The following is a 72089-nucleotide window of genomic DNA, read 5'->3' on the forward strand; positions in this document are numbered from 1 at the left end:
CGTAAGCAGCAAAGTATAGAATTGTGACAACCATTGCAGTGCCATGCGGACTTTTCCTGGACTCCTGTTCCTTGGGACAGCTCCTAACAGACTGAACTGGGGTTGGGTTGCATTTATCAGTGACTTGGCATGGTGTTGGGGCCAACTTGGACTTGGTGAACATGTTAAGGACACTACTCTTTTATGGATTCTTGCTGTATTGGCCAAGAGTTTGCTTAAAGGCTTTAATCACTGTGAAAAAAAAAAAAAGAAAACTAGATAAAGAAGATGTGGCACATATACACCATGGTACACTATTCAGCCATAAGAAATGATGACATCGGATCACTTACAACAAAATGGTGAGATCTTGATAACATTATACAGAGTGAAATAAGTAAATCAGAAAAAAACAAGAACTGCAGGATTCCATACATTGGTGGGACATAAAAATGAGACTAAGAGACATAGACAAGAGTGTGGTAATTACGGGGGGCGGGGGAAGGAAGGACGGAGAGGGGGTGGGGGAGGGGAGGGGTACAAAGAAAACTAGATAGAAGGTGACAGAGGACAATCTGACTTTGGGTGATGGGTATGCAACATAATTGAATGACGAGATAACCTGAACATGTTTTCTTTGAATATATGTACCCTGATTTATTGGTGTCACCCCATTAAAATAAAAATTTATTTATAAAAAAAAATAATGCTGCAATAAACATGAGGTTGCATATATCTTTTTGAATTACAAAAAAAAAAAGTTATAAGAATGGTGGTGTGCCGCTTACAACGTTTTCAATTAGGCCGTCTTCCCCTAGGCACGGGAGAAGATAGTCGTAGCTGCGCACACGGTTTCACTCGTCCCTCCACCAGGCATAGATATAATTGAAACTAAAAGCCCCAAGAATTGGAGGCTGGGACTGACTTCTCCGCCCCTACCCTCTGGGAAAACCCGCAGCAGACTTCACTAACGTAGGGACGGGAGCGGCCGCCGGCGACTGCACCTCACTGCACATGCGCCCTCGCCCCGCCCGCCCGGAGCCGGAAGCGGGAGCGCTCGCTGCCTGGGCCTGGCCTGGCCAGGGCGTCGGCACCGGCGGCCATCTTGGCTTTCCCGGGAAAGGCGGCGTGAGGGGAAGAAGTTGTAGGGTGGGGGCAGGAGTGAGGAGGAGGGGAGAAGGAGGGGGAGGAGGCCGCGGTGGGGCAGGGCGGGGACAGCCTGCCCGCCCGGGTTGCGGAAGTGGTAGCCGCTGACCGAGCTTGCCGCTTTCTCGCTACTGCTTCGGCTTCCCGGCTCCCCCACGGACGGAGAGGGCTGCCTGGCTGTGGATGGTCAGATAGCTCCTCTCTCCCGCCGCCAATCCCTGGCCACGAGCAGTACGGAGCAGACGGCGGCAGCGGCAGCAGCAGGCGAGGAGGAAGATGGCGGGACGGCTGCCGGCCTGTGTGGTGGACTGTGGCACGGGGTGAGGGGGCTGGGGGGCGGGGGTGGGGAAACTGAGGTAGGAAAATGGCGGGGCCCGGAGGAGGTCGGGCGATGAATGGTGCGGCCGACTGCGGGGTCCGCCGGAGTCCCGCCGGGCTGCGAGGGGTGGGGCCCGGAGAGGCAGTGCCTCCCCTTGTCCCCGGGTTTCCCCCTCCGGGCCCGGGGCGGGGCGGGGGTGCGGGCCCGAGGAGCCCCCCGGAGCGCGTGTCCCCGCGCTGCTCCCGGCCCTTCCCCCACCGCGCCGGTCGCCTCCGGGGTGCGCGCCGAGCCCGGGCACCCGGCTCCTCTTGGTTTGGGGACCGAGGGGACCGAGCGCGAGGACCGGCTTGGCGGAGGAGCGAGAAGGGAGAAGCGCTCCTTGCAGGTTTTGCAAGATTGCTGTGACAACACTGCCTGGGTGTGGGTGGCGGAACGGGAAGACTCGAGTCGCAAAATGGGAACCTAAATCGGGCTTTCATTTGGCCGCCCACCGCCTCTTCCTCTGCTCCGGGGCTTGTCTATCTTACGCTGCGTTTTAACCGGCGAACCAAGTCACATTTTAATTCGAGAAAGATGTCATGTGTTACTTCTCTTGCCTCAAAAAAGTCCCCCAGTGAGCAAGCGCGCTGCAACTTCCTTAGTTTTGTCAAAGCGGCTTCCTGCTTTCGGTCTTTTATACCCTTATAAGGTAGTTTTTCGTTTCCAGCCTGAACACATCTTATTAGAACTTGCAGAATTAAGCCGATTTCAAATAGAACGAGTTACTGGTGCTAGGTGTCAGTTTATGTGAACTTAAAAAATACATGTTTGTGTTCTACGGGAAGGTAGGAAGGGAATCCCACAGAAAAATAATTTTAAGTTGTAGACGTTTATTCTGTGACGGTATCTTAAAGAGAGAAGGAAGGTATGGAGTTATGAGGAGATGTGCTTGCTTTCCAAAGAGTTTTTTTAAAATCATAATCTGTAGTGTAGTTTATTAAAATATAGAATGGCGTTAAGGTGGTCTATTATTATTATTACTATTATTACTATTAGGTGTTTTAGAGAGTTATACCACACTTGGGAATTACATAGAAAATACTGTCTAGATTTTAATGTTGCATGACTGCTTTATGTTACACTATTGGAAATGTTTTCTTTTTGTGGGTGTTTCTGTGCTGATTTACTATTACATCTGTTAATTCCCCAAACATTCCAATTTGGGGGGTTGGGTGAGGTTGATTGCCAGCCTTCATCCCTTCCCCCGTTTATAGTTGGGCAAACTGTTCAAGGATGCTCCTGTTTGCTCTCTGTAAAATTTCTCTTAACTTCAGGCTAGTGTGACAGTTCGTAAAAATCTCAGCCATACATAGGGAAACAACTGATCTATTAATATTTTCCCTTGGGAAAAATTAGCCTAGTTTAGCCTTGGAACTTTTATGGTATTTTTTTTTTTTTTGATAGACAGCTTATTAAAGTTACTTTTTTCTTAATCCAGTCTCACTTCCCTGAACCAGTATTTTCTCCCCTTCCTTCTTAGTCTAATTGGTAGATAGTTTTATGTTTAGGGTTAGTTTTAAAATTAGATTTGACATGAGAAGGAATTTTCAAGTGTCGTTTGTTAAAGTGAAAATACTGCTACATAACTAATATTTTATGCTTTAGAAATTATTGCGTTGTCAATAAAGTGAGTGTAGATAATTGTGGCCCCAATAATAACGTCTTAAATAGGATGTTATTTTTTCTCACTTCATTTTCCCCATTGTGAAATACAGTTTTGGTTATCGTATTTTTGAGTTAGTATACTAGGTATTTCATTGAGGTTAACTGTCCTTACGTAACCTTCCTGATAGGGCAGCCTTAAATTTAAAACACCTGCTAAGCTACCAGGAGGTGTGGAGAGAGGGGTTCAATCTATATTTAGGATATTTTTGTTTTAATATTTCAGTTATTACTACATCATTACATTTTACTTGATTATATTTTCCTCACAAGAAGTGTTAACTGGCTACTCCTGATTTGAATGGAAACTGATTAGGATTCCCCACTGCCTATCACTCTTTTACCCTTTATCAATCTGAAATTCCATCTTTAGAGATCTCTTTATTTTAGTCTTCAAATACTTTTTGATCTTTCATGTCTATTAATGCAACTTCTGGAATGTTACAGGTTCATCTTTATTAGCAGATAGTGGATTACGTCCTTGAGATTGGATTTGGGATAAATATCTCAGTAAGGGGCAGGCCTTAGTAGGAAGTTGTGTTTTCCAGAGTATTGTGGTCTCCAGATGCAGGTTGCCCACCCATGTATTTTCTATGTTCCTTTGTGCCTCAGAGAATGCATTCATGTCTTAGGTCTCTAATTGTAGTTACCCATTTAATGTAAGTGAAAAGTAAAGACTTTAATCAGGTTGCTCATTCCATTTTATTATATAAATTAGGCAAAAGGTGACTGGAAAAAGGGGCCATCTCTGAAACTTGGTGATCTTAGGTAAGACAAACTGTAAGAGTTAGGAACGTGAAGCTTAATCCCAGAATTGAAAGATCCTTCATCTTGTAAAGTGAAGAATCACCTAAGCATAGGTGATAGAAGAAAATAACTTCTTTTGAAAAGAATTTAGAAAGAAATAGTTATTTTATATTGATACCCTATCTACACAATTTTTTGGGTCTGTATTGCAATAGTGTTGTACAATAAAATTTGGCCACAAAGATTCTTGTTGATAGAGTTGGTTGTTTAAGAACTAAATTACAGAACTCAAACCTACTAGTGAGGAAACGTTTATTACTTTTTTAAAAGCCCTTTTAAACACATTGTAACACTTGAAAAGTTAAAAATTCTTTTATTTTTGCATGTTTTCACTCAAATTTCTTCAATTCAAGCTTCTTACATATTTTTATTATGTCGTATTGTAAAATTTCTTTTTCCCCTTAATGACTTTTTTCCTCTGAAATATATGCATTGGTAGGTTATTTTCATTGATTACGATAGCAGAGGTTAATATAGCCTTATTGTAAAACTTTTGGATATAATCAAATCTAGAATGAATTAAGAAATTTCTCTAATTGACTTTTTAGCCATCTTAAAATGTAAGCATAAATATTTTGTTGGAATTAGTGGATGAGGAGCTTATTTGATTCTTCCTGTGGCCACATTCTAGCGGTGAGTGTGGATAAGAATGATCTTCAGAGCAGACAGGAAGGGCTGAGCGCACGGAAGAAAACATAAGTGAGTTCACGTTTCTTACATGAAATATTTTGAACATGATATTTTATAATGCTATTTATTTCCCAGCCATCTCCTAGGGAAGAAACATTCACAATATCTTGTTATGTCAAAAAGTTTGATTAAAATTTTTATTCCTTCATAGGTCATGTTTTGCATATTACTTTGCATGCTGTTTGGAGTAAGTTTTACAGACATGTTCCTGTTTAGGAGTTAGAGTCTTATTTAGATTTAAATAAAATCTCTTTCTCCTTTCTTTTCATTTCTGACTATTTTCTGTTGAAACATTGATTTTGGTTTGGGTATATATTGTATAGAATGAACTTTACAGCCATATTGTGAAATACAGTTCAGAAATTCTATTTTCAAACATAGAAGGGACAGATGTACCAGTAGAGGATTTGCTGGCCAGGCATTTTTTGTTTACCTTTAATCTTGTGACAGCCTTTTTTTTACCTCATTTTACAAGTAAGAAAACTGGGTTAGAAAATTTAAATTACTTTTTTAATGTCACATAGTTAGCAGGTGGTGGGAATTGCTATATGGACTTCAGAATTTCATAAGCCCTGTGTTTTCTGTTACACCGTGGAGACTGGCTTTTTTCAGAACTATGCACTTTGCTTTATTTTTGTTAGTAAGGTCAACTCTTTATTTTTATTTAAAATATTCTTAAAAAATATTAGCATTATGCATTTGATTTCATTAACTAGAAAAACCTTGCTCTCCAAATCTTTCTGACTTAGATTTTTTCCCCTAGATATATGGACTCCTAGATTTATTTCTTGGTAACTTTGCTTAAATTTATTCTCTAGAAAAATTTACTGTTATGAAAGAGAGAGAGAGAGAGAAACAGACTAGATTTTTTTTTTATCAACTAATGACAGCTAACATCAAAAATTTTGTATCAGGCCTGACCTGGTGGTGGTGCAGTGAACAGGCCTGGGACACTGAGGACCCATGATTGGAACCCTGAGGTCGCCAGCTTGAATTCGGTTGGGCTCATCCAGCTTGAGCACGGAGTTGATTGCTTGAGCCATGAGATCATAGACATGACCCTATGGTTGCTGGCTTGAAGCCCAAGGTAGCTGCTTGAGCAAAGGGTCACTGGCTTGGCTGTGGTCCCCTAGTCAAGGCAGATAAGAGAAAGAGTCAGTGAACTACTACGGTGCCACAACTATGAGTTGATGTATCTTATCTCCCTCCCTATCTGTCCCTGTCTGTCTGTCTGTCTCTCTGTCTAAAAAAAATTGTGTGCCAGATTTTGGGCTTCTTATTGTCTTATCTGTTTTTCACATTAACCTGAGAAGTGTATTGTCCTTATTTTATAGACATGAAAATTTAGGTTGAGGGAAGTTAAACGACTTGCCCAAGGTAATGTACCAAATAACTGTGCTAGGACCACTATGGGGTGAGATAAAAGAAGGTTTACAGTTGTGAGTATGCAAAACAGTTTATTCTTGTATTATTTATTATTGTATTTCCCATATGAACAATTGTAAACCTACTTTTTTTTTATTTTTTGTATTTTTCTGAAGCTGGAAACGGGGAGAGACAGTCAGACAGACTCCCGCATGTGCCCAACCGGGATCCACCTGGCACGCCCACCAGGGGTGACGCTCTGCCCACCAGGGGGCGATGCTCTGCCCCTCCGGGGCGTCGCTCTGCCGCGACCAGAGCCACTCTAGCGCCTGGGGCAGAGGCCAAGGAGCCATCCCCAGCGCCTGGGCCATCTTTGCTCCAATGGAGCCTTGGCTGCGGGAGGGGAAGAGAGAGACAGAGAGGAAGGAGAGGGGGGGGTGGAGAAGCAAATGGGCGCTTCTCCTATGTGCCCTGGCCAGGAATCGAACCCCGGTCCCCCCGCACGTCAGGCCGACGCTCTACCGCTGAGCCAACCGGCCAGGGCCTGTAAACCTACTTTTGTCTCACCCTGTATAAATCTCCTTACATAGAGGATAAGCCTTTGACAATTTTGAATCATTTAGGTATTTTTTGGGAGAATTCATATATGATGTTATAAAGACAGAAAAAGCAATGTTAGTAATTTAAGGAGTGCTTGCAGAGTTGGGCTTACTGTAATTTAGCAGCAGTCCAGGCACTCTTGGAAATAATGCATATTTCAGTCTGCTTTCAAGAAGCTTAATGAGACAAGAGCTAAAAATCATTTAAAATAGAGGATGGTGGAAGGCTGCATTAATCAAATGTTAAGGTACTTTTCTGACACTAATAGTTATTCTGTAGGTTGTAAGGAAAGAAATATTATTGTGGTCATGAAGAATCAAGGAATGTTCAGTGAAGGTAGGATATGAGCTTTCCTTTTAAGGATTTGAAAGGGTGTATTAGAAGGAAAAGCATATATAGCAGAAGGGTTACCCCTCTTAGCTTGTGTTGTACACCCCCTCACCTTTATGAATTGAGGACTACTTAATAACATAGTGTAGACTAGATTATGTAATGTGAAAAAGTACTATCATTTATTGAGCACTTACTGTGTACCCAGTGTTTGTTATATGTAAGCAAAGCTTTGATTTAAAAGAATTTTACATGATAAAGAATAAAAATCTAGACCCTGGCCGGTTGGCTCAGCGGTAGAGCGTCGGCCTGGCGTGCGGGGGACCCGGGTTCAATTCCCGGCCAGGGCACATAGGAGAAGCGCCCATTTGCTTCTCCACCTCCCCCCCCTTCTTCCTCTCTGTCTCTCTCTTCCCCTCCCGCAGCCAAGGCTCCATTGGAGCAAAGATGGCCCGGGCGCTGGGGATGGCTCCTTGGCCTCTGCCCCAGGCGCTAGAGTGGCTCTGGTCGCGGCAGAGCGACGCCCCAGAGGGGCAGAGCATCGCCCCCTGGTGGGCAGAGCTTCCACCCCTGGTGGGCGTGCCAGGTGGATCCCGGTTGGGCGCATGCGGGAGTCTGTCTGACTGTCTCTATCTGTTTCCAGCTTCAGAAAAATACAAAAAAAAAAAAAAAAAAAGAATACAAATCTAGGAGAGGAGTGAAATGTTAAAAGAGATTTCAGAATATGTTCAGGATAGAATGCAGTAGGATCAGATGTAAAAGAGGTATTTGGGCTGCAGTTATGGGACATGCTGTGGAGTAGGAACTCAGATTTTTTTTGGATGAATGAACTAGTACGAATGAACAAGAGCATTATAGAGGTCTGGTTTAAAAAACTACTTCAGGTCCTGGCAGAGTAGCTCAGTTTCCTGATATGCCAAGGTTGGGGGTTCGATCCCCGGTCAGAGCATGTATGGAAGTGACCAATGAATGCACAACTAATTGGAACAACAAACCAATGCTTCTCCTCCTGCCCCAATCTCTGTGTCTGTCTCTGTTTCTCTCTGTGTCTCCATTTCTCTCTAAAATCCACCAGTAAAAAAAAAAATCAACCAATGACAGCGTGGATAAGAGAAACAACAAATCGAAGCTTCTCTCTCTCTCTCTCCCCTTTTTTCTGTCTAAAAAAAACCAAACCAAAAAAAAAAAAAACAAAAACCTGCTTCAGAAACACCCATACCCAATGACTCAGGATCTCAAGGATTGAGCCTAGGAATATTCATTTAAATAGGCTTCATAGATGATTTTTTTTTTTTTTTTTTTTTGCATTTTTCTGAAGCTGGAAACAGGGAGAGACAGTCAGACAGACTCCCTCCCGCATGCGCCCGACCGGGATCCACCCGGCACACCCACCATGGGGCGACGCTCTGCCCACCAGGGGACGATGCTCTGCCCATCCTGGGCTTCGCCATGCCGCGACCAGAGCCACTCCAGCGCCTGAGGCAGAGGCCACAGAGCCATCCCCAGCGCCCGGGCCATCCCCGCTCCAATGGAGCCTTGGCTGCGGGAGGGGAAGAGAGAGACAGAGAGGAAAGCGCGGCGGAGGGGTGGAGAAGCAAATGGGCGCTTCCCCCGTGTGCCCTGGCCGGGAATCGAACCCGGGTCCTCCGCACGCCATGCCGAAGCTCTACCGCTGAGCCAACCGGCCAGGGCCCATAGATGATTTTTGAGCACTAGTTTTGCAGAGAAGGGCTGAAATAACAATGTTGGCAGTGGGAAGGGAGCAGAAGAGAGAAATTTGGGAAAAGTTGCTTTTTTTCCCTTTTAATTTGTACCTTTCTTCTGGCAATTATATTGTTTTGGATTGTTTATTTAGGATCAGTAAGGGCTTTGTAGTGTAGTTGTTTTCATTTCAAACTCTACCATTTCATATGACCTGAAGCTGTACACTTCAAATTCTCCAGGTCTTATTTTTAACCTTGTGTTATGTGGAGTTCATAATGTCTAATTTTTTTTTTGAGATAATGAAAATGGTTCAGCACAGTGATTGGTGCATAGTAAGAGCTCACATACATTTTAATTATTTCATTTATGTTCTCTTTTATTGAATTGAAGATTTTAAGGAAAGGAACACAGTGTCATTCTTATTTTCTTATCTCCTGCAGTGCTTTGCACAGTGGAGGTATGTAACTAGGAGGTGTGTAACTAGTTGACTCAGGTGGATCATAAATAGGTTAGCAGTGAAGATTTCAAGATTATGAGTTTGATTGGGACAATAAGGGACTTGGATTTAAAAAGCTGAGTAAAATTGGAATTGGTTATTAAATTTGGAATAATGATCCATAATTGGAAATGTTCTAGAGAAACTTAGAAATACAGAATTTCAGGAATGAAAGGGGAGGAGATTTGGCAGTGATCGTTATAATTTATACATTAAGGTTAATAAAATGACAATTTAAAGAGAAAACAAAAGATTGAATATTAATGTTTCTTCTTTAAATGTATCTTGGATATGGGATCTGTCTTGAATATCACAGTGAGAAGCATGAGTGAGCACATGAGGCCTGAAGGAGTGAGAGAGCAGCTTCACTGATAGCCAGTCTCTTATCTCAGCCCATTTATTTCTCCTTAGCAGGAGAGTTTGCTCAGAATAGGGCTAAATTCTCCTCTACAGTGTTCCTCTTTGTCTAGCATGCTTCCCCTTCTCCAGCATGTGGAAACTGAAGTGTGGAATGGTTAAAATATAGCTTCAAGCAATATGTTTTCTGAGACAAAATTCCTCTATAAAAAGGCATTTGAACGCTCACCTATAATTCTATTGGAACCTGTAGCCTCTTTTTATGACACTGCTGATCTGTAATAGCCACTGGCATAAAGAGGCAAGAGCAGCAGTTAAGTAATAACACTACATTAACCAGCTTTATAGCTTACCACACACTTATAAATACATGTATTATTTAGTAACAGTGCAAGATAAGGTAATTTTAGTGGATTAATGTTTTAAGTTTGGTTCTTCAGAATAGGATAGTGATTACTATTTTTGTGCTATTTATTTTATATCTTTATGTGGGCCTTTATAGTATAAACTATTTAAAAGGTACCTACATAGTTGAGTAATAAGAGGACAAAAAGATAAAATATAACATCCTAATTTATTCCAAAGGACCATTTTGTGGAATTTTAACAGTTTTCTTTCAAAAATTTCTTCAAAACCATTCCGAACTGTTGATTTAAGTGCAAGCCATTCTTATAGAAATACCTTTGAATTTGTGAGGTCAGATATATTCTTTTTCCTTTTATTCCTCCTTATTGGTAACATATACCTCCAAAAAAATTTCCCCCCCATCTTTTCTGATGCTGACTATTCCATCTTTAAACATTTCTCCTTTAAGGCTTTCTGTCCTTTGTGAAGGGTGTTTTTAAGACAGTTACTGTAATTAGTGTGCTTGAGGGAATATAATGTCTTAAAAAGGGGAAAATACAGTGTAGGGTTGTTTTTTGGAATTCTTTAAAAATATAAATTATATAGTATTGATTTATGATAAAATACAAGTGTTTAGTCTGATTGAATAAAGTGCACTGTTCTGCTATATAAGCACTTTTAAAATTCAGTTACTTCGAGGCTCCAAAAATAGTATTTAATGTGTATTTTTTACTCTTTTTATAAATTACAGGAAGTGCCTAATGACATATTAAATTATGGAGCTGAAATAGAATTTTGAGAAATAATTTAAACCACTGTTTACAAATGAAATGGAGGTCCAGATTTGAGAAAAGTCTTTTAGGAATATTCTTTGTTATTAATTAATAGTACATTTAAATTTTCTGTGGAGTTCACATTCATTGGGTATAGTAGTTGAAATTTCTTGTTAGTAGTTAATAGTATATATAACACAATGTTAAGGTAGTTTAGGTTGAGGCCTTGGTGCAGCACATGCATCAAAAGTCTTTAGAGTTTTTTGTTGTAATAAAACATGTATGAAAAATAAAAAATTATACTTTTATGTTCCCCAACATAACATTTTCAGTCAAGTTTAGAAACAGTTTTCACCCTGGCAGCTTGGCTCAGCAGTAGAGCATTGGCCCGGCATGTGGAAGTCCTGAGTTTCATTCTGTCAGGGCACACAGGAGAAACGGCCATCTGCTTCTTTACCCTTCCTCTCCCCCTTCCCTCTCCCCCTCTCTTCCACTTCCCCTCTCCCTTTCTCTCCTCTCCTTTCTCCCCTCCACCCTCTCCCCTCCCTCTCCTCTTCCCACTGTCCTGCTCTGCTCTACCTCTCTGGCAGCCATGGCTTGAGTGGTTGGAGCAAGTTGGCCCCAGACGCTGAGGATGGCTCCATGGCCTTGCCTCAGGTACTAAAATAGCCCAGTAATGGAGCAGTGGTTCCAGATGGGCAGAGCATCACCAGTAGGGGTACATGTGGGATATGTCTCTCCACCTCCCTGCCTCTCATTTAATAAAAAAGAAAAAAGAAACAATTTTCATAATATGAATGCTCTTTTTAAAGAAATACTATATGCTTTTTATTCGTTTTATAGACATATAAATTTTAAATATGTTAAGTGTTTGGATATCAGTTATTTACTTGGTATGTATACAAAATGAGACACTTTTAGTAGTTTTGTTTTTGAGATAATTGTTTATAACCTTTTTTAGAAACCTATGAAGTAAATACTATTATATAATTACATTTTAAGTTTTTGTTCGTTTTTTGTGTATATTTTTCTGAAGTTGGAAACGGGGAGGCAGACAGACCCCTGCATGCGCCCGACTGGGATCCACCCAGCATGCCCACCAGGGGGCGATGCTCTGCCCATCCGGAGCGTTGCTCTGTTGCAACCAGAGCCATTCCAGCACCTGAAGCAGAGGCCATGGAGCCATCCCCAGCGCCGGGGCCAACTTTGCTCCAATGGAGCCTTGGCTGTGGGAGGGGAAGAGAGAGACAGAGAGGAAGGAGAAGGGGAGGGCTGGAGAAGCAGATGGGTGCTTCTCCTGTGTGCCCTGGCCGGGAATCGAACCCGGGACTCCTGCACGCCAGGCCGATGCTCTACCACTGAGCCAACCAGCCAGGATATATAATTACATTTTAAAGATGAGGAAACTGAGGTATAAAGAGCTTAAATAACTTGCTAAAATAAATAGTGGATATAATTGAGTAGTAAATCTCAAATTTGACCCCTGAGGCATTGTAATTCCATAATCCATTGCTATACTGCCCCCAGTTGGGATGCATTCAACAAAGGTAGCTAAATTGTTAACCCAGTTTTTGAATAGTGTTCAAATTTAAACATATAAAAATACTAAACATGTTTTTTAGAACTGCTAGTTTGTAGTACAAATAAGAAATATATGGGGAGGTCTTAGTGACTAATTTATTGATTCGGTTAACCTAAAACACTTGCATGTTAAATGATACAGACTTATTAGCCATGTGAATATTGCAAGGACAGGTTGTATGTAACATGGTAAAACTGATGATTGCAGATTAATTTAGGAGAGTTAAATTAAGAAAATATTTAATTACATATAACTTTCAAATGAAGGTATACATATTTCTGCAGCCACAATTTGAAAATGAATAATTGATGCATTAAAGAAGGCATTCCTCTCATAAAATACAGAAATGAAATAGTTCAATTTAAGAGTAACTTAGTAATAATAGAACTGATAAATTTTTTTATTAGATGTAGGAGACTTAATATTTAGTTTTTGACTTTAAAAATAATGAATATATAGATTAAGGAAAACACATGGGTTGCCAGAAAGTAGAACATTTTTCTAAAATAGAACTATAGAGATTATCTCTGGTGTATATGATGGATTTAGATGCATTTTATATAAAGAGCACACAGTTTTAGTATTAGTGAAAACATACATGTTTTCTGTTTGGAAGTATTTATTTTAAAATTTTGCTGTATAAAAACCAAAAAAAGTAAAAGGTAACAGACCAAAGGAGAGAGATATTTTGGGGCTTTTTTCTTTGCCTTTTTTTGGTTAATTTGTTATTCATTTAAAAGATTAAATTTTTTTTCAAAAGAACTTGCTTTGTTTGTTTCAGATTGCCTTGTTGTCCAGAAAATTATTTAAAAAACGAAACAAAACAGAGGCTTGATTTTTTTTTTTTTTTTTTAAGTGAACAGGATTTAAACTTGATAGGAAGACTGAGAAGAAAAGTAACTTGTTACTATATCAGTGAGAAATCTTGGATGCAAACAACAAAATGACTTGCTAATATAAGCAAAAAAAAGTTGTTTGAACAGTTATGATGTAGATCATAAAATTGATGGGAACCCAGTTTTAGAAAAGCAGAGAAAAGGGAAGGCCAGGTAACAATAGTCTGCCACCAGAGCCATGCTCTCTAGAACAGGGGTAGTCAACCTTTTTATACCTACCGCCCACTTTTGTATCTGTTAGTAGTAAAAATTTTCTAACTGCCCACCAGTTCCACAGTAATGGTGATTTATAAAGTAGGGAAGTAACTTTACTTTATAAAATTTATAAAGCAGAGTTACAGCAAGTTAAAGCATACAATAATAATTACTTACCAAGTACTTTATGTCAGATTTCCTCTAAGTTTGGCAGAATAAATCTTTATAAAACAATTTACTATAGTTAAATCTTTTTTTTTTTTTTATACTTTGGTTGCTCCGCTATCGCCCACCATGAAAGCTGGAGCGCCCACTAGTGGGCGGTAGGGACCAGGTTGACTACCACTGCTCTAGAAGGTCTGCAGGATGCTGCAATTAGATACTAGCCATATGAATTCTGAACCTTCTCTTCATCTTGTCAAGATTCAAAGTTCTGACCAGATTGGCTAGACGTAGATCATGTGATGTAGCTGACAGCAGTGGGATGGGTCATTGTTAGTTCCTTCTAAAATGGGTTTTGGGATTTGCCTCCTGCCAAGTCTTAATAATAGGTGGGTACCTCATAGGAGTGGGATTGGAGTCTGGCAGAAAAAAATGAGTGTCCACACTGTAGGGAAAATGATGGGAATGGGGAAATATGTTGACTATTTGTCTTTTTGTTGCCTTAATTTCCTTATTTCATTTTAATAATTACTTGATCTGTTATTACTTAGTTTGAATTAACATTCTTTTCCAAAAGTGTAAAACCTTTAGAATTTGTGTTCAATCTAAAGATGTGAAAGAGCAGTTTTTCAAAAGAATAATTGATAGCATGAATAATATGGAATATTCATTAGAACAGAGGTAGAGCAGTCTAGTAATTTTGGAAAGTAGGATCCAGTTGGTAATACAGTGATACGAGAGGCTATTTAAGTTTTTTTTTTTTAATAGTGAACCAGAATTATAAAGACTTTGAGCTGTACTCATTCTTTTCAGAAGATAATGTGTTACACACACATACGACAGGGAGAAAATAGCTTATGCATCTGTTTGTTCATAGTTGGAAAAATTGATCTTCAGTAAATATCTAGTAAGCATCAAGTACACAATGAATGCTTTTGCAATACTTTTGCCAAGGGGAATATAAAGATGAATAGGAAATGGTGTGTGCGCCTGTCTGGTGGTGATGCAGTGGATAGAGCGTTACCTAAGATACTGAGATCCCAGGTTTGAAACCTCGAGGTTGCTGGCTTGAGTGTGGGCTTATCTGGTTTGGGCGCAGGCTCAACAGCTTGAGCGCAGGGTCACAGGTTTGAGTGCTAGATCATCAACATACCAAGGTCACTGGCTTGGCTTCAGTTGCCTGCTCAAGGCACCTATGAGAAGCAATCAATGAACAACTGAAGCGACACAGCTATGTGTTAATGCTTTTCATTTCTGTCCCTTCTCTCTCTCTCTCTCTCTCTCTCTCTCAGAAAACAAAGAAAGAAAGAAAGGAAAATGGTGCCTGCCTTTAGGAAGCTTACATGTGCACAAGTAATTATGACAATGTGATAAATATTCTGGCAGGTAGAAATGAAACTTTTTTAAATTATAGGTGAAGATGAAAAAGTCTTCCTGGTAGAGATAATAACTGAAATAGGCCTTCCAAGATGAGTAAAGAATTGATACAGGCAGAGATATAAGGCTGGTGTACCAGGTGAGAGAACAGTGGGAGGAAACAAAGTGAGGTGGGAAAAGTGGAAAAGTGAGTTTGGGTATGTTAGGTTTGCAATGCAAGGAAGTAGTAATAGTATAGACAGAAAGCTATGTAGCATGATCTTAGCTTACAGTTTAATTCCAGAGATGAAACTAATTTGTTTGCAATAATTAAGGATGATATTTTAGTCTTCAGATGTTTGAAAAGATTAGTAAGGGTTGTAGTATTTGGGGGATGGTTTATGAAGGAGCTGAACTTGACCAAATACTCTGTAAAGCATAACTAGGATATGATGGAAGGGAAGGAACACTTTGTCAATGTGTATGTAAGCTAAATTGAGAGCTGTATGATGGCAGCATATCTTTTTTATTCACTCTTCAAGTTATAGTCTCGTGCATAATATTCCATTATTCCTAGTAAATATTTTATTGCTAAAGGGAAGTCAGGAAGGAGTTCCAAAAAATTTGAGGGGGATCAGTTAAGATTGTCCTACCTAGAATTTATTATCTCTATTTGCAGCTGTGGGACAGCAAGTAGTTTGTATTATTTATATCCTGCCTTATTTCAGAAACAGTTAAAATGGGGCACAGTGGTTTGGAATTGATTTGATGGGCAGTAGATTGTGTATAGACCGTTTTGGGGTTTTTTTTTTTTGTTTTAGTGAGAGAGAAAGGAAGAAAGGAAGGGTGGGAAGGAGGGAGGGAGAGAGAGAAATGAGGTAAGAAGAGAAGCATCTCCCCATAGTTGTGTCACTTGAGTTTACTGATTGCTTCTCCTATGTTCCAGCTGAGCCAGTGACCCCTTGGTCAAGCCAGTTACCTTTGGGTTCAAGCCAGTGACCTTGGGATCATGTCGAAGATCCCACGCACAAACCAGCAACCTCAGGGTTTTGAACTGGGGACCTCAGTGTCCTGGGTCAACGCTCTATCTACTGAGCCACCACCGGTCAGACAACATTTAAATCTAATACATTTTGAGTTTATTCTTCTAGTTTAAACTAGAAGATTGTCTAGTTTCATTTATTTGGAAGTATCTGTTTAATTTCCCCGACACTATTATGTAGACTATTTTTGTTCCACTATATGTTCTTGTCTCCTTTGTCAAATAATTGACTAGATCTGCATGAGTTTATTTTTGGGCTCTCGAGTCTGTTGCATTGATCTGTATGTCTGTTTTTATGCCTGTACCATGCAGTTTTGAGTACTTTGGCCTTGTATAGTTTGATATCAGGTAGCATGATTCCTCCAACCAACTTTGTTCTTCTTTTTCACAATTGCTGTAGCTATTTTGTGTCTTTTGTGATTCATATAAAGTTTTGGAGTATTTCTTCTAGTTTGAAATATACCATTGGTATTGTGATAAAAACTAGTTGAATCTGTAGATTGCTTGGATAGTACAGATGTTTTAATAATGTTTATTATTCAATGCACAAACATTGTATATGCTTTCCACTTATTTTTATCTTAAAATTCATTCTTTAGTGTCTTACAATTTCTTTTAGTACAGGTCATATCCTTGGTTAAATTTATTCCTGGGTATTTTACGTATTTGTTTTGAAGCAGTTGTGAATGGAATTGTTCTTTTAGTTTCCCTTTCTGATAATTATTGGTGTGTAAAAATGCAACTGTTTTCTGAATATTTTGTATTCTGCTACTTTACTGATTTCATTTTTCAGTTCTAGTATTGTTTTGGTGGAATCTTTAGAGTTCTCTATATACAGAATCATGTCATCTTCAAATATTGACAGTTTTACTTCTTCCTTTCCAATTTGGGTGCCTTTTATTTCTTCTTGTCTGATTTCTGTGGCTAGGACTATGTTGAATAAGAGTGGTGAAAGTGACCATCCCTTTTTTGTTCCTGATGTTAAGGGAAACGCTTGTATATAGTTTTTCCCATTGAGTATGATGTTGTCTGTGGATTTGTCATATATGTTCTTTATTATGTTTAGGTATGTTTCCTTAAGTCCCATTTTGCTAAGAGTTTTGATCATAAATAGGTGCTAGATTTTATCAAATGCTTTTTCTGTTCCATTGCTATGATCTAATGGTTTTTAGTTTTCATTTTGTTTATGTGGCTTGTGTATCATGTTAATTGATTTGAGGATATTTTACCAGCCATCATCTCCAAAATAAATCCCATTTGATCATGGTGCATAGTTTTTTTTCATGTATTGTTGGATCTGGTTTGCTAATACATTGCTTACAAAAATTAGCGAATATTTTATTGCTTCATATTTATTTTGAAATATACCCTAATCTGCTTATAAAAATTAGGGGATATTTTATTGCTTCATATTAATTTTGAAATATCCCTTAATTCTGCTCACAAAAATTAAGGAATATTTTATCATTTCATATTCATTTTGAAATATCCCCTAATTTTTGTGAACAGTATATTTTGTTGAGAATTTTAGCATGTATGTTCATCAGGGATATTGGCCTATAATTTTCTTTCTTTGTAGTGTCTTCATCTGGTTTTGAAATTAGGATAATGCTGACCTGGTCAAATGAATTTGGGAGTCTTGCCTCCTCTTGGATTTTGTGGAATAGTTTGAGGAGGATAGATGTTAATTCTTTTTTGTGTTTTTTCCCTCCCTTCCTCTCCCCCATCCTTCCGGACTCTTGCTCCTGACCAGTATCTACATGGCAGCCCTCATCTAGGGCGGATGTTCAAGTCCAACAAGCTATCCTCAGTGCTTGAAGCCTACACTTGAACAAGTAGAGCCGCTGGCTACTGGAGGGGAAGATGGAGAGAAGGGGGCGAGGGAGGGAGGGAAAAGCAGATGGTCACTTCACTTGTGTGCGCTGACTGGTAGTTGAACCGTGACATCTATAAGCCAAGCCAACACTCTATCCACTGAGCCAGCTGGCCAGTGCCTTAATTCTTATTTGGATGTTTGCTACAATTCACTGGTGAAGTTTTCCAGTTCAGGTCTGTTTGTTGGGAGTTTTTGATTATTGCTTCAGTTTTACTTTTTATAATCTGTTTATTTAGTTTTGGAAGGTTGTATGTTTCTAGGAATTTATCCTCTTATCCATACTGTCCAATATGTTGGCATACTGTATAGTTGTTTATAATATTTTCTTACACTCCTTTGTGTTTCTTTGATGTCAGTTATTATTTCTTCTCTTTAATTTCTGATGTTATTTTTTGGGTCCTTTCTTTTTCTTGATGAGTCTGGTTAAAGGTTTGTCAGTTTTTATTTTTTCAAAGAACCAGTTCATTGTTTCATTGATCTTTTGATATTGTTAATTAGACTGTTTATTTCTGCTCTGATCTTTATTATTTCCTTTCCTCTACTCACTTTTGAGTTTTGTTTGTTCTTTTTCTAACTCCTTTAAGTGTCAGCTTAAAATGTTATTATATGAGATTTTTCATGGTTTAGATAGACCTGTAATGCTGTGATTTTTTTTCTCTTAGAATTCCTTTCAGTCCTAATGTTAGGAATGTGTCCCATAGATTTATTATTGTTATGTTCCATTTTCCTTTGTTTCAAGGTATATTTTGATTTCATTCTTGATCTCATTGTTAAGTTAATAATTGTTTAGTAACATGTTATTTAGCCTGTATGTCTTTGTGTGTTCTTCAGGTTTCTTTCTTTCTTTTTTTTTGGTGACAGAGACAGTGAGGGACAGACAGGCAGGAAGATGAGAAGCATCAATTCTTCGTTGCAACTCCTTAGTCTCTTTAGTTTATTGATTGCTTTCTCATATATGCCTTGACCTGGGGCTACAGCAGAGTGAGTGACCCCTTGCTCAAGCCAATGACTCCGCTATCAAGCTGGTGAGCCCCCGATCAAGCCCGCAGGGGCTTCGAAACTGGATCCTCCACATCCCAGTCCAACACTCTATCCACTGTGCTATCACCTGGTTAGGCCCAGTTTTGTTTTCTTCTGATTGGTTTCTAGTTTTATACCATTATGATTAGTGAAGATGCTTGATATAATTTCATTCTTGTTAAATTTATTAATACTTGTTTTGTGTTCTAATGTGTGGTCTGTCCTAAAAAATGTTCCATGTGCACTTAAGAATATATGTTCTGCTGCTCTGGGGTAAAATGCTCTAAACATCAGTGAAATCCATCTGATTTAGTGTGTTATTTAAGGTTGCTGATTACTTGTTGATTTTCTGCCTTCAAGGTCTATCATTTGCTTTACATATTTACATATTTTAGGTGCTCCTGTGTTGAATGCATTAGTGTGTTTAAGGGTTATATCCTCTTGTTGGATTGCTCTATTTATCATTATGTAGTGTCCTTTGTGTATTATTACAGCCTTAAGACTGTGTTGTCAAAGATAAGTATTGCTACCTCAACTTTTTTTATTTTCATTTGTATGAAATATCTTTTTCTGTCTCTGAGAAAGGGTTTTTTAATTTTTTTTAATGCAGGGAAAAAGTAAAAAATTCTTTTTCTGCAATCTGCTTGAAAAGTTTCTTCTCTGTGATAGCTATATGTCTTAGCTATTTCAAATATAAAAACTGGTAGTTAATTTTGGTTAATGGAATTTTACATTTGAAAAGCTTTTATTTGTAAGTTTTAAATAAATTTACTATTTTATACTTTTTCTAATTTTATATAAAGAAAATTTAGAAGTTTTTAAGCAAACCTTTTATAGCTATACCCAAGTCCCTTCTAGTTTATTAGAGTGTGCTCTTCAGATATTACTGTGTTTTATATATACTAATATGTAAAGTGTTGGAAATGTGATTTTTCAGCTCATCCTTTTAGATTCCACTTTTAGTCTCAGTTGTTCCTTCAAGTTTTATTGAATTCTTTTCCTCTCATCTTTCCTCCTCCCTACCTAAATGCTTCTATTCTCTGCACATATGTGAGCACTAAAGTGTTTTATAGGAGCATTAAAATGTATTTTTTAAGCCTGAGTGTTCTGTAGTCCTATTCTGATATTTTTATTTTCGTGATGTATTTTCTAAACAGTTTCTGAACTTTGAATTTTTGAGTATTTTCAAAGCTTAATTTTCAAAGCATTTTTTAAAGTTTGCTAATAGTATATAAGAGTGTTTAAAAAGAGACAAATTCTTATTTTGTTATCTAGCACTTTGCTCTCTCTCTACCAGAGAAAATGTGAATTTTTGAGGGTTTGGCCTGACTCAACAAATCTTTTCCAGGATTTGTGACTTTTTCTATTTTTATTGTATTCTATACCACATTTTTTTTTGAACCAAATTAACTTTTAGAAGCTAAGCAACTTTTATTTATTTATTTTTAATTTTCCCATTAACTTGTGAGAGATTGAAAGGGAGAGAGAGAGCGGAAGGGATAGAGAAAAGCATTAACTCGCCATTCTACTTAGTAGTTCCAATTATTTGTACAGTCATTGACTGTGGATTGAACCCACGACCTCTGCGCTGGGATGATGCTTTATCTACTGAGCTACCCTGTCAAGACCAAGACTAAGCAACTTTTAAATTTAAGTGAACTTAAAAATTTCCCCTCATATTTTTTTAATTGGTAAAAATAGTGTCATCTATGATAATCATTAATTACTATAATTTAGAAATCTGTATCCAGTGTATTTAAACTTCACATGATTTTGTTCTTTAGGAATATTATTTAAATTTTAAAATCTAGGCTGTAGAACATTAGTAAATATATTTGGCTGTCACCTCACATTAGAAAAATATTTTGCTATGGAGTTTTAACTATGGTACAAATGATTAGATGTAATGATAAATCCATACAGTTGATGTACTTTATATATTTTTGTGTGCGTATGTGTGTTTTGGGGAAGAACATACTTGTTTTGACTGTTTTGTATTAATAAGTTCATTAGACTCTTGGTATTTGTTTTGAAAGTAATTTATTGAGGAATATGCTCAATTGAGGGAATTTGATTTTGACAAAGAATGGAGTATTGGTGAATTTTTTAAATGGAAGTTTCTTAAGAGATTTTCTACTGTAATAGAATGTCTGCCTCAGATATCTTAATATCATATTTGGGAGCTGTTATTTTACACACATAAAAATAATACAGGCTTGTAATACATATTCAGGGAGTGGAAGAGATAAAGACTTTATTTAAAGAAAGGACGACTGATAGTTCAAGTGATCAGGAAAAACTTCACGGAGGAGTCCTAAATTGTGAGAGCTTTTCTGAAAGGGTGAAGTGTAAGCACAGATAATATGTGGAGGGGAAATGTGCAAGTCATGTAGGTGAAAATGAGTATGCTTCAGGTTGTGTTCATGGGAGCAGATGAGGGGAGACATGCATGTACAGTAGAATTGGGGCTTATTATGGAGAACTTTAATATTCATCTGAAGGATTTAATTAAAATATTTTTGTCTGAAAGGGAACTATAGGAACTATTACAATCACTCATTTTATAGAAACAGGAACAATTTTGTATTTAATTTTGTAGGCAGTACAGCCTCATTTGAAGATTTTTGAGGTAAGCAGTGAGATTTGGGAAAGATTATTCTGTTCTCCTTGGTGGAGGTCAGAATTGAAAGCAAGATATTCCCTGTGTTGTTTGTTAGGGTATTTGTTGTATATATGAGTTGAACTGCTGTGGTGGCAAATGGGAATAATTAGGTATTAATCCTTCCACTAAGTGTTAGTCAGACTGTAGACTTTCTGGTATTGTGGCCCAGACAGTTTGGCCAGTGTCATGTTTTAAATGTTTTTATTTTGATAAGGCACAGTCAGTTCCACTGTAGCTTGTAGTCTTTCGAGTAGTGTTTTAACTGATTTTACACTCTTTATCAGATAGATTATAGTGGTTTTTAGTAATTCAATGAGAATAGATTATTCATATCAGTTGATGTTGGTTTTATGTATTTTAATAATTTTAACTATTATGTCCCCAAACCAGGGGAATGTGAGCTCTCGAGTCATGCTGACATCTTATCTATTACAGGAGTTCTGTTTTACTACACACAAAATTTTCACATTAATAAGAGACTCTTGATTTGGAAGAATAAAAAAAAGTTGACATTGGAAGTGTGATAAAAATATCAGATATAAGCTATAATCTGAAAAATCTTCTACACACTGACTTTGGTTTATAGATAAAGGAATAATTTGTACTGTAACTGTAAGCGTTTAAAAGTTCAGGTGTCTGTATGGCCTTTATCTGATTGAAGAAATGAAAAATTTAAGAGAGTGGAGGAAAAGAGTAATTATAGAGTTGACAGGTATTGAATGTGTACTCTGTGCCAGGTGCTTAATGTCTCATCTTATTTAATACTCTGAACAATATTGAGTTACTTCTTATTTTTTAGCTGAGGGAGTCTCAAGGCGTAGGAATTATTATTAAATAATACCTGTATTCACAAGGGCAGAGGTAATCAACTCTCTTGGAGGTTATGAAAATTTTCATACAGAGGCAGGGTTATTTAATCTGAAGTTTTCAGAATGAGTAAGAGTTTAGTTGTTGCAATCAGTGTTGAAAGTAGCTCATTTTCTGTAGTTGAACAGTGAAAAAAGTGGCTTTGTGGCCTGAAATGCGTTGGTCTGCTCAGAAATTCAGAAGTGTTATGGGTAGGGAGGGCATCTGGTGTAATGTCAGGGTTGCTGGGGGAGGTTGTCAGGAGCCAGTTATTAAAGGGGCTCTTTTGTATACCTTGTAAAGATGTTTTGTTTATCATTTAAAACATGGACAGTGGGGAATCTTTGAAGGAATTTAGTCAGTAGAGCATTATCACATTTTGAACAGTTTATGTATTTCTGTTATTTTTAATGATTTAGTCTCTTTGGCACTCACTCTCAGGTTCTCAAACAAAGCTTTGGGGCTAAAATACCCCCAGAGATTCCCCCCTTTTTATATTAGGAAAAAAATCCTGTGGATATTATAAGAATAAAAGAATGTCAGCAATTTACGTCCCTACTCTTTAGCAATGGGTTTGAATATGTATTGTTACTTTCTCTCTAAAGCACTCATAGGTAGTTAATAGGCCGCACGGCCAAAAGGTGTCCAGCTATCTCACAAGTAGCCCCCAATACATTACTTGTTATTTATTATTTTGTTATTGTGAGAATTTAGGTGGAATTCACTATGGCAGAACAGCTAAACAATTTATTTATTAATGAATAGTAATGTGTTCAAATAGTATGAGACTGTTGCAATTAAAACTCTATGCAGTAAAACCTTCGCACCTCTGACCATCACCTACTACCCCAATTTTCTTCCCTGGGGACAACTAAAATTACTGATTTCTTTATGCTCTTTCAGAGATACTATTCTTTGCTTATGCAATCAACTATTATTTTGTCTGTTTTTACCTTGTCCCTTTACTTTTATACAAATATAGAATACTTGAAAAATTGTTCTGTACCTTGCTTTGTTCAATTAACAGTACATTTTGCAATTGTTTCTATCAGTACATAAAGACCTTCTTCAATCTCCTTTTTAAATAGCTATATACCATTTCATATCATAAATTTAGCCTATTTCGTTTCATTTGATGGTTATTTCCCCTTTTGCTGTTATAAGTAAGATTATAGCAAAAAGAGTCAGTATATATGCATATATATACATGTGTATATACAATAACATGGCCCTGTTATATGTTACTTCTCATATGTATGAATATTTCTGCAGGATCAATTTCTAGAAGTAGAATTTCTCTGGTTAAATCTATGGATATTTATAATTTTAGAAGTATAGATTTTAAATGAACTGAAGCTATGGAATTTTATGCATTATCTACCCACCACGAACCTTATTATGTAATAAATGGAAATCTAACAAATTCATAATTGCTATGATGTAAGTGAAATCCTTATAAAATTCTTTGTTTTTCAGGTATACAAAACTAGGATATGCTGGAAATACAGAACCACAGTTTATCATTCCTTCCTGTAAGTGTTTCTTTTAAGCCACACATTAATTTGTTAAAGATCTTTTCTTAAAGTAGAAGAAAATCATTTCTGATATACTGTTATATTTAATCTTTAAATGCATAGTTTGTAAAGTGTGGTCTCATTTCTATACTTCTAACCATTCATTTCAGCTCTCTGTTTAGCTCCATTTAACAAATCTCCCAAATATCTTTTTTATAAAGACAAAAATGAATGAATTAAACAACCTTCTGCTTTAAGGATATTGCTGTTACCGGTGTGTGCTTGTAATAGGTGAGTATTAAGTAGTGCCTCTCCTATCACACAGCTGTGAAGACTGCTCTTTGGTTTGTGGGTATGGTTACTGTCTGCAGGGCCTTGTGCTTGTTGACATCCCTGATGAGAGCCCATGTTTCAGAATAAGGATGGCATTTTCTATTTAGAGATGTTAACTAGCTATTTTTTGATATAACCACACAGTGTTATTGTTCTGTCCTGTTTTTGTTTAATTGACCAACAACTTTCAGTAGTTTTTTAAAAATACTCTCACATTTGGTTTGTTAGTGCTTTTGTTAGCATGGATTATGTTTCTGGTCCCTGGTGGGTGTACTTTTATACTTTTGACTTTTAAACAATTCACCTTTTGCATTTTATATAGTAACACCTCTGATCTACTTGTCCTACTGCTTAATTAAAAATTTAGCTTATTAGATGACAAATCTTTTGAACCTTTGCTTGGTTGTCTTTATCATTTAATCTTGGGAGTGTCAGTAGTTTTGCAAGGTTGTATTTATGTGACTATTTGAATATTTTTGTGTATTTTTATTGGTTTATGAAAAGGAGAAAGAAACGGAAAAATAAATATGCAAAGAGTAGTGAAAGCAGCTTAGATTTCAGAAATAGTGAAGCTGAGAACTAGGCAGAAATTACTAGGCTTGCCAAAAACTGCAGGTCTTTAGTTTCAATTGGGGACTCATTGCACATGAGCAGGTCAGTTTCATCTTTTGTGTGTGTGTGTGTGTGTGTGAGAGAGAGAGAGAGAGAGAGAGAGAGAGAGAAAGACAGACAGGAGGGGAAAAGATGAGAAGGTCCAATTCTTTGTTGTGGCACCTCATTGATTGGCTTCTTATATATACTGTGACCAGGGGCTCCACCTGAGCCAGTGACCTTGGGTTCAAGCCAGCGTACTTTGGGCTCAGGCCTGCAACCATGGGGATTGTGTCTACAATCCCACGCTCAAGCCAGAGAGACCTTGGGGTTTCAAACCTGGGTCCCCTGTGTCCCAAGCTTTATCCACTGCACTCTCGCCTTGTCAGGCTGTTTTGTCTTTTGTATAGCAAGAAAATGAAATGTGTGAAATAGACGAAATACAATGTCAAAATTGTACTTAAAAGCAAAGCTTTATATAATTTTTCAGTCTTTGGGAACAAGCCTATTTGACTTTTGCATTTCTGATATACATTTTGAATACTTTTCTAGGAATTGGTTTTAAGAAATTACTTAAGTCCAATTCTTTAATACCTAGAATGGATTTTAGGTGACACTGATGAAATAGCTTATTCATGTGTGTATAGTGGTCTTAGTTTGTTGGTATTTTTGTCTGTGTCTAACTGAGGGATAGGTTTGCTTTTCTTTTCCCCCACATTTATATTTCAGTTTATTTATTCTTTGTTAAAAGATTTGATGACATATTGGCTCTATTGGTGACTTTTTTGGACTAGTACTTTAGTTATTATGTGTGTGGGCAAAAGTAGGCTTACAGTTGTGAGTTATGTGAAAGGTGAAACAGTTTATTCTTTTATAAATTATTGCATTATTTATTTTAAGTGTAAACCTACTTTTGCCCACTTCTATATATGAGTTTAGTGTTGTTAGACCATTGTATGGGCTTCTGTTAATTTCCTAAGGCTGCTGTAACAAAGTAACAAAAACCTGGGTAGCTGAAAACAGCAGAAATGTAGATTTCTGGAGTCTGGAAGTCCAAAATGAACTTGTCAACAGGACCCTGATCTTGCTGACAGCTCTTGGGGAGAAACCTTGCCTCTTCTAGTGTCTGGTGTTTGCTGAGAATCCTTGGCATTTCTTGGCTTGTATACAAAGTCCTTTGGTTGTTTTCTCCTGTATGTCTTCATATTGTCTATCTTCTGTGTGTGTCCCAAGTTTCCCCTTTTTATAAGGACATCAGTCATGAAATAGGGGCTGCCTTAATAACCTCATTTTAACTTGAAAGACCCTGTTTCCAGAGAAAGTCACATTCTGAGGTTAGGAATTCAACATATCTTTTTTTGTGGGACACAATTCAACCCATAAAATGCAGATTCTGCGATCTTTTTTTTTTTTTTGTATTTTTTTGTATTTTTTTGAAGTTAGAAGTGGAGAGGCAGTCAGACAAACACCTGCATGCACCCAACCGGGATACACTTGGCATGCCCACCAGGGGTGATGCTCTGCCCATCTGGGGAGTTGCTCTGTTGCTGCCAGAGCCATTCTAGCACCTGAGGTGGAGGCCATGGAACCATCTTCAGTGCCCGGGCCAACTTTGCTCCAGTGGAGCCTTGGCTGTGGGAGGGGAAGACAGATAGTGAGGAAGGAGAGGGGAGGAGGGTGGAGAAGCAGACGGGCACTTCTCCTATGTCCCCTGACTGAAAATTGAACCCGGGACTTCCACACGCTGGGCCGATGCTCTACTGCTGAGCCTACCAGCCAGGGCTGATTTTGCAATCTCTTAAATTTGTAATCTTTTATAAGACATTATGTTGTGATTAGACATTTATTTGAGAAGAATACTGATGTGTCTCATCTTTGAAAAAGTTGATTTTGTTTATGCTGTATTTTATTTCTGTTGAAGATCCTTATAATCTTTATATTTTAAGCCTTAGGTTCTCATCATCTTTGTACCCTTTCTCTGTTTCATCTCTCTGCCAAAATATGCAGTTTTAAATTTTCATTGTATTATTGTTTTAAGAGAGAGAGAGAGAGATGAGAAGCATCAACTTGCAGTTGCTTCACTTTAGTTTTTTTATTGATTGCTTCTCATACGTGCTTTGATGGGGCAGGGTGGAGCTAAACTGAGCCAGTAACCCCTTGCTCAAAGCAGAGACCTTGGGCTCTTGATGATCCTGCACTCAACCTCTCGGCTTTGAACCAGATCCTGCACTCAAGCCAGCTACCTCTGGATTTTGAACCGTGATTCTCACTCTATCCACTGCACCACCACTGACTGGTCAGGCCATTGTATTTTTTTTTCTTAGGGATTACATACAATGTTATTTTGTATTAGTTTCAGGTATACAGCATAGTGGCTAGGCAGTCATAAACTTTACAAAGTATCCGCCCCTGATATTTCCAGTACCCACCTGGTAGTTTTCATTGTCTTATGAAAAGTAGCAATATATTAAAAATTTGTCTTCTGAAAGGAGGTTTTTGGTTTTAGTGTTTTTTCACTCTACCCGTTTTAATGCTGCAGGTACAGTGTTTATAATTAGCAGATATAGTCAGTGCCACTGATGAGCATGGATATTTGATCTGGAAAGACTATAGATATGCTTCAAAGTTATTTTCATATGTCCTTGTTTTCCAGGAAACGTATAGTGAATTATCTGGATGTCTTTGCACATTATAAATGAATTGTTAGAGGAGCTTTAACACTTAGAAGGAGTAGGCTGTGAATTTAGAATTTTTTTCTTTCAGTATTTTCTACCCACCTTATTAAGGTTATAATTGTTACTAAATGAAAGTGTAAAAAGTTGAATGCCAGATTAAGTGTATGCAGAGAATAATTTTTAAATTATTTATCTTACAGATACTGCATGTAGTTATTATATATAGGTGATTATACTAATAATTAAGGACTATTTAACTTGGTGGATTTAGAAATTTATAACAAGAAATGCATAACAAGTTTTAGGTCTAGAACAATACTGAATTTCTGAAGTTATTTAAGGGGATTGTTGTGAGTTTTAGCTAAAGATTTTAATTTTTTTGTATATGATTAAAGTTTAATAGAACTGTATATCAGTGTTATATTTAAGTCACTAATCCTTAATAGTGCAAATAGCATAGAAATATGAAGAAAGCTTTTTTTTTTAAAAAAAAATCCCCTTGTAATTTTTTTATTGTCATTTGTTAGTGTTTTTTTAGTTTTTTCTTTCTGATTGTCCATCAAGCATATGTTGATTTGGTGGGAGTATAAAATCAAAATATGTAGATCTTAACATAGGTTTTTAAAAATTTAACTGAAACATTTCCAGAGCAGTACTATTTTGGCTTTTCACATTTGAGGCCTTGTCTTTGGGTTGAGATTTCATTGTGTTAAGTGAATTTTGTCATTGGTTTCCTATGACCTTTGTGCTTTAGGTTGACAGTTTAAATATGCTAGATTATGTTTTGTTTTACAGCACTTTATAATGGAAGAAGTACAAGTTATAAATTCTTTTCCCCTGACAATAATAACATTTTTGATGTGTATAAATAACTTTTATTTTAAAGGTATTGCTATTAAGGAGTCAGCAAAAGTAGGCGATCAAGCTCAAAGGAGGGTGATGAAAGGTGTTGATGACCTAGACTTCTTCATTGGTGATGAAGCAATAGAAAAACCTACATATGCAACAAAGGTATATTTTATGACTTGTAAAAATAATATTTTCTTTCAAAAAATTTGTTTAATGATTGTGCCATTTGGGATTTCACTCAGTTATAGGCCTAATATGCTCAACCTCTTTATAATAGAAATTTCTTCTTCCCCGTGGCCCCTCTCAATTTTGCTTTAACTTTATTTTTTTTCCCAAAAGGAAAATTTCAGTCTGTCCAAGTGAGTAGTACTTACTTTTCCATACCCACTCAGAACCATCAATATGAATGTCTTCCTCTTACCTCCACACATTGCCACATTTAGAGACATTTCTCTCCTGTTGTTACTCAAACCTGTATCACTTCTTTACTTTTGAAACTTATGTCATCTGGAGGTGCCTCTTTCTTTTTCTTTCTTACTGTGCCCTTTTTGTCTCTCTTTTTATTTGCTATCTGTCTGTATTTATTTTAGCAAGAGAGAGAGAGAGACCGACAGGAAGGGAGAGAGATGAGAAGCATCAACTCATGGTTGCAGCCCTTTAGTTGTTCATTGATTGCTTGTTATATGTGCCTTGACCTGGGGGCTCCAGCTGAGCCAGTGACACCTTGCTCAAACCGGTGACCATGGGATCATTTATGATCCCATGCTCAAGCTGGTGACCTTGGGTATTCAAATCTGGATCCTCAGCATCCCAGGTTGACTCTCTGTCCACTGTGCCACCTCCTGGTCAGGTACTCTTTCTTTTTTTGGGGGGGATATTTCTTTTAATTGAGGTATAATTTATATGTAGTAAAATAGGTAAGTCTTAATTGAAACATAGTTTTAAAATATTTTTTACTCTTAGTTGCAAACGTTCAGGATACAGAGTAAATCTAGTAAGCAGATGCTTTCTTTGTGCCTACTCCCATAGTCATCATCCCTACCCATACCAAAAGGTAAACACCATTCTAGCATTTATCTTATTTTTGAACATTGACTTTGCCTGACTTGCACATTTCCTCCTTTGTACCTTATTTCTTCTCTTCATATAATTTATTTGTTAATGAACAACTACCATGTGTACAAAGCTTGACTAAGTGCTGAGATACAGTGGTAAATAAACTTCCTTCAGATAAATGGCTCCCCTGAATTTGAGGCTATTATAATGTGTGCACTGAAGAAATAATTACAAGTGTTAAGGGTGTTACAAAAAGAAAAGTACAGGATACCCTGGGAATGTATATCAGGAGTTGCTAACCTATTTTGTGGATGCAGGAATGTCTTTGAGGAGTAAATCTTTTAACTGAAGCTTGAATGATAAAATAGGAGTTAGTTGGGTGAATTGTGCAGGCAAGGTTGTTCTAGGCAGACTCCAATATTCAGGAGTCTAAAGTATGAGGGAACCAGGAACTGAACAACAGTGTGCCTGAGGCACAGAGGAGGAGGTAGAAAGAAACGGGTAGGCTAGATGGGGAGGTCAGGATAAGGTTGTTGAAAGTGTTGTTGGACCATGTTAAAAAATATAACTGTATCCTGTGGGTGACATGATGGGTGTAAGTAGGGATTGAAAGTACAAATATTGCAGTCTGTCTGCTTGGGCTGTAGTTCTGGCTGTGCCACTTTCTAGCTTTGTGAGATCATTCATTAACTCAGCCTTTCTGAGTTTTTTTTTCATCTGTAAAATGGAGATAGTCTTAGTACAGGATTGTTTTGAGCTTACTGAGATAATGTATATAAAAGCAGTCATTATTGTGCTTTAAACATAACGAATACCCAGTATAGATTGGCTGTTTTTATTATTTAGGGACAAAGCATCATTCTGGGAAGACCAGACTATTGTAATACTAGGTAAGGAATATTAGTGACATTTACTACATTGATGGCAGTGGGGATAAACAGAAATGGAAATTGTGTGTGTGCACACAAACATTTACCTTTCATCATGGGAAACTTCATATATAAAAGTAGTGGAAGAAATATAATGAACGCCCAGGGACCTATCTCAGAGCTTCAGAAGTTAAAAACCTGAGACCAAACTTGTTTTATTTGATTGTCCCTCACCTCCCAGATTATTTCAAAGTAAATCTCAGATGGTATTTCACATACAAATACTTATCTTTTGAAGGTAAGGACTTTAAAAAATATAGATATATATTAAATATATTATTTTTAAATACAGTATGCATTTTCTTAATATCTAAAATCTAATCAGGGCTCAAATTTCCCTCATTATTAATCTGTTTGAAGTAAGATTCAAATAATGTCTGCTCACTGAATTTGGTTATGTCTCTTCATCCTCTACGGAGAATATGTGTATCCTATGTATATGGATGTTTCTTCTTCCTTTTATGGAAAAGATCTGGTTAATTGTTTCATTCTGGATTCTGATGATTGCATCCTTCTTGCATCTTTTAACATCAGCCTCTACTTTCTATATTTACTTTTGGGAGGGTTGTAAAATTATAGTTAAATCTAGAAGTCTGATTAGATGTGTGTAAAAATAAAATTTTTTTGACTAAGTATAAAAGTGGGTATTTAAGGGAATGATTAACAAGATATTGGTGGTAATTTGTACATAGTAATTGAGGATAATTCCCAGCTCCTGGATAGTTTCCTTGTTCCTCCTTATTTCTTGAGACTGAGAACATTTAAGGAGAAACACTAGGGTGTGGTGTAGGGAAGAGAGGATAAGATTAATTTTACCAAGTTGTGTTTTAGGTATCTGGGAGACATCTGATACATTTTATACAAATATCTGTCTTTTGGAGCCCAGAAAGGAGACATACGTATTTGGAAGGTATCAGATACCTCTGGAAAGGATGAAATTACCTAAAGGAATGTATATTGGGGAAGAAGTGTGGGACAGACCTGATCAGTGCACCGTTTACGTTTGGATAGAGGAGGAAAACCTTGCAAAAGAAACTAAGCATATTTAGAGGACGGGGTAAACAGGAAAGTAAGTGATAAACATCATGGAATGCTTCTGTGGTATCAAGTCAGCTGGAGCCTATACATTAGTTTGTGTTTAACTACAAGGATGTCATTTGTAACCTTAATGAGAATAATTTAAAAGAGTACTAAGGCTAGATTACAGTAGGTTGGATTGTGAATGGTAGGCCAGGAAAAATTGACAATATTCATTGAGGTTTGGCTGTGATTAGGAAAGACAGGTAGATGAAGAGGCATGTTGTGAATTTAAGATAGATGTTTAAATGCTATTGTGAGAGCCATTAGAAAAAGATTTAAGTAACGGGAAAGATGGAGTATAATCCAGTCTCTGAGAAAGCTAGGGGGATGGGATCTAGAGCACACATGATCTAATTGATATGTGGAAGAGCTCTTAAGTTATAAAAAGTAAAAAGGTGAAAGAGAATAAAGGAGGAAGTATGGAATCAGTTTTATAGAGATGGTAAAGGGATACCTCCTCTTAGCTTCTGCTTTCTTTGGTAAATGCAGTGTTTGTCTTTGTTTATATCTTTTTCTGTCTACATATTCTTCCTTCTCCCTCCTCCAAGAAAACAAAATTGACAGGGTTTCTCCTTTAAGACCCAGCTTAAGTATGAGCTCATCTGTCATACAGAAATTCCAGCCTTCCTATTTTTCTTCAGAAGCCAAGTTTTGCATCTTGTGCTAGGTAGTTTATTTCTTTAAAAACTTACTATAGATTGGTATCCATTTCTTTCATTAGACTGAGCTTCTGGTGAACAGGATGTTTATGTCTTAGCTTCTCTGCCAGTGGTTTGCAGTTGGTGCACAATAAAATAACACTGAGAACATTGAAATATGTAAACTGGTTATGTTATGAAATGAATGACGTAGTACAGTACATTTTTTCCTTACCTAAATAGAGGAGAAGTCATAGTATAATGCTTTAAAAAGTATGTAGAAGATTAGGGTGAGATGTGGGTATTAGGAATTAATAGGTAAAAGGTTTACTGATTAAGTGACTACAGGATATTTACTTGTTCTTTCAGCATAAGGTATTGAGTATGTACCATGTGCATATAATTATATTTTTGTGTTATTTTGTTATACTTATTTTAAAGTTATTGCTTAAATTTTTTAATTAGCTTGTTTAAGGAATTCTTTATACATTTGTAATACTAATCTTTCATTAGTTGTATATGTTGTAGAATTGTATTTTATTGTAGCGATTCACAGATTTTTCTCAGTGCCTTTAATGTCTCAGTAAGATTGTTTATAGTGCCTTCTAGACCAAAAGGAATATCTAACAATTCTTATTAAGTAGCTAGATCTAAGCAACTAAATAGCCATTTGAAAAAATAAGACACTTATTTGAACAGGAAATATTTTTATTTAATTGTTTAATCACAATTATTATTAGGATGCATGTGCCTATTAGGCACTTCACAACTTCTCACACCTGAATCAGATTGCACATTGCCACCACTGTTTCTTTTTCCATGGGTTTTTTGGGGGAGGTACTTAGTTTTTATTATACCAGCTACTGGCAACTCAAGATTCTTAAAGAAATGTTGTTAGTAAAAAAATATAGTATGACCTAATGTTGAGACTGAATTACTTTGGACTAGTAAGAAACACAGTTTTGAACTGATTTTGAGTATCACTGTAATTTTTGGAAAATTTAAAGTATGTACTTGAGGTTGTCTTTGTGAATTTGTTGTAGTACCCTGGGGCTTAATTTTGGAAGCATGATTCTGTACAAATATATAAAAAATTTTTTTAAATTTCACCTCTTGACTTATGATTATTTTTCACCTGTACTTACCAACTATGTTTTATATATTAGACACAGAAAAAACACTTATGAAAGAGCTGATAAATTAAAAATTAAGAAAATTGCAATAAACTGTAATTTTCATAGGATTAATTATTCATGGGTTAAGTTTTTCCATTATGACAATTTTCAGAATTCCAGAAAGACTAGGACAATGATCTTTTATCTAAACTTACAATTTTAACCTTTTGACATGTTTACATTATATTTTTTAGTTGAATCATCTGAAAATATGTTGTAGAAATAATTTTATGTTGTTTCTAAATCTTATGTATCTCTAAACAATAGTTACAGTTGGATTATCACCCCTAAGAAATATGTCCTTACCTATTATCCACTAATGATCTTGTTAGTATTCCCTGGGTTTTTAAGGTTTATTCATTCATTTATTTATTTATTTTTACAGAGAGAGAGAGAGAGAGAGACAGATAGACAGAAACAGAGAGAGATGACAAGCATCAATTATCAGTTTTTCGTTGTGACACCTTAGCTGTTCATCGATTGCTTTCTCATATGTGCCTTGACTGTGGGCCTTCAGCAGACTGAGTAACCAACCCCTTGCTCAAGCCTTGGGTCCAAGATGGTGAGCTTTGCTCAAACCAGATGAGCCCGCACTCAAGCTGGCAACCTCGGGGTCTCAAACCTGGGTCCTCCACCTCCCACTTCGATGCTTTATCCACTGTGCCACTGCCTGGTCAGGCTAGTTTTATTTATTTTGATATAAATATTTAATTTGTGTTTAATTTTTTTGTTTTAATAGTGGCCAATCCGTCATGGTATAGTTGAAGATTGGGATTTGATGGAAAGGTTTATGGAACAAGTGATCTTTAAATATTTAAGGGCAGAACCTGAAGATCATTATTTTCTTTTGGTAAGTACAAACTGTAATTTTATTGAGGAAAATTTTGAAGAAACTTATTGAAAATGTTTTCATTTCATCTGTGTTCACTAGACATACATTATTACTGTTTATTTATTTATTTTTGTATTTTTTGTATTTTTCTGAAGTTGAAAACGGGGAGGCAGTCAGACTCCCGCATGTACCCGACCGGGATTCACCTAGCATGCCCACCGTTGCTCTGTTGCAACCAGGGCCATTCTAGCGCCTGAGGCAGAGGCCACAGAGCCATCCCCAGTGGCCGGGCCAACTTTGCTCCAATGGAGCCTTGGCTGTGGGAGGGGAAGAGAGAGACAGAGAGGAAGGAGAGGGGGGGTGTGGAGAAGTAGATGGGCGCTTCTACTGTGTGCCCTGGCTGGGAATCAAACCTGATACTCCTGCACGCCAGGCTGATGCTCTTCCACTGAGCCAACCAGCCAGGGCCCTGTTTATTAAATAGTAATATCTAAGAAAGCTATATTATCTTTTAAGACCATCCAGTTCTGGGTTCCTATAGAGTAGTAATATGTTGAAGCACTAGATTTTAAGCACATAGAAATTCTTTTTATTATTATTATTATTATTTTAAATATTTTTAGGTGAGAAGAAGGAGGGGAGATAGTGAGACAGACTCCTGCATGCTCCCTCATTGGGATCCACCTGGCAACACCATGTGGGGTCGATGTTCAAGGAACGAGCTATTTTTTAGTGCCTGATGCTGATGCGCTCAGACCAGCCGAGCTTTCCTCAGCGCCTGGGCTGATACTCTAAAACCAGTCAAGCCACTGGCTGGAGGAAGGAAAGAAGGGAGAGGAAGAGGTAGAGAAGTAGATGGTGGCTTCTCTTGTGTGCCCTTGGGAATTGAACCAGGGACGTCCATACACCAGGCTGACACTAAGCCACCTGCCAGGGTCTAGAAATTTGTAATAATTAATATGTAATCTGTATGATAGTACGTTCAGAAAAAAAGGTTGGAAATACGGTATTTCTCTTTTTCTAGTCTGATTATCATTTCATCTGTAATTCTTGGTAACAAAAATACAATATAAACTGTTTTCTTTTTACCACAGTTGTGCATGTTCATAGCTTAAAATATCAAATGATAAAGATTTAAAACAAAACAATAGCACTTTTTTTCCTTACCTCTTCCAACACTTGATTCTTGTCCCGCAGAGGCAAACATTTAAAATTTTTAGTTATTTTCTAAACAGTATTTATAAATTTAAACAGTGTTTTATTTCTTTTTAAATATTAGACACTCTCCACAACCTAGTAGGAAAGATGATAATTTTGTTCTTTTCTTTTTATTCCCTCGCCCTTAACACGAGATCCATCTTTACCTCCTTCCTTCAGTATAGTTATATCATAGTTTTTTGTTAAATCAATATTTTATATTTTGTTATGGCGATTTGTGAATACAGGCCTACTTTGGGAATACTGTGGATTCAGTTCCAGACCACTGCAATAAAGCAAGCTGTAATCTTTTTGCTGGTTGAAGTTGTAGCCTTAATTTATTTTTTTTAAAAAGCATTATCTGTGAAGTGCAATAAAGTTCAATGCAATAAAACAAGGTATGCCTGTATTATTTATAGCTGGACCATAAACATAAAGTTGGAAAAATTTGCTATGAGTGCTGATATACATACAACCTAGACTCAACAATTTTATTACAGTTGCTTTATGACATCTGTCAGGTTATCCATTCATTATTCCATCTTATTTTTTAATTCAAAATTAGTTGCAGGTGGAGTCATTTCACTCTTAAGTAGTTTAGCATGCACAGTATCAACTAGAATTCATTATTTATTTGGAGTTCCTTTTCATATAAATATACATGCTATAAAATAACCCTGCCCTTCTATGGGTTTTGATAGGTATTGGTATACTTTCTCTAATGGACCAGATAGCAAATACTTTTTTCTTTCTAGGCCGTATGGTCTCTCTTACAGTCACTCAGCTCTGCTGTCATAAGCTGGGAAAATAGCCACAGACAGTACTTAAATGAATGGGTATGGCTGGGTTCCAATAAAATTGTATTTATAAAAACAAGTGGTGCATTGGATTTGGCCTACAGGATGCATGTTTAGTTAGCCAGTCCCCTGATTTTGATAGATGCATACATCTGTGTAACCTAACCTAAACTTTTATTGAGGTTTAGAACATTACTGTCTGCCCTTTTCTAGTTAATTCCTTTTTTCATGCCCTAGAGGCAACTGTTCCGATATTTTTCAGCATAGGTTTTTGTGTACATTGGAGTTTCTTAAACAGAATCATGTAAGATCTGCTCTTTGATAAGACTTCAAGACTTCACTCAGTATAATCTTGAGATTCATCCATGTTGTTGAGGATACTGATAACGTGTTGCTTTTTGTGGTTGGGTTGTATTCCATTATGTGAAGATGCCTTACTATGTATAGTATTTTCCCTTGATGATAACCTGGGCTGTTTACAGTATTTTTTTTTTTAATCAATGAGAGAGAGACACTTATATTTTCATTGGTTGATTCTTATATGTGCCCTTACTGGGTTCACACCTGCAACCTTTATGTGTTGGGACAGTGCTAACCAACTGAACTACCCAGCCAGGGCCTATTTCCAGTATTTTACTATTAGGAATATTTTGACTATTTGGAATATTCTGTGCAGATAATTTTGTGGATATGCTTTAATTTCCCTCGTATAAATACCTAGGAACTTCTGTGTCATGGGTTAGGTGCGTAACAGGTTTTGTAGGAAACTTTTAGAACTTTTTCTAAGAGGTACCTTTTTGCACACCCACCAACAATGTGTTAAGTGATTTAGTTGCTCTGCATTCTGTCCAACATTTGGTGTGTCAGTCTTTTCAATTAAAAAAAAAATTTTTTTTTGTATTTTTCTGAAGTGAGAAATGGGGAGGCAGAGAGACAGACTCCTGCATGCGCCCGACTGTGATCCACCCAGCATGCCCACCGGGGTGCAATGTTCTGCCCATCTGGGGTGTTGCTCCGTCACAACAGGAGCCATTCTAGTGCCTGAGGCAGAGGCCATGGAGCCATCCTCAGCGCCTGGGCCAACTTTGCTCCAATGGAGCCCTGGCTGCAGGAGGGGAAGAGAGACAGAGAGGAAAGGGGGGGGGGGGTAGAGAAGCAGATGGGTGCTTCTCTTTTGTGCCCTGGCCAGGAATCTAAACTGGAACTTCCACACACCAGGCTGATGCTCTTCCACTGAGCCAGCCAGCCAGGGCCCAGTCTTTTTAATTTTAACCATTTTAGGGGGTAAGATTTCTCATATTGGTTTAGTTTGCATTTGCCTGATAACTAATGACATTGAGCACTTTATGTGCTAGTGATTTGTGTATTTTCCTTGTGAAGTCTCTAATTATATTTTTTGTATAACTTCTGTTTGTCTTAGAGTTTATTGTTTAACTGCTTTGGTTTTTTTAAGTTTGCTTAATTTTGTGTATATTATTAAAATCTTCATACTGTTGAACGTAGTTCCAAAACTTTTAAATAAGTTCAAATATCAGGCAGTTTAGATCATAAACAGGTTTCGTATATGGAAAGGTCTACTTGTGGTTAGTTTTTCTTTTTTTAACTTTATAGTGTCTTAAAATTGAAAAATGATTTAATTTCTAATAAATTTAGATTTTATCATTTATCTTTGTAATTATCTTTGTATTTGTAACTTTTGCTCTTTAAATTTAAGGAATCCATGACTTACCTCAGTCAAAAAGATAATTCTGTATTAACTTTAAAAGTTTTACCTTTCAAGTTTAGATGTTTGAGATAAAGGCTGGGATTTGTTATATCAAGCCCATAAGAATCAGAAGTCTTAACCAATTTCCAACTTTAATAATTTAAACAAATTAAATAATCATGTGGCATAGGCAAAACAAGAAGTCCTGGATTGCCAAAGTTGTTTCTACGGCCTTTCTGCCTTAGATTTAACCCAAAGGTTTCAGGTAATTCATGCAGCTGCGTAAGTTAAATTGAAGAGAACTGTGGAAACATCCCCATTTAATAGTCGCTTAACATTTTCCAGGAAACCATTCCAAGCATTTGTAGAATCTTGGCTTACTTATCGATACTTTTAATTTTAGACCAGGTACATCCTGCTATAAACATTGTATAGATCAGTGGTAGTCAACCTGGTCCCTACCACCCACTAGTGGGCGTTCCAGCTTTCATGGTGGGTGGTAGTGGAGCAAGCAAAGTATAAATAAAAAGATAGATTTAACTATAGTAAGTTGTTTTATAAAGATTTATTCTGCCAAACTTAGCGAAAATTCGACATAAAGTACTTTGTAAGTAATTTTTACTATGTGCTGTAACTTGCTGTAACTCTGCTTTATAAATTTTATAAAGTAAAATTACTTCCCTACTTTATAAATCACCATTACTGTGGAACCAGTGGGCGGTAGGTATAAAAAGGTTGACTACCGATGGTTTAGATGAACATTCTACTAGCTATGTTTGCCTGGAGGTTTGTCACTACAATATGTACAAGGCAGTTTGACTTAGCTCTCCTCCATCCCTTTCTCCTTCCCTTTTTCAATGTTTAAGTCTTATAAGTGATATGACATAATCTAATTTCTTTTTTTTTTATGTGAATAACCACATTATTTTCTTACATGTATAGATCTGTTTGAATTCTCTGTAGTTTTTCTTTGGTCTGTGTGTCTGTCTTTACCTCTTAAATTTAATGACTTAAATAGAGTGTTTGAAATAAATTATTTCTCATTTAAAATTGTCTATAAACTTAACAAAATAATCTGATATTGTCTATTTATAATGTTATTCAATTGAATAGACGGAACCTCCTCTGAATACTCCAGAAAACAGGGAATATACTGCTGAAATAATGTTTGAGTCTTTCAATGTTCCCGGCTTGTACATTGCTGTGCAGGTAAGCAAGTTCCTAAGTTAAGCTTGACTTAAATTTTAATTTAGTTAAATTCACTCTTAAAAAATATATGTAAATATATTATAACCTGAAAGCATATCATAGTTATCTCCTGTATCAATAATTTAGAAATCATGGTACAGGAAATTGTAATTTAGTCAATAAAAGTGAAGTGTTAACATAAGTTAATGGTTTTTGTTTAATTTATTTTAAAAGCCAGATAAAGGAGAACTATTATTTATTTAGTGTTTACTCCACATCAAGAACATACATACACACACATATATTTATATATTCACTTATCCTTGTAACATTTTTAAAAAATTTGTTTTAATGGATTTATTGCTACGCATATTTGATTACCTTCTTTGTGCCTCTCCGTATCCCGTAGATCATAAATTTCTGTAATATTTTATTGCACTTAATTTGTGTATGGTACAGCTTCTGTCCCACCCCTCAGGATCAGAACTCCTGTCTTGTTTTTTAACTCCATACTGAGTGCGATACCTCCATATTACAAATGATTGAGTTTATAAACTTTTGTATAGTTCTGTTAGCCCACAATGATTGTGGTGTGGTCCTGTATTAAAATTGGAGGTTGGCGTGGATATCTTTCTAGGTCCCTTTCAGCTATTATAGTGCAAGTAGATAAAGCCAGTTTAGCTCTTTTTATTATTAGTTGTTATGTCTTGTTTGAGGCTTGTATTGTATGAAATTTCGATTTTTTCCTTTTTTTTTTTGTATTTTTCTGAAGTTGGAAACGGGGAGAGACAGTCAGACAGACTCCCGCATGCACCCGACCGGGATCCACCTGGCACGCCCACCAGGGGCGATGCTCTGCCCACCAGGGGGCGATGCTCTGCCTCTCCGGGGTGTTGCTCTGCCGCGACCAGAGCCACTCTAGCGCCTGGGGCAGAGGCCAAGGAGCCATCCCCAGCGCCCGGGCCATCCTTGCTCCAATGGAGCTTTGGCTGCGGGAGGGGAAGAGAGAGACAGAGAGGAAGGAGGGAGGGGTGGAGAAGCAAATAGGCGCTTCTCCTATGTGCCCTGGCCGGGAATCGAACCCGGGTCCCCCGCACGCCAGGCCGACGCTCTACCGCTGAGCCAATCGGCCAGGGCCTGAAATTTCGATTTTTATAAAATGAAATAGCTCTGCTAATTGCTTAATTTGCAAACTCCTTTTTTAAAGTAATACACTTTATTGCCATGGCAAATATTTCACAGAAAAATGTTACCAACTTTATTTCCTGATTAAATCATAGTATTTGGCAGTGCATAAGGACTTTTTCTGTGGGTAAAGTGTGTACATATCTCTAAATGCATGTTGCACTTAGAAAATTTGGAGCTAACCTTATAAGAGTGATACTTGTTTGCAGCCATTTGTGTATTGAATAATTCCGCTGATTGGGTGGTTGGTTGTGTGCTTCTACTTTGTAACGGTCCCATATAAACATAGTTACACTTTCCATCTTAGTATTGTACAATTTCATGTTAGTCTTCCACATTTGTCTGACTCTAGGAGAAAAATAGGCCTTAATAAAATATGAAAAATGTGTAAATATGTTGCTAAAAGTGAATATAAGCCTTTAAGATTGTCTTAAGAAAATGTAGGATATGAACAATTTTCATAGTATAAATTAATTTTGTGTATTTTCTTTCTAGTCATTTCTAGTCATACTATAGTTAAAACTTAATAAAGTACTCCAGTAAAATATTTTTTCTTTTAACTCTCTATTTGTTTTTACTTTTTCCCTGTCTTATTTGTTTATTTAAGGCCGTTCTTGCCTTAGCTGCATCCTGGACCTCAAGACAAGTAGGAGAACGGACATTGACCGGTACAGTAATAGACAGTGGAGACGGTGTCACTCATGTCATTCCTGTGGTAAGGATATTTTAAAATTATTGAACAGTACATCAGATAACACATCTAGCAAAGTTAAATTATATGACTTAACATTAGTCTTTAAAAACTTGAAATATTATACTTTAAAAATTTGCTGTAATTTGGCCATTTGTTCAGCTATAACTGTAGCTTGCTCAATTTATTGTTAAAATTTCATGAACAAATCCTAAAATGTTTCCTTTGCTGTAGGTTTGTACCACTGTTGGAAATAATTAGAAATAGTTTCTAATCATAATTAGAAAATGATGAATATTTGTAATGGAAATGATATTGCTTTCTTTTTAAAAAAAAAATTTGTTTATGGATTTTAGTGAGGGAAGGGTGGGAAGGAGGGAGACAGAGACAGAATCAGAGAGAGACGGGAAGATCTATCTGTTCCTTTATGTACCCTGACCAGGGATCTAACTGGCAACCTCTGTAAGTTGATTTGTCTTTGTCTATTATTTCTTTACATAAACTCTCTGTTCTTTACCTCCTTATCTTTGGGAAGTCGAATTACATGTATATTAGCCTGTTTAAAGTTGTCTCATAGTTAACTAATATTTTTTAAATTTCTTACCTTTTTTCTGTACCATTTTGGATAATTCCTATTTCTGTCTTTAAGTTCACTGTTTTTCATTCATTGTCTAATCTGCTGTAATTACATTTGATGTATTTTTAATTTCAGATATTTAATTTTATCCTTAGAAGTTCTTTTTTTTATAGCTTCCATTTCTTTCTTCCTCATATTTCCATTGATCTTTATCATGTGGAATGTACAGTGAGTGGTACCTTGAGATAACGAATTTAATTCGTTCTGAAACCAAGCTCGTAAGTCAGTCAACTCGTATATCAAACTGCCGATACTGGACCCGTACGCTAATGTGCCAATTAGTGGCAGCTTCCTGAATCACGACTTGTATCTCGGAATTTCACTCGGATCTCGAACAAAAATATGGACCAAGTTGCAGCTCATATCTTAAAAAAATTTGTATTTGGTCTGTTTGTATCTCAAGGTAACACTTTATTAGCTGTTTTGATGTTCTTGTCTACTAATTCGATATATATATTTGACATTTTAATTTCTTTTTCTATTGATTGATTTTTCTCCTGTTCAGGGGTTGTATTTTCCTGGTTCTTTTCTTGCTTATAACTTTGGATTGGGTATATCGATTCATATTGTTATGGTCCTGGGTTTTTGGACTCCTTTGAATATTTTAAGGTTTTTTCCTTGGGACATAGTTAAGTTACTAGAATTCGGTTTGATCCTTTCAGGGGCTCCTTTATAACATTATTAAGCATGTCCAGGACAACATTTTGTGTCTAGGCTTACTTTGACCCAAGTACTGAGGCAGTACTCTTCTGAAGACTACTAGGTGTTCTATATTTGAGGTCTTTAAACTCTGGTTAGTGGAAACATAAACTATTCCCAGCTATGTATAAATTGGAGATTTTTGCCCACTCTTTTCTAGAGGTTTTTTTCCTCTGGCCATGATTTTTTTGTCACATGCATTTGATGATTGCTAGTCAGCTAAGATGATAGTGCTATTTAGATCTCCAGATCTCTCTCTCTGTACAGCTTCTTCCACTCTCATTGTCTGACTTGCAAACTGGAACCACCTTGACATCCCTGAAATCTAAATTCTGTATCCTCAACCTAATGAAGCCACCAGACTCTGGGTTCTCCCTCGCATTATTGCTGCTAAAAGAACTCCATGGGCAGTAAGATGGCATATTCATAGCACTCACTTTGTTTTCCCTTTTCCTAGGGATCACTGCCCTACTCAGTCTGTTCTCTAATACAGGGAGTCCTTGGGTTATGAATGAGATAGGTTCTGTAGGTTTGTTAAGTTAAACATTTTCAAATACAGCTTTAAATAATCTTGGATGATGCAGAAAATGATGGGCTTGTTGGAGAGGCTGGGACTGGTGTTAGAGAGTCAAGGTTTGATTTGGCTGCTGGAGTCAGTGTCTTGAAGTAGGCATCAAGGGAAGTTTATACAGTGCTTTTCTTTTCCTTATCATAAATGACCCTGTAGCATCCCAGGCTTTTGGTACCCGTATGGTAAACTTTGGTGAGCCTCTGTGTATCGGGATCTTGCTCCTGTAACTTGACTATTCTTGCTTCAATGAGATGAAAAGCATCAGCTCTTTTGTAGAAAAGTTTTTCAGGTCTGGAATTCTGGGTCCCTGTTTTCTTCTCTGAATGCTGTCTGCTCTAGTTCCATAAGGTCCTCATGGGTTAGTTCTTTGCCATGGTAGTCAAGTAACTGTCATTTTCACTAATGACCAACTGCAGTATGTTAGGTACAGCTGAAAATAATTTACAGGGATCAAAGTTGATCAAAAAGGATATTTACTTGAGGCTTGTATCCTGTTAGGCTTCTCTATTGGTCTGGTCTGGTGGATGTTCTCATGGGTGGTCTTTATTTCATGGTTCTTTTGTGGCCTTGGGAATGGAACGTTCCTTCCATCCTGTGGTTAGAACTTACAGGAACTTTCATGATTTATGTCTAGTTAGATATTTTTATAACCTGACTGAAACTGGCTTGGGCTAGACCCTTAGTCGGCAAATTGCTGCTCGCGACCCACATGCGGCTCTTTGGCCCCTTGAGTGTGGCTCTTCCACAAAACACCATGTGCGGGTGTTACCTCGATAAGGGATGTACCTACCAATATAGTTTAAGTTTAAAAAATTTGGCTCTCAAAAGAAATTTCAATCATTGTACTGTTGATATTTGGCTCTGTTGACTAATGAATTTGCCAACTACTGGGCTAGAACAGTGGTTCTCAAAGTGTGCGCCCTAGAAGATTTCCAGGTGCGCCTTATGGTATTTCAGAGAAATATGTGCCTGTTGGGGACAAAAAACCAACAGGGTTTTTGGAGTTAGATTTTTAGGGGACAGAGGTGTGGGGAATTGGCTGGAAACTGACAGTCTGCCCAACCCCCCACCTCATCTGCCTGATTAGGTTCAAAAGGCTGTTAAACTGTGGTGCTGGATTGCTTACACTACCCTCCATGTTCCCTGGAAAGACTGGAGGCAAGTTTCTTCTATCCTTTGTTTGGTGTAAAGTTAAGATGATATGTATGGTGGGGCTTTTCTGCACTCAACACAATTAAAAGTAAAAAGAGAGGAATTCTTCAATGTTTTGACGAGGAAATGAGAGTTTGCCTTTCAAATATATGCCCAAACATTCAAGAAATCGCTAGGACACATCAGGCTCATGTTTCTCATAAACACAAGAATGAAAAACCTTAACACATTCGCGCTGGGACCTGCCGAATTTACTAAATCTTACTAAGAATGTATCTATATAAATAACTTTTTGTCTTTTTTAAATTTTTAACCCCTTTTTTACGAATTCTAAAAAGCATAACTCAAAAAATGAAACATAAATGTTTTTTAATGTCAGAGTAAATTTAATTTTGTTGTATTTAGTTTAATTACCATAAAAGCACGCTTGGACTTTATATTTTTTCTTTAATATTTGACTTAATTATTATAACATATTTCTCAGAAATTTGTATATAGTGCGCATACAATTATTTGTAAAAATTTAAATGCACCCTGATTTCAAAAAGTTTGAGAACTACTGGGCTAGACTATTGTGATTTTGGTTAGGGTTAGTTATTTTCAGTAATCTTAACTGAAACTGTTAGCTGCTGGCAACAACTTTTAGCTTACTCCTAACACAGTTGATTACCAATAGCCCTACAGCACTCCATTCATAAGTACAAGTTATATATATGTAAGTCAGATGTTTGTAACTTGGGACTATATCTGAAAACCTAATTTCATATAATTTGTACTGTTTTATTTTCAAGGGGAGAGAATGAATTCAATCTTTATTATTCTGTCATGGCAGATGAGGACATACCTGACTTTTTTTTAAGTGAGGGGGGGGAGAATAGGAAGACAGGAAGGGAGAGAGGTGAGAAGCATCAACTCGTAGTTGCATCACTTTAGTTGTTCATTGATTGCTTCTTATATGTGCCTTGACCATGGGGCTCCAGTGGAGCCAGTGACCCCTTGCTCAAGCCAGTGACCTTGGGCTTAAGCCAGTGACCATGGGATTATGTTGATGATCCTGTGCTCCAGCTGGCGACTTCGTGCTCAAGCTGGTGAGTCCATACTCAAGCTGGTTACTTTGTGATTTTGAACCTGGGATCTTAACATCTCAGGTTCATGCTCTATCTATTGTGCCCCCATCAGTCAGGCTCCCTGACATTCTTTATTAATGAAATTTATTTTTGCTTTATTACTTTTTGTACTTCTGACTTACTAGTAAATTTATGAACTCATTCTACAGAACTTAATTATTTGGTATTATGATATATAGAATGTCCTAGGCTTATGAAAATTGGTACCTACTTTATTGGGAAAAATGATAGTCTGTTTAAGAGTTAAAGATCAAATTTCCTACAGTGCAATCTAAATTTTTTATTGAAATTATAGAAGATTTAAAAATCACCTCTTCTAAAGCCTACTATCTAAAACATTTAATACTTCTGAAAAATCATTGTTTCTATGTTATTGACTTATTTTAGTCCTGGTTATATTATAAACTCTTTTATCAGTAGTAGAATATGTCTTAAGTTACTGACCATTCTTGTTACCTGAACAGTATTATAAATTCTGTAAATAAATTGAAGAGTACAGTTGAGAAATAAAGTCTGGAAAACTTATTCTGCGATAAAGCAATACTTAAGATACAAATAGACTAATCTGAGGTATTGGTCTTTAATAGCTAATTATTTATATCACATTAATTTGAAAACATTGATAGTAAATTTGATACTTTTTTCCATGTAGGCTGAAGGGTATGTGATTGGCAGCTGTATCAAGCACATTCCCATCGCAGGACGAGATATAACATATTTCATTCAGCAATTGCTGAGAGATCGAGAAGTAGGAATCCCTCCAGAGCAATCCTTGGAAACTGCTAAGGCAGTAAAGGTAAAGAATGATGAGAGTATAATTCAGTTAAAATTAATCAGTTTTATAATAATATTTAATTAATGAAAAACTTAAACACAGTACTTAAAAACTTGTTAGCCAAGTTATAAATCATTGCCCTTAATTAGATACATGTTTTCTCTGTATTTTTTGTAAGGAAATTTTGGGGGATTATCAACCCTTTTCCTGTTCTCTTCATGTTTCAACATTTGAAAGGACTAACGTGGAAGAACATTGATACCAATTGATTGACATATATTTTGGTGATTATTTCCTTTTGTAAAATAAGTTCACTTCAGAGTTTTCACACTTAATTTCTTCACTGAATTTCTTTTTGTTACAAAGTTTTTATGTAATTGATTGCTTTGATTATAGAATAGTTGGCTCAGGTTTTATGGAAAATAAAAAATGTGAAGGCTGTGTAAGGTATTTTAATAATTTGCATGCTATGTAAGTATTGTTTCATGCAAACTCAAAATAGCATTGCTTTTTAAATGTATCATTTGTCAACATACTTAAAAAGTTTCAGTGGATCTATCATACATCTTTTGAATATATAAACGGAAAACTGTCCTGGCAAAAATAACTTCATTAATTTGCCTATCTTTCCATGATTATAGTGCTTTTCTCTTTAAAGGTTAGGAATAAAAATGAATTTTCTACTTTCTAGGTGGTAAAGGAATTAAATAGCTGCCAAAAGTTGCCCCAGATTGATAGTATCAGCATTAAATGTGTAAAAAATAAATAGGAACACTACTTGTTTTAACATTTTTGGGAAATCTTTGGGGTTCAAAAAAATAACAAGAACACTTACTATTCTAGAGAATACTGGTGCTCAGTCTGAGTATCTTTAAAGGAACTGTGTAATTCCTGTTTCCAAGGTTTGGAGAAGGAAGCCCTAATATAACATAAGGAAATCATCCTCTGTTTTCTAATATTCTTTCCCTTTATGTCCTTTAATTACTAATGTTTATCTTTCATGGGTATAATTCGTGTTGTGTAAAAATAAATTGAAATAACAGTTATAACCCGTAAATAACATCTTTGAATTGAATTTTAGATGATAACTTTTACTTGGAACATATAATCAAATATGCAGTTCAGCCTAGCAGGTGATACAGTAAAAATAATTTATATTTTTAGCCCCCCCTTTTTTTTTGCTGACCATAATCAGTTTTGTTCCTGATGAGTATTAAGGCTTTATATTAATTTGTGTGGGTTAAGTTATTAATTATTCATTTCTGTGTGTTTTATGCTTTTTCCTCTCTAGAACATAGGCTCCATTACTGAAACAGTATAAAATCTTGGATGATATTAATGAATATTTTCATGGAGTAACATTGGAATGGTAGAACTTGGCTCATTTGTCGAATCATAGCCTGCTTATACATGAAGCCAGGAATTTTGTGTAGGATAGATGAGCTGTTCATTTGTACTACATATGCATTAATATTCTAGCATAAATTTTTTTCAGCTTTGTTTCCTAACTTTATTTCCTGAAGATTTTTTTATTTGTTTCTAATTTACTGAAAATATGCTGTTCTTTTTTACTTTTCCTGAAACAAGAGGAAAAAGTTAGTTTCTTTGTTTTTCTAGGAGCGCTATAGTTATGTCTGCCCAGATTTAGTAAAAGAATTTAACAAGTATGATACAGATGGATCAAAGTGGATTAAACAGTATACTGGAATCAATGCTATCTCAAAGAAAGAATTTTCCATTGATGTTGGTTATGAGAGATTCTTGGGACCTGAAATCTTCTTTCATCCAGAGGTAATTTTTTTAGGTGGAATTAAAAAAAAAGTACTCAGCAGAAAATATCAATCAACTATAAGATCATTCAGGGAGAGTTAATTTCAAGAACTTGGTCATGGGAAGAGAGGCGGTTTTGAAATTTTTGAATGTTTAAATAGAATATGTAAAATGACCGTTAAAAAGAACCTTCAGTTGACCACCATAAAATACTCAGTTATTAGCAAAATAGTTTTCTGTCTCTGAAACATTAGCAACATACAGGCTGTATTAAATTAATGAAAAATAAAGTGCTTTTAATAATGAAAAGTTCTTGTAGTAACATAAGAAATTTATTAATAGACTGACTAATGTTAAATGCCTGTTCTTGTTTATTCATTCAGCAAATAGTAAGTGAATGAAATTGTCATACTCTTGGTTTTAAACATTGAATGTTCAAAACTTAATTTGTCTTACTCTTAAAAGAGAGATGAGTATCTAAACAGGTATAGTTGCTCTAATGGATGCATGTATTAGGTGAGGGAACAGGAGCAAAGAGCATCTAAGCTTGCTTGGAAGAACTGAAAAACTTTTTAGAGGAGATGAACAGTTCAGCTGAGACTTAAAGGATGAGTGGGTATTTGTTAGGTACATATGCTAGGGGAATATACTTCTGCAAAGGAGATAAGCTGGTCGAGTGTTATGAGAGGGATATGAGAGGGCTGGGATATGAGAGGGCTGGATACTAAAGTGCAGAGGAAGGGAGTGATAGGAGATGGATCCAGATAGATGTTAATGAGGGAGTAATATGCTATGCTGAGGAGTTACTGGATTCTGTTGAGTTGTGCAGAAAAACTTTAGTGTGGAAATGCCACAGATTTTTGTATGGTATTAGAAAGGTCTCTGATTGATTGGATAGATTGCAACAGAGATGTGAATTGTGTTGGAAACAGGTAAGTTTAATGCAGTTTTTCAGATGAAAGATAAATAATGTCAGATCAATGAGAATGAGAAAGGTGAAGAGAAAATAAATATAATCAACATGATTGCTGATTGCTTAGATGTGAGGAGTATGATTCCAGGTCTGTAACATGAACAATTAAATGTTGTGCTATCCACTCAAATTAAGAACAGTTAAGGGGAAAGAATTAGTTAGGAGGAAACATGAGATGGCTTTATTATTCATCTTAAAAGGTTCCAGAATGAACACTTGGATTCTAAGGGTTTTGAACTGTAGTGTCTATTCTTGAATGAGGATAGATAGAAGTCATCACCACATGTGGAACAAAGGAAGAGATTGTTCAGGGAGAGGATATGGAGTGGGAAGAAGGGAAGAATGAGGCCTAGTCAATATCAGCACTTTGCAGACAGGAAGAGTAAGAGGAGCGTGCAGAGGATACTGAAGAATGCAGAAAAGACAAGCCAAGGTATTGTGGTGCTAACATTAAGAAAGGTGAATATTTAAAGAAGTGAGGCTAAATAGTAGTGGCAGTTTATACAGAATGGCAATAAGGGAAACTTGAGCAGTGCTCATGGGTTTTTATCTTCCAGATTTATTGGTTATTGTAGGGGAGCCATTTCAGTAGAACGGTGTGATATAGAGGCAGTTGGTTGCATCAGTGAGACATGCAAGTTTGGGAATTGACAGAGTGGGCATACTGGATTATGCCTCTTTAAAAAATTCTCTAGGGGTGCTTCTAGTAGAGAGAGAATGAGGTTAGATATGTGTGTTCAATTCACCATGTTCCAAGAATAGACCTGTTTTTTGTATGGTATGAACTATGTCACTTCCCAAGTGAATTTGAAGATTCATTCTTCTGTAGTTTCAGGCATTTCTTTGTCACAGTTCTTCTGTCGTTTTTGAAGGATTCACTCTTTTTTCTTTTATTTTTTTTGATTAATATATATGCATCTGAACTTGAATAGTGAAGATAAAATGTGTGAAACAGTAAAACTATTTATTTTTGAACTGCTGAATTCATCACAAGTATAAGAACTGTTTTTTAGAAAGGAATATGTTTGGCAGTTTACTTTTTTTTTTTTAAAGGAAATTAAAATTTTTGACAAAGCAATTTGAATTGCTATGTTTGGTTGGATGTATTCTTCATAAGTTTTTCAGAAGAGAGAAAGAATATTTTTCCCTTGTTAGCAACTTCCAGTAATATGAAGGCCTGATCAGGGAGCAGTTAGAGGCAGGACTGGCCCTTCTGTTGAAAGTGAAAGAAAGGCCTAAAAATATTGTTTTGTTTTTACAGGGACAGAGAGAGTAAGAGAGAGGGATAGGTAGGGACAGACAGGAATGGAGAGAGATAAGAAGCATCAATCATCAGTTTTTCGTTGGGACACCTTAGTTGTTCATTCATTGCTTTCTCATATGTGCCTTGACTGCGGGCCTTCAGCAGACCGAGTAACCCCTTGCTCGAGTCAGTGACCTTGGGTCCAAGCTAGTGAGCTTTTTGCTCAAGCCAGATGAGCTAGTGCTCAAGCTGGCGACCTCGGGGTCTCGAACCTGGGTCCTCTACATCCCAGTCCAACGCTCCATCCACTGCGCCACCACCTGGTCAGGCCCTAAAAATATTCTTAGTCAGGACCCTGGGTTTAGCCTATTTTTATCAAAGTCAGCTATTTATTGTTAGTTTGTTTATTGTTAATTCTTTTTCCTTCGTTTATTGACTAAATACTCATTGCTTGTTTCTTCATACTATTTTACTTGTTGTCACTTGGGCTTCTGCAGCATTATAGTGCCTGGGTTTTTTCAAGAGATATACAGTAGTCAAATCAGACTTTATTTTTTTCTAAATCAGAATTTCTGTGGGTGGATTCAGGTTATGTGACTATTCTAAGGTTCTATTAGCTTTTCATTTTTGTATATCTTCTATTAAAAACTACTGTGATTGAAGGTATAGCACAGCAATGAATGACCCTATTCCTGCCTTTTTACTTGCTCATGGTATAGCACATAAACTTAAAGGTAGGGAAAGTATTATGGGAAGGGTAATCTCATGTGCATGTGTGTGTTTTATTGTTTTAGGTAAATAGTGAAGAGTATGATTATTAACAAAGGTCAATGTAGAGAATTTACAACTTAGAGAATGGTTCATATTCTCTAAAATGATATGAACAAGTTGATACCATTTTTTAAAATGATTATTATAGAACATATTTTCTGTCTGGATTTTTCAATCTCGTAGGCTGTTGACAGGTTCTCAGGTTGTAGAGGTTATTTAGGGTGGTAGGTAAATGTATTTTGTGCAACATACTTTTCAGATTTTTTCTTTAACAGACTGCTTTAGAGAGGTAGGTTTGAGATAGAAAGTCACTTGACAGTTTAAATCATTATGGAAATGGAATGGAGTTAAAAATAATATTTTTAAAACTTAATTTTTAATTGTGATATTTTAAGTCAGTAGTGATCTAATTATTACATATCCAACTTTACTTACTTTTCAGTTTGCTAATCCAGACTTTACTCAACCTATCTCAGAAGTTGTAGATGAAGTAATTCAGAATTGTCCTATTGATGTTAGACGTCCTCTCTACAAGGTCAGTACTTATAGCTAAATTGTTATTCAAAGTTGTATTTTTAAAACTTCTTTATTTTCTGTCTGTTGTTAAATATTAAATTTTAAAACATCTCTTCAAAAGGATATAGTAGGAATTTTAGTACCATTTCTTATATCTTTAAAATTTTTATTCTTTCTTTTAAAATATTTATTTATTTTTCTCTACTAATATAGAATATTGTCCTCTCTGGAGGGTCAACCATGTTCAGGGACTTCGGACGTCGCTTGCAAAGAGATTTGAAAAGAACTGTAGATGCCAGGCTGAAATTAAGTGAGGAATTGAGTGGTGGTAGATTGAAGGTTGGTTTTTTTTCTGTTGTTGGTGGGAAGGTTGAGGGTGCCCTGAAAATTATAATGGGGATGGGTCATGTGTGCAAACTTCTGCTTTTATTTGGGAAAATAAAAGGAACCTACTAGGTAGGTATGGATAGTAATTAATATTATAGATTCATATCTATATTCTTGGTCATTTGATTCCTCTAGGATATAATCTACAGTTATGGAAAATATTTTTAGTTGTAGCTGTGAGAAAGATTTTTAAAATATCTCTGTTAGCTAACTGGTTTGTGCATGCACAGTATTGGTGGTGGTAGTCGATTCCTTGTTTAATCCAGGGATAATGTTCTTCATGGCTCCACAAAATTTTGACTACCCCTATAGCCAGACAGCAAAGCAGAATTGAGAGAGAAGCTGATGTTGTGTGGTCAAGCTTGCTTTCACAGACGGACTCAAGGCCCCCACCCCTCCCACCTTGCATCCTCATAATGTGAAATCAAATTGGTGGTTCAGCAAAATAACCTTTCTCTTACATGTATTGGACTTTTGGGCTTACTCTCAAGGAATCAAAATTAATTTTAAATTCTCAGATACCTGTTTTCTGTATCTATGAGACAAAATTTCACTTCCATTCTTGTTAGATGTAGAATATTGAACCAAAGCATCAATTCAGAGGATATGTTGCTAGATATTCAAACCAAGAATGAGGGATCCATCTGAGGCTACTACAGTCAGTCAGATTTTCTTAAAAATAGAATATACTGATCACAAAAATTATAGTATTGCTGTTATCTCGCCCTTTAAATCCATCAGAGTCTGCTTTATATATTTAGGTGCTTCTTTATTAGGTGCATAGATATTTATAACAGTTATATCTTCCTGTTGGATTGCCCCCTTTATCATTATGTAGTGACCTTCTTTATCTCTTACTATAGCCTTTGTTTTAAAGTCCATTTTTTCTGATACAAGTATTGCTACCGCAGCTTTTTTTTCATTTCCATTTGCGTGAAATATTTTTTTCCATCCTTTATCTTCAGTCTGTGTGTATCTTTTGTTTTAAGGTGTGTGTCTCTTGTAGACAGCATATGTATGGGTCCTATTTTCTTATCCACGCAGCTACCCTATGTCTTTGGATTGGATCATTTAAGGTTATTATTGATACGTAGTTGTTTATTGCCATTTTATTCTTTAAAACTGTATTCCTCTTTTGCTATATTCTTTTTCTCCTTTGATCTGCTTACAACAGGCCCCTTAGCATTTCTTACAGCATTGGTTTGGTTGTAGTGAATTCCTTGAGTTTTTTTTGTCTGGAAAGCTTTTTATTTTTCCTTCAATTTTAAATGATAGCCTTGCTAGATAAAGTAGTCTTGGTTGTAGGCTCTTGTTCTGCATTACTTTGAATATTTCTTGCCATTCCCTTCTGGCCTCAAGTGTTTCTTTTGAGAAGTTGGAAGTCATCCTTATGGGGGCTCCTTTGTAGGTGATACTTTTTTTTTGTCTAGCAGCTTTTAATATTTTCTCTTTATCACTTAGCTTTGGTATTTTAATTATGATGTGTCTTGGTGTAGATTTCTTTGGGTTTCTCTTTAATGGAGTTCTCTGTGCTTCTTGAACTTGTGAGACGTTTTCCTCTCTTAATTGAGGGAAGTTTTCAGCTATGATATGTTTGAACAAAGTCTCTATCCCTTGTTCTTTCTCTTCTTCAGGCACCCCTATGATGTGGATATTATTTCTCTTCATGTTGTCACAGAGCTCTCTTAGAGTTTTCTCAACTTTTTGAGTCTCTTTTCTTTTTTCTGCTCTGCTTCCATGCTTTCATTTATCTTGTCCTCTAACTCGCTGATTTGATTCTCAGCTTCATCCATCCTGCTTTTAATTCTTTGCATTGTGTTCTTCATTTCTGATATTATAGTTGTCATTTCTGACTGATTCTTTTTTGTTATTTCAATGTCCTTTTTTATATTTGCTATCTCTTTATTTAGGTGTTCGTAATGACCATCTATTGTTGTTCTAATATCTTTGAGCATCCTAACAATCGTTATTTTAAACTCTGCATCTGGTAATTTGGTAATATGTGACTCATTCAGGTCCTTTTCTGGGGATTTCTCTTGATTCATTTGTGTTGCATTTCTCTGCCTTCTCATTTTGTCTGTGTAAAAGAAGATTTTGGCCACTGGAGTCCACTAGTTGTGGCCTCTGTGTTTCCTAGGTGTGGTCTGTCTGCAGGTCCGCCACCCCCTCTGCTATTGCTGCCTAGGGTGTTCGGGTATGAGCGTTGCTGGTGCCTGCCCACTGGGGCTGTTGCTGTGGTTTCTGCCTCTCCTTCACGGGAGTGGCTGTGATCACGTGCTCGGGTATACAAGCCTGGTGGCCTTGGCCTTCACCCCGCCCCCGTGGGTGGCATTATGCCCAGCCCTGAGGGCAGGGGTGAGCACCTTTGCTCAGCTGCGGGTCTCCACCTGTTTCCGGGCTTTCGCCCTGCCCCTGCAGGAGGAGCCCACTTGTGAGACAGCTGCAAGCCTTGGCTCCACAGGCTGGGCAGGACTGCGTGCCCACGCTCAGTAGTGGGACTCTGCCTGTTCTGGGCTTTTGGCTCCACCGCCATGGGAGGAGCTGGCTCCCAAGCGAGGCCATAAGCCTTGGTTCCTTGGGCGGCTCAAGGCTGTGCTCCTGCACCCTTGCTCAGGGGTGGGTCTCCACCCCTTCTGGGGCTCCTGCCCTTCCCCCACAGGCTGGGTTGCAGGCGGCCCACAGCTGGGCTTGACCACTTTTACACATCCCCTCCTCCCCAGCCAGGCAAGACTGAGCTCACACCTGGGCCTTGGTGGCCAGCCAGCTTCTGCCCTTGCTGACAGAACAGCGCTTCCGTGTCCCGCTACTCCCCCCCCCCCCCTCCGGCAAGCCCTCAGCCGTGTGGGTGCGGGAGCTGCAGCACAGACCCTAAGGCTCACTATTGTAGACCCGAAAGCTCCCTCCTTCTAAGCGACTCTGCTCTGAGTGCTGCTGGAGAGCTTGTTTGGCTGGTGTCCTGCTTCCCTTTGCTGATATTGCTGTTTCCAGGGGAAATATTCACTTCAGATTTGGGGAGTGACTCATCCCAGGGATGGTAGCTGTCCCTCAAAGTGTTTCTGCCTTTGCCTCCTAGATTACACTTTCTTCCTGCTACTCTAGTCCTCTCCTCTCTCCCTGACCCCCGGAGCCCCGGGTAAGTGGTTGTGAGAGAGGTTTTCTGCGCAGTCCCTTTAAGAAGAATCCTGGGTCTGAGAAATCAGTCTTTTTCTCACAAACAGTATCCTGTCTTGTTTCCAGCTAAATACTGTCCATACGCCTGCATTAGGCTCTGGGGCTGCAGGCTGGGGCTTTGTTCCTGGAACTCAGGACCCTCCCCTCTCTGCTAAACTCACTTCCCACCACGCGAGTCTCTCCCGGCTGCTGTTCACTCCGGGGAGCTGGGCAGCCCTCTCCGCGTTTCCGTGTTTCCGCTTTTCCTACCAGTCTCAGTGTGGCTTCTTCAGTGATCCTTGGTTAAAGAGTCCTCTTAGTTTAGTCCAAAGTTGGTCTTTCCAGATGATGGTTCTTAAAATTAGTTTGTAATCCACTTTGGTTCTGGGAGGTGGAGGTTGGTACGTCCACCTACTTCATCGCCATCTTGTCTTCCTGCTCACAAAAATTAGGGAATATTTTATAGCTTCATATTTATTTTGAAATATCCCCTAATTTTTGTGAGCAGTATATAGTACTCTAGTTTGCTGCTGCTTGAGAAATTACATGATAGCCAGAGCCCCTAAATTTTGATTATCTTAAACCTATACCTCCCGGTGCAGTTAAATAGTTGTTTAAGTAGTTTAATTTGTAGTGATTCATTACAATTTCATTGAAATAAAAAAAGAAATGCTATTTATTGAGTATGGTATTTCAATAAAGTAAAACTGTTTAACATTTTTAAGCTTCTGGTACATTTCTAAATAAGAAATGAGGGGGACCCCCCTTCCCGTGATAGCAATGCTATACTGACATCTAGTGATACAGGGAAAACTTGATACAGGATTCTGACTCTTTCCTTTTTATTGCACTCGGCAGTCATTTTATAGAGTTTCATAATATCTTTATAGATCTCTGGTTCTCATTAAATTTTCAACACTAGTTTTAACATCTATATTTTTTTCCTAAAATACCTATTACTATAGTTGTGGTAGTTGCCAACTCAAATGATACTTTGCACATTCCACCATTCCTTTAAGTTTTTTAGTCTCATTTTACTAGGGAAGAGTTTTCCCTTCTTATTCATTCAGTAATATTTGTATAAACTGATCTCTCATATGATTCCATAGGCTATTTATTATTATGATTTATATATCAACATGTTAATACTTATATCAACATATTGTAAATACTATTAATATCGTTAATTTTGATGCTCAAATTTTCTCAGATTTGGCCAGTGGGAGCCATTCAGGTAGTTTCTGTGCCTTTTGGTGGGGTCCCAGTACTCCTCAAGCACTTTTTACTTCTGGCAAAGCAGGCTATTCCAGGCTCATCCTGAACTTTCTCTTCAATCTAGGAATCAACCCCTCTCCCCCCCAAGGCATCCTTGTTCATTTTAGTGGAGAATACTATTAAGAAATCAAATTTTTGATACTAGGTCTATTCATTGCTACTGGTGTTACTGGCCTTCTTGGCAGACAAATTAGGATGTATGAGTATTTGTGTGTGCACGCACATCTATATCTAGTTCTTTGTAAATTAAAAGCTGAATTCATACTGATTTTGCCAGTTCTAGAATACCACCTTTCCATTTTTGTAATGCCTTTCTCTGACAGAGTAACTGGCTTCCATTATTTATGATATATGATTTTGCTCAATCCTGCAATACTTGTTTACAGTACTTTCAGAATTGTTGCTTATACCACTGTGAGAAATAAGCCCACTAACTAGAGTTCAGTATTGTATTTGTTTAAGTTATTATCTTAAGCCTGAGGGCATAGTCATAATTCTATGTTCACTAGTTACTTGAATTAGTCCCATTCTCAACCCGAATGGTTTGGTTCTTCCTTTTTCTTTTTTATTTATTTTTTAAATAAGCTTAATATTTTTTTGCTGTATTCTGTGAAACATTGCATTTGATGTATGTAGAGTTTATAGAAACTGTTAATTTATTGTTGAACCATTCTTGTGTTTTTTTTAGCCAAAACCTATTGATGTACAAGTCATTACACACCATATGCAGCGATATGCAGTTTGGTTTGGAGGGTCAATGCTGGCTTCCACGGTAAATGAGATGAAGCTTACTTTTATAATTTGATTTTTTTTTAGATATAAGAATTCTTCAATACTTAAAAAAATTTAGAAGAACAAGGAAACTTCTTTAATTGTTTTAAAGTCTTAAAATCAGATACCTGTCTACATGGTATTTTTAAAAAGTACAATTCATTTGGATTTAATGTTCATACTTTACCTGCTAGACTTTTTTTTCAGTGAGCATTTAGAATTTTTAAATTTATCTTTAGGAAAAGTTCTTTTAACCCTGTGGTAATACAGATATTGGAAGGGCATTATTTTTTCTTTGCAAATATTTAAAAGCATTGAGTTAAGAGTAATGTTTACATTATAGGAAGTACCATGATCTACTCTAAACTAAGGGAAGGGAATTCTCAGAGCCTTCTTCCCAAACCAAAAGATCTGAAAACCTCTTTAAAAGGTATTTTAACATGATTGGTGCTTTATACCGTAGAGCACGGAGTATTAATTAAAATGAAGGTGCTTTTATCTGAATTATTAAAAACTATACAGCCTTGAATTTTAAAGCATTTAAAAATCAGAGATAAAAGTATTTTATTCCTTAACCATAGTTGTCTTCAGTTGTGCTGTATAACCTAGTTGAGTTTGTAGCTTTGCCCTTTGAGAAATGAGAAGACAGAGTATCGAGTAGTCGTCTACACCAGATAGTGAGTGAAGAAAGCGAGTTGACTACAAGTTTTTGTAGCATGTAGTGGTTTACCTGTACTTCTGATTAATGCTACTTGTTTAGATTATTGATTCAGTATGTCATTTTGGAAAGACTTAGTAGAATAGTCTTAGCATTTGAGAATCAACCTTCCATTCTTTAAAGTTTCAAAATCTAGGACATATTGGTTGTGAGGAGGAGGTGAGGGACATGAGTTAAATGTTCCTTTTCTATTCGGAGTTAGATTTAAGTCATGGTTGGTAGAATTCCTAAGCTTTGTTCAAGTACTGTAGATGGACCAATAAAAACATTTTAGATTTAACAAGTCTATTTTAAAGCATATTGAAGAATGATAGATTTTTGACCTTCATAAAAATACGTTTTTATTTTCAGCCGGAGTTCTACCAAGTATGCCACACCAAAAAGGATTATGAAGAAATTGGACCTAGCATTTGTCGTCACAATCCAGTGTTTGGAGTCATGTCATAAAATTTGACTTCATAGTTATTGGGGTTAGGGAGGTGGGAAAGAAATAATCTTTCTGATTACTTGTTTTGTCTGGATGGCTGGTTTTGAGGTTTTAAACCTGACTTGAAATAATAAGACCAAACATAATTAATTATACAGGAATATTTTAATAAATATATCAACATGCGAATGTAGAGGAGAGCCAAAATTAAGTGTTTTTCTTTAAATTGAATATTTGAATATTATGTGTAACAAAAAGAAGTGGGTTTTAGTTCTTTCTTTGTCCTGATATTTTGTATATTATTGAATTATCCAAGATTTGATGGGATTTATTGGTATGTAGATAGCTCTATAATGCTTGAATTGTACACTTACAAGTGTACAATACAAGAGCTTGTTTATATTTCATACTTTTATACTTTGAGGAAAAAAGTCAAAGAAAAACTAGTATTTGAGTACAAAAAAGTGACCAAGTAAAGGATAAATTTAAAAAATAGCCTCATGAGACTTATCGTGCACACATGCTCATGGGATTCCAGTTATTATGAATTGTTGCCGTTCCCCATGCTGCCCGGTGATTTTCTTTGCAAGTGCATTTGAAACTAAGAAGCTAGGATCTTGGATTAACTGATGCCTGCTTGTGCTTTCTGATTACTCACATTCTGTTTGTCGCTTTAAAGGAAAAGTAAAGACAAGACTGTTGGACCAGTATTGCAGATCTGTAGTGTCCTTTCATATTTAAAAAAAATTAATAATTTGGTTACCAAAATTCATATATGTAAAGCCTAAATCATTCTAATGAAGGCACAAATTTCTTTTTAATACTTGTTTCAAGCTCTAATCTTTATAAGTTAACTAATCTATTTTCTTCAAATTTCTGCAATAGTTCTTTAAAATCACAACAGTTGGTTAGCAAGCCAACTTTTTTATGTGCTCTAAACAAATAATTGTGAACTTTTAATATGTTGAGTGCTTTCATTTTGATAACTGGATCTCCATTTGATATTTCATCTGTATAACTCATTTGCAGTCTGAAATTTTTTTAGTGCCAGCCCCTGACATATCATGGAAAGTTAATTTTCTTTGCATTTTAAAATATCTGGATCATGAAGAAAACGTGATGAAAATAAATTAAAACTGAATTACCTTTTCTAATGTTTTTTTTTAGAAGCAGTGTCATTCTACTTCGTGTCTATGTATTTTATATGATTTCTGTTTTTGTTGGAATAGTGGGATTCATTATAAATCCCTAATATGATAGAAAATTTCTTGTGAATTTCAAATTTTACCAGTTATTTATAGAAGACAAAAATGGGAGATTTTACAGGCTTTTTAGAACTTATGCAATAATACCAGTGAACACTTGAACTTCATAACCCATGAAAATGACACATAAGATTATTGGTATCCAAAAATTGAAGAATGAAGTGTTTTTGTTGTTAATATAAAGATAGAATTGGGGAATAAACTTTATTTAGACTGAATCTGGATACTTAAATTATATTAATTATTTATATGAATCTTAATTCTTTGAATGTGGGAGTAAAGAACAAACTATGGTCTGTAGTGGTCATAGTATCAGTTTCAAAGATCTCTTTACTTGAAAAAATATTTCATAAACATTTTTAAAAAACATCAAATAGTACTAAAGAGTAAATAGTGGAAGTAGGTTTCTTTCCCACTCTAGTCTGTCTCATTTTCTGATCATTACACTGTTAGAAATGTCTGTGAGTCCTTGTAGTTTTCTGTGCATATTGAAATGAATATAGCTCCTTTATTTTACACGAATAGGAGCTTGCTATATATACTGTTGCAGACATCTTTTGATACAGAAGTAAATTGATGAGCATTTAAGATTTCGTGCTCTTGGCTCCATAAGATATCACTAGCATTGTCATGAATATGTCTTTTACACTTGGGATGGTTGAATGATAAATGAATAAACTTGGAAGACATGTTTACAAAGCTGCAGGTTACAATCTCTTGCATACTTAAAATAAATATGTTTTTAACTGATTTGAAAATGTGAAGGTCAGTAATTTTCTTTAGAGCTTACACTTATTTGGGAAAACAAGAAGACTCCTGATACACCTTTTGCCCTGCTTATATAGAATATGTGCTGTAATACGATAGAAACAGTGCTCTTATTTTATATCTCTCCTGTCATTGTATATCATTTTTTTCCATTTATATCACCTTTGGTTGTATATGTGTAGAGGTTGATCAAGATGAAATCAAATCTGTAATACTGGTTTGATGTCAGACTTCATGAGCATGGGACAGTGGAGAAACACCAGGCAGTCCAGTGGCTGAAATTTTTATTCTTGTTCTACAAATTGGTGATATAACTCATTAAGTTTGATTTTTTTGTTGTTATTTTTAAAACTAGAAACATATTTGTATAATCTTGGATAAATTCTTTGAATTCTCTGGACCTTAATTTAATTTATATATAAGGTAGTGATGTTATCTGGGTTAACAATGCAATTTTTATGAGTTTTTGAAAATATAACCTAGCTGTCTCCTTTTTAATAGTTGGGGCTTTGTTCAATGGGAAATATTAATGGACAGAAATAAAATAGATGGTGGTTATTTAACTTGATGCCTACTGTTTTTAGTAAGCAAGTTCTCAAAATTTAACCCCTCAACAGTAAATGACATATACTGCAAGTCATGGCCCTCTTCTGACCTGTCTTCCTCTCGCATCAGATAACAGTTACCTACTCAGGTCGTCCAATACAGTATTTTGGTTTTTAAGGTTTTGACAGTTTGAAATAACTGTTCTTGCAGTTATTTCTAGAAATATCTTTAGAAGTAATAATATGAATTATAGGGATAATAGGCTATTATGTTCATTGTTCTTTCCTTAGTTTCTACAAAAAGAAGTCCTAGAGCAGTGGTTGGCAAACCGTGGCTTGTGAGCCACATGCAGCTCTTTGGCCCCTTGAGTGTGGGTCTTCCACAAAGTACCACATGCAGGCGCTATGGTACTATGTACCTACCTATATAGTTTAAGTTTAAAAAATTTGGCTCTCAAAAGAAAGTTCAATTGTACTGTTGCTATTTGGCTCTGTTGAGAAATGAGTTTGCTGACCACTGAATATATCTGTATAAATAGAAACTTTCAGATACCCTAAACTTTCTGGTACCCTAAAAATGGCACCAGAGTATGTTATAGCATTGAGGAAATGAGTAAAATTGTACTCATGCCATCGTTTATTTATGGTTTTGATTTTTTAAAAAAATTATTGATTGATTTTAGAAAGAGAGTTTGTTGTACCACTTATTCATGCATTCATTGGTTGCCTCTTGTATGTGCCCTGACTAGGGATTAAACCTGTAACCTTGGTGCATTGGGACTATGCTCCAACCAACTGAGCTCCTCAGCCAGGGTCTTTCTTTTGCTATTGTAAAGAGAGTTGTTATTCCTCTAAATACTGGGTTAATTGGTAAATATTCAAGTCCAGTGAATTTCTTCCTTTGCTACCAGCCCAGATCTGACTCCTCTGACCACCACCATCCTGATCTATTTTAGTTCATAGTCACCAGGTGTGAATACCTTGATAGCTTTCTGCAGTCTTCTTCAACTCTTAGTACTCAGATTACAATTTGGTTGATGGGCACTAAATATATTAGTTAAAATACACAATACAAAATATGTGCAAGCTCTGGAGTGAAGCATTCTCCCATGCAGATTGGAGTCCTGTGCTAGAACATATTTCAGTGTAATAGCACTTAGTCTATACAATTGGCCAAGGAGTTATTACCAAGAACTTATGGGAAACTTACATAGCAGATCCTGAAAATAAACACTTTTTCTTATTAGGTGTATAACCACATCTAAATTGGCCTTAAGCGAGAATGTTTAGATCGGCTGGAGGGTCTGGAAGTTTTTAGATCTTAGTAAAAAAGGATTTCTGCTACTCATTGTTGATAACTCCCCATTACTGTGTATATGTTCATTCCTCTTCCATAATTTGTCAGCATACCACATTTTCTGTTATAACCTACTTGGTCTCGATAGAATTAACAACAAAAAAAGTGGTTGTCTTTGGTAATCTCTATGTCATAACCCAGTTTATTTAGTGCATTTGGAACTCGAGCTGAAATTAAATAGCTACCTGAGTTTAAAGTTACATTAGCATTGTTCTAGTGATTATAGGAACAGAAGGAAAAGGGACAAACAAAAATAGAAATGAATGATTTAGAAAAAATGACAACTGAAAAAGCCAAAAGAAAAAAAAAGCTAGAAGAGAAGTATGTACTGCTTTTGTTAATTTGATTTAGAAATGATTATTCTTGACTGTTTTTCAGTGTTCCATCCCTTCTGGTTACTTTTATGCATTACAATGAAACTAAGATACCAAGTCAAAATAGTTTCACTTTTATTTAAACACTACAACTTATTTATACTCTAAGCAGTGGTACCAGGTTTTGTTTTTTGTTTTTTTTGTATTTTTCCGAAGTTGGAAACGGGGAGGCAGACAGACTCCCGCATGCGCCTGACCGGGATCCACCCGGCATGCCCACCAGGGGGCGATGCTCTGCCACAATCAGAGCCATTCTAGTGCCTGAGGCAAAGACCACAGAGCCATCCTCAGAGCCCGGGCAAACTTTGCTCCAGTGTGGAGCCTTGGCTGCGGGAGGGGAAGAGAGACAGAGAGGAAGGGGGGGGGGGGATTGGAGAAGCAGATGGGTGCTTCTCCTCTGTGCCCTGGCCAGGAATCGAACCCGGGACTCCTGCACGCCAGGCCGACGCTCTACCACTGAGCCAACCGGCCAGGGCTGGTACCAGGTTTTGATACCCCAAACCCAGAGACATTTCTTGATTGTATTCTGTGGCTTAAGCACTGTGCTTGAAGATGAATAAAACGTTCTGTCCTAAACTTAGTGGCTAATATAACAGTAAAGACACTGAGGAGAGAAATATTTTGCCCAGAGATTTGAGAGCTCTTACTAGGTTTAGAATTTCTCTTCATAAAGGTGGTGGTGGTGGTTTTAAGGGGAAAAAATAAAAACCAAAACTCAGCTAGGTAAGATGGTAAATGTTAAGTGCAGCTGTGGTTTGAAATTACTTCGCACCTGAAATTCTTAAAATGATAAATGTTGCATATAACAATAATTGAAGGAAGTAATTCTACAGTAGGATCTGTCTTATTCATTTGGTATTTCTAGTGCCTTCATATTTTGTCTGGAACATAATAGGGTTTCAGACAAATGTGTTTGATAGATTAGTGAATGAGTGAATAAAATCATTTTTCATTTTGAAATTAAAACTTTTGAATTCCTTTAGCGTACAACTTTTGTTCCTTTAAAAATACCCATATTTATCAAGAAAGTAAGACTGGATTGTTATATTTTTCTATTCCACTAGTGTTTGCTTTAAAACAGTGACAGTCTACATAAAACAGTGGGGGATTATTAAGTGTTCATAAATTTTCTAATGTAGGTCTTTAATAGTTCCTTAATTAGGTCTTAGATCATTTTGAAATCTCCACAGTGTAATTATTGTGTGCTCTAAACATTGTGCAATGCTAATTGAAATGCCCTTAAGTATTTTATGACATTGAACATCAACAGTAAAAACACTTCTAATTTTCAGCTTTGGAATTTATTTAACAATTTGGTTTTCTCTTGTGTAAATCTCATTTCGAACCTACAAATTTAGAGATGATGACTTAGAATTTTTTCCATTTTGAGTGAAAGTCAATGATGCAATAGATTGTTAATCTTAACCTAGAGGTGTAGTAGAAAGTTGATAACAGGAATTAGAACCGTACATCTTTTTTCTTATGGAGAGTACATATTTTTCCCAAACAAATTCTTAATCTGCGTAGAGGATTGGGCAGTAAGAAAATACAAGATTTCTCTTTTTGTTGCTGTAATGCTTAGTTGGATTGTCATACATTCATGATTTAACTAAATTATTTTATATAGGGCAGTTTCTGCTGGAATAGATTTCTCTTTCCAAAGACCTTGGGAGATGAATAAAATTTGGTAGATGCAGAGTAGGTGGGGAAGATGTTTTAGTTATCAGAGAAACAGCCAGTAGTGTAGCAATTACTATTTGAGAGGAGGGATGAGCATGATTGATTGTAAGCAAGTTAGAAGAGCAGCGGATAAGGAAACCTGCCACTCAAACATTGACAAAAACTTAACGGATGCAGTTAAGGTAGAAACACGAGCAGACACTTGATATCAGTTACTTTGTTGAATTTTCAGAGTTTGGTCTAGTCCAACTACATTTTACAGATGAGAAAACATTTTAAGGGCTTTGGCAAAGACCACATATATAGTGGCAGAATAGTACTTGGTGGTAATAATTCTTAATGTGTTTTATTTATACTGAGTAGCATATGGTTTATTAAACATTTTTATTTCAAAATTTATTTGGTAACATTGCTTAGCTTCTCTGACCCAGTTTGTTGAGAGAACTGCTACTAGCCTTAATGTGCTAGATGCTACTGAGGAGATAGGTACCAAATGACCTAAAAAAATATGTCTACGACATCATGCCCATGGCTGTCAGATGAAGAGTGCCAACAAGAGCCTGGAACAGTGTATTAGGACTAAAGGGGAGAAAAGGGACTCTATACAGAACAACAGTTGGAATTTGAGACTATCCTGATTGAGGCCAAGTTGCATATTTGAGCTCTTGCACATTTGGGGCATGAATTTCCAAATTGGTGTTAAATTTGTACCTTATTTCAGATTTCACTGATACTGAAAGTTAAACTTTCAAGTGACATAACTGGATTTTTGTGAATCAGAAGTACCTTAACGATTTTAAAGACTGGGAAAATATTTTTAAGCTACAAATAAAAGTGAAGTTTGTGAATATGTTATGAAATACTGTTTTTGACATGTGGTTGAATGCTCAAATCTTTGTGGAATAAGGTTATTTGGCTCAAAAAAGATGTAGAAATGGTATTTCTGATCCTATCACTATTTTGATCCAATAATTAAAGAATATTTAGGACACAGAATAGTGTCTACTTTTAAAACGTCACATATTTGGCACCAATTAAAATTCTGTTTACACATCTGTAGATAGCTATCTTAAAAATTCATCTCTTTCAAGACAATCCATTGAAAAAGTGGCTTAAATTTTATATGTACATACATTTTATGAACCTCAAGATCAAGGATCTGCTAGTGATTTTACATTTGGGTTAGTTTGAATTGTGTCTGTAGATTCCCTTGCCACTGATACAGCTCAAGAAAGAAGAATGATATTTGATCTGAGCAGTGCTATCCTTTCCTATTTTTTCATATTTATAAAAGTTGCAACTCTACATTATTTCTTAGGGCACTGGAAGCACCAATGAAATGGTTTTAATACTCTCTTTTTTTCCCTAAGGGGAAGGGAAGGACTTATTAAGTCCCAAGTAGAAGATTTTGTTTAATCATTAGCATTCTGGTATTCTTGAAATTGAAGTAACTACTTGCTTTTGACCTATTTCACAAAGAAGACATTTAGCTGGAGATGGAGTGGTTGATGTGGGTTTTGAGTGTAGTCTTTTGGTCCATCCACTAGGTGTCTCTCTTCTCTCCCCTCATCCATAAATGGATATATTTCAATTAGATGTGCTGCTATCAAAAGTAAATTGGATCTGGGTTGTGGAAATAACACATTTCATTTTCCCATTTAAAAGATGTCATTTTCAGCCATATAGCCATGACTTCAATACAAACAAAGATGTTTCTTTGGCTGCAATAGTAATTTACAGTGGGATTTATTTACTCAGCAGTATCGATTTATAACATTTTAAAATGCTAAACACTTTTCTAAGGTGCTAAGGATATAATAGCAAAACAGACATGGTTTTTTGCCTTCTGGAACTTTAAAAGGATGTCTAAACCATGGTAAAATATATTAAAATTTCAGTATCAGAATTAAAATCATATATTATTGCATTAAGGAAAGCCAGAAAATGTAAGGGACTGGATAACATTCTAAGCTTTTTATTTTTTATCCTTAAAGTTTAGTTTTTAACAGTAGTTGCTACTATTCTCTCTGTTCCTTTAAGATAATACTGTACAAGTTCTCTTTAGTGACAGGCATTGAAAGATGCAAAATCAGCAACAAAAAATATAAACTTGATTTCCTTAAGTTACATGGACATAATTGCCTTTAATTCATCATGCAGATTTGAGGCACCCATCAATTTATGTTCCACATTTTCCTAATATATATATATATATTTATATATATATGGTAAATGAAAGTTACTTATCCAGAAAAAAAGCTCAAAAACGATTTCCATTTTGCAACATGTGATCTAGAACTCCATGAGGGGTGTGCTTTACAAGTATGTATGAAACTAGCCAGTTGCTCTTACTACTTGGGCTTAGAACTGTACCCATAAGTGTTCTGATCCCGAGATTACTTGAGCTTTAGCATGGCAGGGGATTATGATTTTGACTATATTCCAGAGCATATTTATTTAGGATTATACCCTCCTCTGTTCTGTAGTCTAATAATTTAAATTGGTTAGTCTATTCCACAGAAAAGATTTAAATTTATTTAACTGATCAAAATTATGAAATTGTAGCAAGAATTGAGAATTTACAGTGTTCTGAGATTTGGACATTGTGTGCTGTGGGTCATCTACATTCTTGGCTAGTTCATTTCCCATTGCCAAGCAGCTTTCCTGCCTGGGTGCATTATCGCAGAAATGAGCAACAACAGCAGAAGAAAGTGATTCAATTTTTTTACATAAGTGGACATGGCCATTTTAGCCTAAGTAGCATAGAAATGGACTAAAGTTATACCTTCTCACACAAAAGAGTCATTCTGTGTGCTCTTACATGGAGCATTCTCCTAAAACCTGTAAAACTGATTCAGCACAAGCCTAGAGAGCTAACAAAGAATATCTTCCCTATTCCCCAAGGCTATTGTGAGTTTGGGGGATAGCCCTTCAAATTGAGATCAAAGCTGCCTGTGGTTATTTGAAAAATGGAGTAAATGTCCATGTATTGTTTTTACAGTGCATAAATATTTTAAGTATCCTTGAGCTACTTTGGAGTGAGGGAGCTTTCGAATTACACAAGCAGGCTCTGAGACATAGCTGTAGTGCATATCCTATCTTGTTCTCAAGAAGGGGTGCCACACAATCAATGAAAACAGTCTTTCATCCTGAGGCACTGCTGCCTCTGACCATGTGCTTTATGTGTCCACCTTGAGATGAGGGCCAGTTCCTTCAGATGTAGCTAATCAATAGGACATGGTAGAACAATTGGTGAGGAATGTTTCTTTTTCTGTTTTTGTTTTGTTTTGTTTCTTTAGCGAGCAAGAGAGACAGGAAGAGAGATATGATGAGAAGCATCAACACATAGTTATGGTACTTTAGTTGTTCATTGGTTATTTCCCATATGTGCCTTGACCAGAGGGCTCCAGCCAAAGCAGTGACCCCTTGCTCAAGACAGCAACCTTTGGGCTTCAAGCCAGCGACCCCATGCTTAAGCTGGCAAACCTGTTCAAGCCGATGAACCTGTGCTCAAGTTGGATGGTTTCTCAGCGTCCCACGTCCACACTGTCCAGTGCAACAGTCAGGCAGTGAGGACTTTAAGAACAGTTTTATTTATTTATTTATTAAATTTAATGCAGTGACATTGATAAATCAGGGTACATATGTTGAGAGAAAACATCTCTAGACTATTTTGACATTTGATTGTGCTGTATACCCCTCCCCCAAAGTTAAATTGTCTTCTGTCACCTTCTATCTGGTTTTCTTTGTGCCCCTCCCCTCCCCCAACCCTTCTCTCCTTCTTCACCCCATCCCCCCTTCTCCCACCCCCACCCCTTTTGCCATCACATTCTTGTTCATGTCTCTGAGTCTCATTTTTATGTCCCTTCTATGTATGGATTCATATATAGTTCTTAGTTTTTTTCTGATTTACTTATTTCACTCCGTATAATGTTATCAAGGTCCATCCATGTTGTTGTAAATGATCCGATGTCATCATTTCTTATGGCTGAGTAGTACTCCATAGTATATATGTACCAAAGCTTTTTAATCCACTCGTCCTCTGACGGACACTTGGGTTGTTTCCAGATCTTCGCTATTGTGAACAATGCTGCCACAAACATTGGGGTGCATTTCTCCTTTTCGAGCCGTTCTATGGTGTCCTTGGGGTATATTCCTAAAAGTGGGATAGCTGGGTCAAAAGGCAGTTCGATTTTTAGTTTTTTGAGAAATCTCCATACTGTTTTCCACAGAGGCTGCACCAGTCTGCATACCCACCAGCAGTGCAGGAGGGTTCCCTTTTCTCCACATCCTCACCAGCACTTATTCTGTGTTGTTTTGTTGATGAGCACCATTCTGACTGGTGTGAGGTGATATCTCATTGTGGTTTTAATTTGCATTTCTCTAATGATTAGTGATGTTGAGCATTTTTTCATATGCCTGTTGGCCATCTGTATGTCCTCTTTGGAGAAGTGTCTATTCATCTCTTTTGCCCATTTTTGGATTGGATTGTTTGTCTTCCTGGTGTTGAGATTTACGAGTTCTTTATAAATTTTGGTTATTAACCCCTTATCAGACGTATTGTCAAATATGTTCTCCCATTGTGTAGTTTGTCTTTTTATTCTGTTCTTGTTGTCTTTAGCTGTGCAAAAGCTTTTTAGTTTGATATAGTCCCATTTGTTTATCCTGTCTTTTATTTCACTTCCCCATGGAGATAAATCAGCAAATATATTGCTGTGAGAGATGTCAGAGAGCTTACTGCCTATGTTTTCTTCTAAGATGCTTATGGTTTCACGGCCTACATTTAAGTCTTTTATCCATTTTGAGTTTATTTTTGTGAGTGGTGTAAGCTGGTGATCTAGTTTCATTTTTTTGCAGGTAGCTGTCCAATTTTCCCAACACCGTTTGTTAAAGAGGCTGTCTTTACTCCATTGTATTTCCTTGCCTCCTTTGTCAAATATCAGTTGTCCATAGAAATGTGGGTTTATTTCTGGGTTCTCTGTTCTGTTCCATTGATCTATATGCCTGTTCTTATGCCAGTACCAGGCTGTTTTGAGTACAATGGCCTTGTAGTATAACTTGATATCAGGAAATGTGATACCTCCCACTTTATTATTCTTTTTTAAGATTGCTGAGGCTATTCGTGTTCTCTTTTGGTTCCATATAAATTTTTGGAATATGTGTTCTATATCTTTGAAGTATGTCATTGGTATTTTAATTGGTATTGCATTGAATTTATAGATTGCTTTGGGTAATATAGACATTTTAATGATGTTTATTCTTCCTAACCATGAGCACGGTATATGCTTCCACTTGTTTGTATCTTCCTTGATTTCTTTTATCAATGCTTTGTAATTTTCTGAGTACAAGTCTTTAGTCTCCTTGGTTAAGTTTAATCCTAGGTACTTTAGTTTTTTGGTTGTAATTGTGAAGGGGATTGTTTCCTTAATTTCTCTTTCTGACTGTTCATTGTTGGTGTATAAAAATGCCTCTGATTTCTGAGTATTGATTTTATATCCTGTCACTTTGCTGAATTCATTTATCAGGTCCAGTAGCTTTTTGACTGAAACTTTAGGGTTTTCTATATACAATATCATATCATCTGCAAATAATGATAGTTTTACTTCTTCTTTTCCCACTTGAATTCCTTTTATTTCTTCTTCTTGTCTGATAGCTGTGGCTAGGACTTCCAGGACCATGTTAAATAAGAGTGGTGAAAGGGGGCACCCCTGCCTTGTTCCTGATCTTAAGGGGATTGCTTTTAATTTTTGCCCATTGAGTATGATGTTGGCTGTGGGTTTCTCATAGATGGCTTTTATCATGTTGAGGTATGTTCCCTGTATTCCCACTTTGCTGAGAGTTTTGATCATGAATGGGTGCTGGATTTTATCAAATGCTTTTTCTGCATCTATTGAAATTATCATATGGTTTTTCTCCTTCTTTTTGTTTATGTGATGAATCACATTGATTGATTTACGAATATTGTACCATCCTTGCCTCCCCAGAATAAATCCCACTTGATCATGGTGTATGATTTTTTCCATATATTGTTGGATCCAGTTTGCCAATATTTTGTTGAAGATTTTAGCATCTATATTCATCAGAGATACTGGCCTATAATTTTCTTTCTTTGTGTTGTCTTTGCCTGGTTTTGGAATCAGAATTATGCTCGCCTCATAAAAGGAGTTTGGAAGTCTTCCTTCCTCTTGAATTTTTTGAAATAGTTTGAGAAGGATAGGAGTTAGTTCTTCTTTGAATATTTGGTAGAATTCTGTTGTGAAGCCATCGGGTCCTGGACTTTTCTTTGTTGGGAGTTTTTTGATGACTGTTTCGATCTCCTTTGTTGTAATTGGTCTGTTTAGGTTTTCTGATTCTTCCAGATTGATTTTTGGAAGATTGTATGTTTCAAGGAATTTGTCCGTTTCATCTAGGTTGTCTAGTTTTTTGGCATACAGTTCTTCATAGTATTTTCTTACAATATTTGTATTTCTGTTGTGTCAGTTGCTATTTCTCCTCTCTCATTTCTAATTTTATTTATTTGAGTCCTCTCTCTCTTTTTCTTGTTGAGTCTAGTTAAAGGTTCATCAATCTTGTTTACCTTTTCAAAGAACCAGCTCCTAGTTTCATTGATCTTCTGTATTGTTTCTTTAGCCTCTATGTCATTTATTTCTGCTCTGATCTTTAGTATTTCCTTCCTTCTACTACATTTGGGCTTTACTTGCTCTTCTTTTTCTAATTCTTTTAGATGCAGGGTTAAGTTGTTTATTTGAGCTTTTTCTAGCTTCTGAAAGTGTGCCTGTAGTGCTATGAACTTCCCTCTCAGCACTGCTTTTGCTGTGTCCCATAAATTTTGAGTTGTATGCTCGTTGTCATTCGTTTCTAGGAATTTTTTTATTTCTTCTTTGATCTCATTCTTAATCCATTCATTATTTAACAACCTGCTATTTAGTTTCCATGTGTTTGAGAATTTTTGAGCTTTTCTGTTGTGATTCATTACTAGTTTCATGCCATTGTGATCGGAGAAAGTGCTTGATACGATTTCAGTCTTCTTAAATTTGTTGAGAGCACTTTTGTGCCCTAACATGTGGTCTATCCTAGAGAATGTACCATGAGCACTTGAAAAGAATGTATATTCTGCTGCTTTAGGGTGAAAGGTTCTGAAGATATCTATTAAATTGAGTTGATCTAGTGTTTCCAATAAGTCTCCTGTTTCTTTGTTAATTTTCTTTCTTTTTTTTTTTTTTTAGTTCTTTTTTATTTATTTATTTTTTATTTTTAGAAAGGCGAGAGAGACAGAGAGAGGCAGAGAGAGGAGAGAAAGACCGAGAGAGAGAGAGAAGGGGGGAGGAGCAGGAAGCTTCAACTCCCATATGTGCCTTGACCAGGCTAGCCCAGGGTTTCAAACCGGCGACCTCAGCATTTCCAGGTCGACGCTTTATCCACTGCGCCACCACAGGTCAGGCCTGTTAATTTTCTTTCTTGAGGATCTAGATAGTGATGTTAGTAAGGTATTGAAATCCCCTACTATTATAGTATTGCTGTTGATCTCGCCCTTTAAATCCATCAAAGTCTGCTTTATATATTTAGGTGCTCCTATATTAGGTGCATAGATATTTATAATATATCTTCCTGTTGGATTACTCCCTTTATCATTATGTAGTGGCCTTCTTTATCTCTTACTATATCCTTTGTTTTAAAGTCCAATTTGATATAAGTATTGCTACCCCAGCTTTTTTTTCATTTCTGTTTGCATGAAACGTTTTTTTTCATCCTTTTACCTTCAATCTATGTGTGTCTTTTGTTCTAAGGTGTGTCTCTTGTAGACAACATATGTATGGGTCCTGTTTTCTTATCCACGCAGCTACCCTATGTCTTTTGGATCATTTAATCCATTTACATTTAAGGTTATTATTGATATGTAGTTGTTTATTGCCACTTTCTTCTTTAAAGGTGTATTTCTTTTTTTTTGCTGTATTCTTTTCCCACTTTATCTGTTTACAACAGGCCCCTTAACATTTCCTGCAGCATTGGTTTGGTTGTAATGAATTCCTTGAGTTGTTTTTTGTCTGGGAAGCTTTTTATTTCTCCTTCGATTTTAAACGATAGCCTTGCTGGATAAAGTAGTCTTGGTTGTAGGTTCTTGTTCTGCATTACTTTGAATATTTCTTGCCATTCCCTTCTGGCCTCAAGTGTTTCTTTTGAGAAGTCAGATGTCATCCTTATGGGGGCTCCTTTGTAGGTGATAACTTTTTTTTCTCTTTCAGCTTTTAGTATTTTCTCTTTATCGCTTAGCTTTGGTATTTTAATTATGATGTGTCTTGGTGTAGGTTTCTTTGGGTTTCTCTTTAATGGAGTCCTCTGTGCTTCTTGGATTTGTGAGAGTATCTCTTGCATTAATTTAGGGAAGTTTTCAGCTATGATATGTTTGAACAAAGTCTCTATCCCTTGTTCTTTTTCTTCTTCTTCAGGCACCCC

General features: G+C 36.5%; 1 protein-coding gene across 2 annotated transcripts; it reads left to right on the forward strand.

Annotated features, from left to right (window-relative positions):
• The first annotated feature begins 1115 nt into the window (after nt 1-1115).
• On the forward strand, nt 1116-60242 carry ACTR3 (actin related protein 3). 2 transcript variants are annotated; one of them, XM_066279874.1, is made up of 12 exons: nt 1116-1445; nt 23726-23781; nt 28249-28373; nt 33829-33939; nt 38734-38829; nt 40601-40708; nt 45523-45666; nt 47263-47436; nt 50845-50937; nt 51132-51257; nt 56419-56502; nt 57571-60242. In XM_066279874.1, the coding sequence occupies exons 1-12, from the start codon at nt 1402-1404 to the stop codon at nt 57664-57666; spliced, it is 1257 nt and encodes a 418-aa protein (XP_066135971.1). In that variant the 5' UTR covers nt 1116-1401; the 3' UTR covers nt 57667-60242. The 2 variants fall into 2 exon arrangements, with proteins under 2 accessions (XP_066135971.1, XP_066135972.1); XM_066279875.1 differs by lacking the exon at nt 1116-1445 and adding an exon at nt 2114-2132.
• The last annotated feature ends 11847 nt before the right edge of the window (nt 60243-72089 follow it).

Source organism: Saccopteryx bilineata, chromosome 5 (assembly GCF_036850765.1).
Source record: "Saccopteryx bilineata isolate mSacBil1 chromosome 5, mSacBil1_pri_phased_curated, whole genome shotgun sequence".
In the NCBI taxonomy this organism is placed as follows: Eukaryota; Metazoa; Chordata; class Mammalia; order Chiroptera; family Emballonuridae; genus Saccopteryx; species Saccopteryx bilineata.

Bases quoted from the DNA above. Each gene is read 5' to 3' on its own strand.
- ACTR3 (XM_066279874.1), top strand. From the start codon at position 1,402: ATGGCGGGACGGCTGCCGGCCTGTGTGGTGGACTGTGGCACGGG. The intron at 33,940-38,733 runs GTAAGTACAAAC...TCAATTGAATAG, and splicing joins AAGATCATTATTTTCTTTTG to ACGGAACCTCCTCTGAATAC. The intron at 45,667-47,262 runs GTAAAGAATGAT...TTGTTTTTCTAG, and splicing joins AAACTGCTAAGGCAGTAAAG to GAGCGCTATAGTTATGTCTG.